Raw genomic sequence first — 72,089 nt, 5'->3', positions numbered from 1 at the left:
TTGGCTCTCTGTTTGTCTGTTATTGGTGTATAAGAATGCTTGTGATTTTTGCACATTGATTTTGTATCCTGAGACTTTGCTGAAGTTGCTTATCAGCTTAAGGAGATTTTGGGCTGAGACGATGGTGTTTTCCAGATATACAATCATGTCATCTGCAAACAGGGACAATTTGACTTCCTCTTTTCCTAATTGAATGCCCTTTATTTCCTTCTCCTGCCTGATTGCCCTGGCCAGAAATTCCAACACTATGTTGAATAGGAGTGGTGTGAGAGGGCATCCCTCTTTTGTGCCAGTTTTCAAAGGGAATGCTTACAGTATTTGTCCATTCAGTATGATATTGGCTGTGGGTTTGTCATAGATAGCTCTTATTATTTTGAGATACGTTCCATCAATATCTAATTTATTGAGAGTTTTTAGCATGAAAGGTTGTTGAATTTTGTCAAAGGCCTTTTCTGCATCTATTGAGATAATCATGTGGTTTTTGTCTTTGGTTGTGTTTATATGCTGTATTATGTTTATTGATTTGCGTATGTTGAACCAGCCTTGCATCCCAGGGATGAAGCCCACTTGATCATGGTGCATAAGCTTTTTGATATGCTGCTGGATTCAGTTTGCCAGTATTTTATTGAGGATTTTTGCATCAGTGTTCATCAAGGAAATTGGTCTAAAATTCTCTTTTTTGGTTGTGTCTCTGCCAGGCTTTGGTATCAGGATGATGCTGGCCTCATGAAATGAGTTAGGGAGGATTCCCTCTCTTTCTATTGACTGGAATAGTTTCAGAAAGAATGGTACCAGCTCCTCCTTGTACCTCTGGTAGAATTCGGCTGTGAATCCATCTGGTCCTGGACATTTTTTGGTTGGTAAGCTATTAATTATTGCCTCAATTTCAGAGCCTGTTATTGGTCTATTCAGAGATTCAACTTCTTCCTGGTTTAGTCTTGGGAGAGTGTATGTGTCAAGGAATTTATCCATTTCTTCTAGATTTTCTAGTTTATTTGCATAGAGGTGTTTATAGTATTCTCTGATGGTAGTTTGTATTTCTGTGGGATTGATGATGATATCCTCTTTGTCATTTTTTATTGCTTCTATTTGATTCTTCTCTCTTTTCTTCTTTATTAGTCTTGCTAGTGGTCTATCAATTTTGTTGATCTTTTCAAAAAAAATCAGTTTCTGGATTCATCGATTTTTTGAAGGGTTTTTTGTGTCTCTATTTCCTTCAGTTCTGCTCTGATCTTAGTTATTTCTTGCCTTCTGCTAGCTTTTGAATGTGTTTGCTCTTGCTTCTCTAGTCCTTTTAATTGTGATGTCAGGGTGTCAATTTTAGATCTTTCCTGATTTCTCTTGTGGGCATTTAGTGCTATAAATTTCCCTCTACACACTGCTTTGAATGCGTCCCAGAGATTCTGGTATGCTGTGTCTTTGTTCTCGTTGGTTTCAAAAACATTTTTATTTCTGCCTTCATTTCTTTATGTACCCAGTAGTCATTCAGGAGCAGGTTGTTCAGTTTCCATGTACTTGAGCAGTTTTGAGTGAGTTTCTTAATCCTGAGTTCTAGTTTGATTGCACTGTGGTCTGAGAGACAGTTTGTTATAATTTCTGTTATTTTACATTTGCTGAGGAGTGCTTTACTTCCAACTATGTGGTCAATTTTGGAGTAGGTGTTGTGTGGTGCTGAAAAGAATGTATATTCTGTTGATTTGGGGTGGAGAGTTCTGTAGATGTCTATTAGGTCCGCTTGGTGCAGAGCCGAGTTCAATTCCTGGATACCCTTGCTAACTTTCTGTCTCATTGATCTGTCTGATGTTGACAGTGGGGTGTTAAAGTCTCCCATTTTTATTGTGTGGGAGTCTAAGTCTCTTTGTACGTCACTAAGGACTTGCTTTATGAATCTGGGTGCTCCTGTATTGGGTGCATCTATATTTGGGATAGTTAGTTCTTCTTGTTTATTGATCCCTTTACAGTTATGTAATGGCCTTCTTTGTCTCTTTTGATCTTTGTTGGTTTAAAGTCTGTTTTATCCGAGACTAGGATTGCAACCCCTGTCTTTTCTTGTTTTCCATTTGCTTGATAGATCTTCCTCCATTCCTTTATTTTGAGCCTATGTGTGTCTCTGCACATGAGATGGGTTTCCTGAATACAGAACACTGATGGGTCTTGGGTCTTTATCCAATTTGCCAGTCTGTGCATTTGACCCTGTCATTATGATGTTAGCTGGTGATTTTGCTTGTTGTTTTATGCAGTTTCTTCCTAGCCTTGATGGTCTTTACAATTTGGCATGTTTTTGCAGTGGATGGTACCGGTTGTTCCTTTCCATGTTTAGTGCTTCCTTCAGGAGCTCTTTTAGGGCAGGCCTGGTGGTGACAAAATCTCTCAGCATTTGCTTGTCTGTAAAGGATTTTATTTCTCCTTCACTTATGAAGCTTAGTTTGGCTGGATATGAAATTCTGGGTTGAAAATTCTTTTCTTTAAGAATGTTGAATATTGGCCCCCACTCTCTTCTGGCTTGTAGAGTTTCTGCCGAGAGATCAGCTGTTAGTCTGATGGGCTTCCCTTTGTGGGTAACTGCACCTTTCTCTCTGGCTGCCCTTAACATTTTTTCCTTCATTTCCACTTTGGTGAATCTGACAATTATGTGTCTTGGAGTTGCTCTTCTTGAGGAGTATCTTTGTGACGTTCTGTGTGTTTCCTGAATCTGAATGTTGGCCTGCCTTGCTAGATTGGGGAAGTTCTCCTGGATAATATCCTGCAGAGTGTTTTCCAAGTTGGTTCCATTCTCCCTGTCACTTTCAGGTACACCAATGAGATGTAGATTTTGTCTTTTCACATAGTCCCATATTTCTTGGAGGCTTTGTTCATTTCTTTTTATTCTTTTTTCTCTAAACTTCTCTTCACACTTCATTTCATTCATTTCATCTTCCTTTGCTGATACCCTTTCTTCCAGTTGATCGCATCAGTTTCTGAGCCTTGTGCATTCATCACGTAGTTCTTGTGCTGTGGTTTTCAGCTTCATCAGGTCCTTTAAGGACTTCTCTGCATTGGTTATTCTAGTTATCCATTTGTCTAATTTTTTTTCAAGGTTTTTAACTTCTTTGCCATTGGTTCGAACTTCCTTCTTTAGCTTGGAGTAGTTTGATCTTCTGAAGACTTCCTCTCTCCACTTGTCAAAGTCATTCTCTGTACAGCTTTGTTCCATTGCTGGTGAGGAGCTGCATTCCTGTGGAGGAGGAGAGGTGCTCTGATTTTTAGTTTCCAGTTTTTCTGCTCTGTTTTTTTCCCATCTGTGTGGTTTTATCTACCTTTGGTCTTTGATGATGGTGACGTACAGATGGGTTTTTGGTGTGGATGTCCTTTCTGTTTGTTAGTTTTCCTTCTAACAGACAGGACCCTCAGCTGCAGGTCTGTTGAGATTTACTGGAGGTCCACTCCAGACCCTGTTTGCCTGGGTATCAGCAGTGGTGGCTGCAGAACAGCGGATATTGGTGAACCACAAATGTTGCTGTCTGATCGTTCCTCTGGAAGTTTTGTCTCAGAGGAGTACCCAGCTGCATGCGGTGTCAGTCTGCCCCTACTGGGGTGGTGCCTACCAGTTAGGCTGCTCGGGGGTCAGGGACCCACTTGAGGAGGCAGTCTGTCCATTCTCAGATCTCAAGCTGCATGCTGGGAGAACCGCTACTCTCTTCAAAGCTGTCAGACAGGGACATTTAAGTCTGCAGAGGTTATTGCTGTCTTTTGTTTGTCTGTGCCCTGCCCTCCGAGGTGGAGCCTACAGAGGCAGGCAGGCCTCCTTGAGCTGTGGTGGGTTCCACCCAGTTTGAGCTTCCCGGCTGCTTTGTTTACCTACCCAAGCCTGAGCAATGGCTTGCGCCCTTCCCCCAGCCTCGCTGCCACCTTGCAGTTCGATCTCAGACTGCTGTGCTAGCAATGAGCGAGGCTCTGTGGGTGTAGGACCCTCTGAGCCAGGTGCAGGATATAATCTCCTGGTGTGCCATTTGTTAAGCCCATTGGAAAAGTGCAATATTCGGATGGGAGTGGCCTGATTTTCCAGGTGCTGTCTGTCACCCCTTTCTTTGACTGGGAAAGGGAATTCGTGACTTCTTGCACTTCCCGGGTGAGGCGATGCCTCGCCCTGCTTCGGCTCATGCATGGTGCACTGCACCCACTGTTCAGCACTCGCCAGTGAGATGAACCTGGTACCTCGGTTGGAAATGCAGAAATCACCCATCTTCTGCGTCGCTCAAGCTGGGAGCTGTAGACTGGAGCTGTTCCTATTTGTCCATCTTGGCTCCACCTCCAAAAGAATCTTTAAAAGTAATGAATAAAACTAGGGATCATGATTCTTTTTTTTTTTTTTTTTTTTTTTGGAGACAGAGTTTCACTCTTATTGCCCAGGCTGGAGTGCAATGGCACAAGTTCAGCTCACTGCAGCCTCCACCTCCCGGGCTCAAGGAATTCTCCTGCCTCATTCTCCTGAGTAGCTGGGATTACAGGTGCCCATCACCACACCCAGCTAATTTTTTTATATTTTTAGTAGAGATGGGGTTTCACCATGTTGGCCAACCTTGTCTCGAACTCATGGCCTCAGGTGTTCTGCCTGCCTCGGCCTCCCAAAGTGCTGGGATTATAGGCGTGAGTCACCGCGCCCAGCCCTCATGATTCTTTAAATTCCAAAGCTGAGAGAGAAAGTTAAAATTTTTATTTAAAATAAAAATTTTAAATAGGAAGCAGAGGTTTAGTAGGTATAAAGCATCCAGTTGTACCCAAATTTGTGCAAGTATTTAAATATTGCCAAGTTATACTAATAGTAACAATAATTATGCTTATCTACTACTAAACTGTTTCATTATCATTAGCAGAATTAATAGAACAGGATGCAAATGTGTTCCATAGAACACTAGACCAGCAAGATATCTCATATGATAAAAATGGAAATATGCCGCTCGGATCCTCTTTCAAGAAGGGACGTTTACCCAGCCCCAAAAGGTCCAGTTAGCTGTCAGCCTGTGGTTATTAATTTCTTCATATCTGCTCCAGGTTTCATCCCAAGGTCGTGCTCTTCTCAAGGTGGCATCAATCGATGGCTGAGCAAGAATGTAGTAAAAGGACCCAGCCACTTACTACTCAACATGAGACACCTCTGAAACAAGCAATTTTCACTTCAGATTCTTCAGTGTGTTAGGAGACTGTCAGATCTACATTGCAATCCTATTTCCCTACTGTCAATATTATTTCTTCCCTTTTCCTGTCTTAGGTGTTAATCTCCAATAAATCTTTCCAATCCTAACTCTGTCTTAGCATCTGCTTCCCAGAAAATCTAATATAGTGGAACAATCAAAAGTCTTAGAAACCAGGTGGCAAAATAGAGTTTAGCAACGGTATCACTAACTCCCTGACTGACAATAAGGACCCATCCGAGGTGATATCATGCCACAGGTAGTCCCTGCCTCAAGACATTGGCCCAATGGCTAAACCTTGAAGAAATGTACCTGTGGAGAGGAGCACCCTGGCCATTGTGCTGTAATTCAGGTATTTGAAAATGTAATAGAAACGATGCATAGAAAGTCAATGAAATTCACTGATTGTTATTAACTTACACTTACCCCTAAAAGGAATTATGAAAAACTGAGGGCAGTTAACAATTGAAAACTAAATGTGAAGGCTATAGGGTCCTTTGGCAGATTATTAAAAAGCCCTTATTCCTCATTTTTCCTACTCTGGAAAGCAAGAAAAGCTAAAGACCAAATTCAGGATTTAGTAGGAAGAGTCTCCCAGTTTCAAAGAAAAATGAATGTTCACCTGATGCAGGTCTGAATGTTCAACTGATGCAAGATTAGGACCCTGCTTAGAAACACCTGGGACCCTAATGCATGAAATGATAACATGTGGGTGGATTCCTCCTAGGATTTTTTTTCCCAAAACTACTCTTTTTTTTTTTTCCTTTTTTTGAGACAGAGTCTTGCTCTGTTGCCCAGGCTGGAGTGCAGTGACATGATCTCAGCTCACTGCAACTTCCACCTCCCAGATTCAAGTGATTCTTCTGCCTCAGCCTCCTGAGTAGGTGGGAATACAGGTGCATGCCACCATGCCCAGCTAATTTTTGTATTTTTAGTAGAGACGGAGTTTCGTCATATTGGCCAGGCTGGCCTCGAACTTCTGACCTCGTGATCTGCCCACCTCAGCCTCCCAAAGTGCTGGGATTACAGGCTTGAGCCACCACGCCCAGCCCAGACTACTCTTAAGTTCAGAACATGCAAAGATGTCCTAGCCCTCCCTGTTAAGACTTAGCACTTCCCCAATCCAAGAATAGCCTGCAGAAGCCCCTAACCTGCAAAGCAACAGGAACCTCCACTCAGCACCCCCCCTTACCTCCTTTATGCTAAATCATCAAAAAAATAGGATTAAGTTGCAGCAATAATCCAGTCGGAAGTGCTGGACCTGATAAAAGAGGAATAGGAACTATATCCACAAAGACATGAAAGAACCAACCAGTATGTATTAGCAGAAACCAGAATAGTACCTATTGCCTGGGTTTAATGAGTGTTTGATAAAGGGGGCTGGATTACAGGACTAGATACATTGAATGCTAATTGGCTTAGAACACTGTCTCACAATATATATTTAACACCCTGGAAAATACTCTGAAAGATGGTGTCAGTTTGCAGCTAGGGTGGCTCCAATAAGCCTGGAGGAAGTAATAATTCACACTGAGAAAAACTGAAATGCTTGAATTGCCATAGCAGATGGTCGAGAAAGGAATTGGTGACAGAGCAAGACTCCATCTCAAAAAAAAAAAAAAAAAAAAAGCTTAAGAAATCATGCATACTGAGGTGTCTATGATATGTAAGACCTGGGGAGATTATACATAACCCCATCAGAAGATTCTATTCTATGTCACAAAAGATGCCCAGAGGGTACACAATTGACCAAAGCCATCAAGAATATGAGAGGGACACTATCATTATTTAAAAGTTCATAATGGCTCTCCTCTGCAGATCAAAACTGATATAGAAAACACCATAACAGAATTTGTCTCATTGATAACAATGAAGATAATGGGGCACTAAAGCAATAGAGGCCAGAAAAGGGTACTTAACCACCAGAAACCAGGGTTGCAATCAACATAAATGACAAAGTTAAAATGAATGGAGGATGAATGGGTAGAGAGAGGGAGATGGATACAGAGACACAGATATTAATTTTGCAACAAATGATCTTGAAAAAAATCAATATTCACATTCAGTTCCATTCAATGGAATATTACTCAACAAAGGAGGAAGGAACTACTGATACATACTACAATGTAGATAAGCATCAAAAGCATTAGGCTAAGTAAAAATATTCATATGCATAAAAGTAAAAATAATAAAAGAAAATCAGCTCTTACCTCACACCATAAACAAAGGCTAACTCCAAATGGATCATACACTAAATGTAAAAGCAAAGTTATAAAACTTCTAGAAGAAGCTATAGAAGAAAATTGTTCTGCCCTTCAGCCTGACAGATACCTCATAGGACACAACAGGTATGAACCATAAAATGACAAATTGATAAATTGTTCTGTATGAACCATAAAATAACAAATTGGTAAATTCTTCTTTATCAAAATTAAGATCTTTTGCTCCTCAAAATTTACCAAGAAAATGAAACAGCAATCCCAATAGGCTTGGATAAGGTATTTTTTAAATGTATCTGATTTTAAAAACACCTATCCAGAATATGCTTAAAAACTTTTACAGTTCAATAATAAGAACAGAAACTGTCTTATTAAAATATGGGCCAGTTGAGTAGCCACTGCACCAAAGAGGATATACAAATGGCTTGGAAGCACTTAGAAAGATTCTTAGCTTCCCTAGTTGATAGAGAAATCCAAATTAAAATGACAATGAGATACCGCTACACATCCACAAGAACAGTTAAATTTTAAAAACTAACTATACTAACTGTTAGAAAAGATGTAGAGCAACTGGACTTTTCATATTTCACTGGTATGTTCAGTCACTTGGAAAAGAAGTTGGGTCATTTCTTACAAAGTTTGGCATATACTTGCTATACGACCCAGGAATTCTATTTCTAAGTATTTTCCCAGGGGTAGTAAAAGTGTAACTTTACACAAAGATTTTACTTGAAAATTTATATCATCTTGATTAATAATTATAATTGTGGGCTATCTATTCAATGGAATAGTATTCAACAAAAGGAGAAGGAACTACTGACACATGCTACAATATAGATAAGCATCAAAAGCATTATGCTAAATAAAAAGAAAGTAGGTCCCCAAAGACTATGTACTGTCTAATAAAAATTTTCAAGGCAAAACTGTAGCAACAGAATGCAAAACAGTGGTTAACAGAGGCTGGGGATGGGGGTGAATAATTACTGTAAAGGACCATGAGAGAAATTTGGGGGTGTTAGTAATGTTTTGACATGATGATTGTGTAAAAGGTACATGACTATACTTCAAAACTCATCAAATTTAACACTTAAAATATAATTTTATTTAACATCAATTCTACCACAAGAAAACTGATTTTAAAAGAAATATACATGTCCTTTGCCCATTTTTAATGGGGTTGTTTGTTTTTTGCTTGTTGAATTGTTTAAGCTCCTTATAGATTCTGGACATTGGATATTTGTTGAATGCATAGCTTCTGAGTATTTTCTCTCATTCTATAGGTTATCTGTTTACTCTATTGATAGTTTCTGTTGCTGTGTGGAAGCATGTTCTCACTGATAAGCAGGAGCTAAATACTGGGTAAACATGGAAATAAAGATGGCAAAAATACACACTGGGGACTACTCAGGGGAAGTAGGGGAGAGGGGTATGGTACTATTTGGTACTATGATCACTACCTGGGTGATGGGATCATTCGTACACCAACCTCAGAAACATGCAATTTATCCATGTAACAAACTGGCACATTTTCCCCCTCAACCTAAAATAAAAGTCAAGGAATAAATATAAATAAGCATATAAGAATGAACAAGCAGAAATCAGACAGCTATTGCCCCCATTAAAGTGCCATGATCTGGCCAGGCACAGTGGCGCATGCCTGTAATCCCAGCATCTTGGAAGGCAAAGGTGGGATCGATTGAGCCCAGAAGTTTGAGACCAGCCTGGGCAACATGGTGAAACACCTTCTCTACAAAAAATATAAAAATTAGCCAGGTATGGTGGCATACACCTGTATTCCCAGCTACTTGAGAGGCTGAGATGGGAGGATGGCTTGACTACAGGAGGCAGAGATTGCAGTGAGCCAAAATCACACCATTGCACTCCAGCCTGGGTGAGTGAGTGAGACCCTGTCTCAATCAATCAATCAACCAATAAAATGTCATGATCTCTTGATCAGTTCCCAAAACTGAGCCAGTTTTCAAATCTGGAAACTGTTGATTTAAGTGGTGGCCAGGTCTCCAGGAAAAAGGGCAAGACTGGCCATAATTGAGTTTACAAGGGGCCCACTGAGTTTGTCGACCCAACTGCTGGTCATTTCCCTGGCTGCCGAATAAATGATTAGGAATGACATATTTGGCACTTGGAGTAACCCTCCATTGGGTCTTTGACTTGTGGGGTAAAAGCTGTCTTAGTTGAGAAGCCCAATTGAAACTTCCAAAACTGTCCTTACTCTACCCATAGAAAGTGAAAAATCAAAAAAATAAAAATTGTATCCCAGGAATGGTAAAGAGATTAATGCCACTTTTAAAGATCAAATTAATGCAGGTATAGTGGTTTATACATTTTTCTAGTCTAGTCCCTGCAATCACTAGTTGGATCCTGGAGAATGGCCATGACTACCACAAGATCAAACAAGCTGCATTATGAGATGTGATATCACTACCAGAGCAGATTAACACAGCCCTAGATATGTGATGTGTGGCTACTGATTCCGCAAGTGTGCCATTTTCTATTCCAGTCAAGAAAGAATATAATAAACAGTTTACATTCACATGGAACTGACAATGATATATATTCATGATTTCGTCCAAGGACTTTGTTAATTCTCCTACCCTCTGTCATAATATAAACTGAAGAAATCTGAGCTATTTGTATACCTCACTGAATATCACATTGCTCCAGTATTATATCAATGACACCAAGTTAGTAGAGTAGGGTGAGCAAAAAGCAGTTGCAGACCTTGTTAAAAAATGTGTACTTCAAAGGGTGGGAGATACACCCTACAAATCTTCAGGGACCTGCCACTCCAGTAAAGTTATGGGAGGTCCAGTGATCAAGTACATATCAGGATATCCTCTGTAAAGTAAAACTCAAATTGTTGCATCTTATATCCTCTACTACAAAGAAGGACGCATAATGTCTTGCAGGCCTTTTCAGGTACACTGCATGCATTCAAGCTATGGTGCAAGTAACCAGGCTACCTGAGCCATGAAATCCACAAGAACCAACAGTGTTAAAAGTCAGTGGTGGGAAAAGGTATAGTGTGGAGTATGTTTCAAGCCTTAGTAGGAGAATCTTAATACAGATTCTTTGAGTCCTGAAGTATAGCCTTCCATCCACAACATAGAACTACATGCTTTTGAGAAACAGCTCTTGGAGTGCTATTGGGGTTAGGCAGTGTATTATGCTTGGCCATGGAATCTCAGGCAATTTTGCATCCAGAACTTCCTATCATGGTCTAGGTCCTGTCAGACATGCCAAGTCACAGAGTTGAGTGGGTCTAGCAGCAATCATAATGAAAGGTGAAGCCAGCTGAGCTTCTGGGTTGGGTGGGGACTTAGAGAACTTTTCTGTCTAGCTAAAGGATTGTAAACACACCAATCAGTGCTCTGTGTCTAGCTAAAGATTTGTAAATGCACAAATCAGCACTCTGTAAAAACACACCAACCAGCACTCTGTGTCTAGCTAAAGGTTTGTAAATGCACCAATCAGCACTCTGTAAAAATGCACCAATCAGCACTCTGTAAAATGGACCAGTCAGCAGGATGTGGGTGGGGCCAAATAAGGGAATCAAAGCTGGCCACCCCAGCCAGCAGCGGCAACCTGCTCAGGTCCCCTTCCAAGCTATGGAAGCTTTGTTCTTTTGCTCTTCACAATAAATCTTGCTGCTGCTCACTCTTTGGGTCCACACTACCCTTATGAGCTGTAACACTCACTGCAAAGGTCTGCGGCTTCACTCCTGAAGTCAGTGAGACCACGAACCCACCAGGAGGAGCAAACAACTCTGGACATGCCACCTTTAAGAGCTGTAACACTCACTGTGAAGGTCTGTGGCTTCACTCCTGAAGTCAGCAAGACCACGAACCCCCAGAATGAAGAAACTCTGGACACATCTGAACATCTGAAGGAACAAACTCTGGACACACCATCATTAAGAACTATAAGACTCACCGCGAGGGTCCGCGACTTCATTCTTGAAGTCAGCGAGACCAAAAACCCACTGGAAGGAACCAATTGTGGACACAATAAGATGAAAACGGCACTTACAGGATCAGAAGACACAAGCAAGCTGCATGAGGAGGTAGCTTGTGCTTCACGTTGCCCAGAATGGTTGCACCAGCACCCTTCTCCTTCAAGCTCATATTCAGGCCATATGGGAAATTTAACACTAGCAGCTTGCTAAAGGAGGAAGAAAAGGCTGAGCTTAATTTATGGATGGTTTTGCTCAGTATGCAGGTGAAGTCAAAAATACAACACAGTTTCATCACTTACTCACTCAGAGGTGGTCTTGAAAGTCAAATGGAGAAGAAAAATCTTTACAATGAACAGAGCTTTGGGTGGTGCACATAGTCATCCACTTTCTGTAGAGAGATGTGGCCTGATATTAGAAAATATATGGATTTATGGGCAGTGGCAAATGGCCTGGCCAGTTGGTCAGGAGCCTGAGAGAAGGAGGTCTGGGATAGAAGCACACAGAAAGACATAAAAGATGAGGTACTTATATTATACTTCAATACCCATCAAAAGCACCCACCACATAAGATGTACTAAACAAATAAGTAGACCAAATGAATCACCAGTTGATAATAGCTAGACATTGTCAGTGGCCACTTCAATGCTGGCACAATAAGCAACTGGAAAAAAATGACCATGGTGGCAGAGATGCTATGCATGGACCCAACAACATGAACTCCCACTGACCGAGGCCAATCTAGTTACTGCTGCCTCTGAATACCCAGACTACCAGCAAAAGAGACTACAGTTGAAACCCCAATATGCCAATATTCCCTAAGGAGATTGACCAACCATATGGTGGTAGGTTGACCACACTGGATTCTGTTATCATTAAAGGCCAGTGATTTGGTTACACAGTAATAAACACTAATTCCAGTTATGGGTTTGCCTTTCCTAACCACAGATCCTCAGCCAGTACCATATCTGGGGCTTACGAAGTATCTGTTCCACAAACATAGCATCTGACCAGGAAACCTACTTCACAGTGAAGGAGGTGCAGGAATGGATCTATCACCAAAGTAGCCACTAGTGTATTACATTCTACACCATCCTGTAGCAGCAGGCCTCATAGAACACTGGAAAGACCTGTTTAAATCACAGCTGAAGACCAGCTTGAAAACAATACTCTGCAAGGATGTGGTGCCATCCCCCAGGAAGCAGAGTGTGCTGAATGAGAGAGACTGTGTCCCAGTAGGAAAGCTATATGGATATGAGAAGATGGGATGGAAGAAATAATGGCCTATTTACCATCATTCCAAATGACTAAGGGGGAAATTTTGTGGCGCTGCAACTCTGAGCTCTGTAAGGTTAGAACTCCTTGTCCCCAAAGAGGACACTCTCTGCTGCAAGACACAGCAGAGTACCAGAGACCGAAAAGCTATAGCTGTGTCCAGGGATCGATAGGCGAAAACAAGTTGCATTTTGGCAAGGCAAATTGATCTTGATCCTCAAGAAGAAGTAAGAGGCCAGGCGCAGTGGCTCACACCTGTAATCCCAGCACTTTGGGAGGCCAAGGCGGGTGGATCACCTGAGGTCAGGAGTTCAAGACCAGCCCAGCCAACATGGCAAAATCCTGTCTCCACTAAAAAATACAAAAATTAGCCGGGCATGGTGGTAGATGCCGGTAATCCCAGCTACTCAGGAGGCTGAGGCAGGGAGAATTGCTTGAACCCAGGAGGTGGATATTGCAGTGAGCCGAGATCACGCCACTGCACTCCAGCCTGGGTGACAGAGTGAGACTCCATCTCAAAAAAAAAAAAAAAAAAAAGGTAAGATTGCTGTTATACAAATAGCCACAGTGAGGAATACATGTGGAACTTAGATGACCCACTTCAGTACTTGTTGGTATTCCCTTCTCAGTCATGATCATGAATGGACAAATGCAACAGCATTGGACTGAGAACAGATGGTCTTGAACCATTAGGATATCTACCTGTGTTAGGAGAGGTGAAGGCGGAAGGCAAAGGGAATTTAGGACAGGTAGTGGTAGAGGGAGAGGATGAACAGAGTTACAGTTTCAAGATGAACTGTAGTGCCAGTTTGTCCTTCTAACCTTCCTCTTCCACGTTTCCCCTCAGAAAGAGAGACCAACTGTGACCCTGGAGGAGCTGTTTCTCAAATGTGTGTGAGGTAGTGAAAGAAGTGGACTTCTTGGGCCCCCTTGCAAGAAAGGACATGTTGCCTAACTGCAAGGAATTTGCTTGAACAACTTCCAACTCTTAACTCCTTCATGTCTTCCTCTAGCTTTTGAATCAAAGTCATAATCTTTTCAGGGTGGCACCAGCCAATGACTGAGCAGACTCTGAAACAAAGGCCTCACCTTGACAGCCCAACTGAGGGCTCCTCTAATGGCAATCTTTGCTCCAGAGCTCTCTGTGGAGCTAACAAAGACTTTTTCAGATAAGCCCAAGAGCTCCCATGGCTCCATCTTGTTTTCTTCCCTTTCCTTTCATAGGTTACTCCCCAATAAATCTATGTACTCTAACTTCATCTCAGTACTGTTTCTTATTTTTTATCTTTTAAAACAAGTTTCTATCTTTCAAAAAGTGCCAGAAGCTCTGCATCTTGTGTCCCATTCTTACAATTACAAGATAAATTAACATAATAAAGTTGCTGAACATTCTAGCAAAAAGGAAATCTGTTCAACTTTGCTTACTCTGGAGCTTCCTAAAATAATTTGACCATGAAACCCTTTTCCTCCTAACACCCATAACATCCCACAGAAGTCATATCCGTGAACACACTTTGGGAAATACTAACAAAGCAGCAGCTTACCATATTTCAGATATATCCCCTAAGAAAAAATAAACATTTCTAAAAACTTGTCCTGCAAATAGAAATCTATAAAAGCATCATAATAAAATGAATTAGAAACTTATACAAGTTAACTTATTCTAATTCAGTGTATCCTTGAAAATTTGGGGGAAAATGTTGATATCAAAATTATAAATTTTTATAATTATTTGCATCAGGATTTTCCCAAAACAGAACAGTTAACTACTTTATATTTCTTCGTGGTTTGTTGTTGTTGTTGTTGTTGTTTTACTAAATTTACTTCTGGGTTACTAAAGTGATGAATAAACACTTCTCAGAATAATCTCTTTTCTCTCCATTTCTGCTGTCCTCAAGTTACACCTCCTAAGTCAAACAAGGTTTGACTTATCAATCTAATCTCCACCTACTTTGCCAAAGATGTTTTCTTTTAGTTCCTGGACACCAAACATTCTGAATCTACCCACCAAGATCTTACACCACATTTTCTCTATATATTGTACACATAGTCTATTTATCCTTTTTACATGTATGTCTCTTTTTTAGAAGCAAATTTAGCCCCTGAAAGGCAGCAATAAAGTCTTATAAATCTTTGTAACTTCAACAACTAACATGGTACGTATCATGAAGACTTTCCTTTTCCTGCCTCAGTCATCAATCTCAATTTGTCTATTCTTCTATTCATATCAGAATTCTTGAGATCATTGCTATATATCGCCTCAGAAGCCAGATGATGCACAACTTCATTATTCTTTTTTGAACCATCTCTTATCTTGGTTATATATGATCAACCAATACTCTTTACGCTCTATGGACAATATACTGTCTTCCAGACCACAGATAGGCACAGTCACATGTTTTCTTCAGATATATCCAACCAGAGCACCATATCCCTATGACAAATCCAGTAGACACTGTCTTTACATTAAAAGAAATAAATAAGATTCAAAATACTAGATAACTGCAGGGACTATATAATTAAATCACCTGAACCAGGATGCTGCTGAAAGCAGAGGAGACTACTAGTAATAATTAAACTGAAACAGCAGACACTAACTATTAGTGTCCCAGCAAACCCACTTTCTATTTACTCAAGAACATGTTTGCCACAGGGTTGCATGCCAAAGCCCTAAAGGAGGACAAGGCCACCTAATGACTCATTCTTTGATTCATTCATTCAACAAATATTTATTCAGTACTTCTGTGTGCCAGGTCCTTTGCTAAGCACTGAGATGAAAAGTCATAAACAAGGCAAATATAATCCTTGCCTTTGTGGAAGAAATAGAAAACAAGGAAACAAACACATCACTAAAATAATTGCCAATTGTGATTTTAAATGCTATAAAGAAAACAAAAAGCTTTGCAAGAGAGGGGAACATATGTGTTCAAAAAAACTATCTGGAGTGGTAACATTTGAACTGTGACTTGAAAGCTTAATATGATTAGTGATGGTGTGGCTGGGAGGTGGGAAGTAGGGAAGTGTTCCAAGCTCAGGAAACAGCATGTGCAAAGGCCCTGGACAGAGGGTGGGGGAGCAGGGAATGTTTAGTTTAGGTGGAAAAATGATGAAGACTTGCTTGCTCATAGTTTAGAGAAAAAAAGAAAAAGTATCCAAAGTAGGCTGGAGAGATCAGAAGTCTTACATTCCTTAGCTAGAACTCTCTGGTGAAAGGACAGTAGGACCTTAACTGCCAGTGCACACAGTACAGCTAATTCAGTAAGCATTTACTCTTTTGTCCCCTCTTAGCGTATGCCTACCCAAAGAGGTAAATTAAGAGGATGGAAAAAGATTACTGGAACTTAGTAAAAACCAACTGTGCTCATTTCCTCCTCTATTGCCATGGCATAATGAGGAGGGTAGAGAAGGAATGGACATGTTTATAGCAGCAGAATGAGTGCAGTACCACACAACACACTTTCTCCCTGGGTGTCTCTGCAGGAACTGGTGTCTCTTTGGAGCTGGAACTGATGTCTCTTTGTTCAGCATCTTCAAAAGTTGTTCTGGTCTATGCCTTTTACAAGTGACCACAGCATGGCAAAAAAATTCCAGACAATTTGTACAGTGCTTTTACCATTTGAACAAAATGCAAAATTAAGGTTGCACAATTATTGACAGAGAAGCAGAATACATTCCTTCTACCAAACGTTTGGTAACATGTGAATATAAAGCTGGAAGTAAAGCTGAGTGTCAAAGGTTTTATCAATAACTGAAAAAAAGCACTAATCCAAGGAAGTAATTACAGCTCAGAATAAAGTCATTTTCAAATTTAAAAAAATAAACTGTATTAAGTCTAAACATGAATTAATTTTAAAAGAAAAGAGGCTCCAGCATAATTTGGGGGTCCAGGAAAACACTGAGTTTTATTCTAGTATTTTGGGTTCAGCAAAATACATTTTGCCAAACATTTTCCCCCTTAATTAGGAAAAGGCATGCATATTTGAAAGGAAATTTAATCCATATGTTTCTGATTCATTTACACTTAATTCATCAAAATGTTGTTTTGTAAGAGTTATTTGGTGTCCAAGAAGTCTTATAAGACTCTTCTCTTTGAACCAGAAAGCTTTGCATTGCCAGGACTAAATGGAACTTTATTTGCAAAGAGAGGACCTAGTGTTCCTCTAGGAAGTTTGGCTCATAAACTAGACTCTACTCCTGGAGCAGTGAAGTCAAGAGTAACAGGTAACACTGAGAATTAGCAGGGAGAGATAAAGAGAAAACTGTCACTCTCCAGTGAAACAAACTCAGCATTCGGTTGTTGAGATGCAGTTTTTGCTTTCATTTGTTATTACGGAAAATGATGTCAATATTTTTTCAAAAAGAAAATGGACTTTGGTCCTTAGCATGGAATGTTATACTTAGTTATCAACCAAGAATAAATATGTTATTTTATAATACAACAGCGAAAGTGTATTTCCTCTGGTATTTCAAGCATTTTGTTATGCCGATTGTGAGCTTCCTCATTGCCTTCATGCACTTCACTACTTGTTTCGAACTTTGAGAATGCTATTCTTTATTTAATTGATGTTAAATTTTTCCACTAACCAGTGGGCTTTTTCTCTTTGGGTATGTGCTTGCTTAACTCCCAAGACTACTAATATTGGTTCTTCTGCTTCTTTATTTTTAATAAGCATGCAAGATCTCTACATTTAAAACTATATTATACTGTGATGTATTTACAGTGCTTAACTTGATTGTGCATATAATATGGCAACAGTTCAAAATGTCTTTTCCAATCATCCAAACAATATGATGCAGTTATAGTACTATCCCTTGATGGATGTAGAAAGCCTAAAATTTCTTGAATGACAATGAGGTACAGGATTTAAAAATACAGACCTCATCAAGATTCAAGATAACTGAAGATTTCCTATGATTGAAATCATGAAATAATTCAATGACAATAACTTGAGTAAAATATTAAACAGTAACAAAAATGGTTGCTGTTGATATGTTCTCAATAATTTAAACTACAAAAACAGACATTTTTAAAGTGCTCACTATAGATTAATATTATTTAATAACTGATTACGAACCCTCAAATATATCATCTATGTGTAATAGATATGTACACCTACTGAATAATTCCTTTTAACTCTTCTTTAAATCTAAAATATTTGAGATTGTCAAACTTTATCTCTATTTTCTTTGAAAAACTTACCAATTATTGACACATAGAATTTCATTGAGTGCAACCCTCAAATTGAAATCAAAGGTTAGTGAATACAGGAATTTATTGAGAGCCTAGGATGCAAACATGTTTTCAATCCTAAAGGATTTATCTGCATAGTGCAAAGTATGTGATTTGGAAATTATAAGAGCATTGTCTTATCTCTTATCTAATAACTATAACAAGAGAAAAAGGCCTCCAGAAAGAGAACTTGAATCAAGACCCAACTCTACCATTTAGAAACTGTTTTCCACTTAGATTTTTTTTTAAATTCCTATGAGCCAGTTTCATCATCTGTAAAGTGAGTAAAATATTATTCCTATCTCAAAGAGCAAAGAATTAAGCAATATATGTATGCTGAAGTAATGCTAGATGTTGTCATAAATAAATGCTCAAATGATACAAAACATGACAAAAATTCATTTCTCACACACATACAGTCCTAATTGGGTATTCTTGATTGTCAGGAGGTTTTGTTCTTAGCAGAAATGTTGGAAATAAGAGTATGCTTCTGATAACCCCACTCTTTCAACATATCATTTCTAAGATTGCTAATATTTGTCTGCATCAAGGCAGCAGAAAATGAAAAAGTACAGAGCATAACATATGAGATTTTACAGACTAGACCTAGAAATAGTACATGTCACTATTTTCTTGCCATTGAAAAGAACAAACTCATCTGGCCACATGCAGTCACAGCTGAGGATGGAAATGCCACTAATTGGGTTGCCAGGAAGAGAAAGAAACAGAATGGGAGAAAACTAACAACTCTTTGTCACAACATGTAAAGTTCCTAGTACTCTTCCAGTCATAGGACTAAGTACTCAATAAATGTTAGCTATCACCATTATTAATAATTTCTCTTAATTGAAGACATTTACCTTGGGAAACTCTGACCTCATTGGCAGGGCACCTGAATACATATTTTTCTACATATTTACTACATTATGTGGCTAAGAGAAAATTATGTCAAAAAAACACATCTGCAAAATGTCTTACAAGAAAAAAACAATATATTTAGTGGCTATATATATCAAATAGACTAAACAAAAGACTATTTATGTATATTCTTGAATAATGCCAAGCTAAAAAGAACCAAACAGGCCTGTCTCAGACATCAAATGTTCAATGATTCAAGCTCAGTAGATTAGAACAAAATCCCTAATTAGACAGATGCATTTCCAATCCTATTATAGCAAACCCCAAGCTACTGTTCAAATTCCTTTGCTGCATTATCATCCTGTTGCAAAGCATACAGCTTCCATGGCATGAGGGTTGAAAATAGTTTTTGTTGTATGTATCAATTTCCCGTCATAACATTGTTTGCTATCATGAAGTAAGGCCTATGCGGTCCACCAATGTCACATAATTTTCTTCAAGTAAAGATCAAAAACTACACCTATCACTCAAGAGCAAAGCAGAAAACTTTGTAAAGAAATCTTTCCCTTCTTGTTAAATAAATTCCTTTTTTAAAAATCTAAAGTGAAAGAATAGTTCAAGATTCTTCAGAGTCTGGTTCTAATGGTAAAGCATTGCCAATCCAAGGGGCAGATTTCAGCAGCTTTAAAAAGAGTTAATTAAAATCACCCTTCTCCTAACTTGCCTCTTTTCCTGTCTCTTTAGTTGGCCCAACTTGTCCATTAGTATAATATTAAACAAATGAAAGCCAAAAGGAAAAACGAAGCAAGGTTCTTTCTATGCATATTTCTAAGACCAGGCGGTGTATGCTCCAAAACCGTGTCTACAAGAGCCAAAGTTGTGAAAATAAAGCAACTTTTTTAGCTGACTAAAAACTACTTGAATTCAATGCTGGTTTTACATACCACAAACGATTTATATCCTTGGAGATTTAAAAGTAATTGCAAAGCAGACACTACTAAAAAGAGCACTCTTTTTTAAATATAATGTTTTGAGGGGCCTCTGAAATATGCTCAAGAAAGCAAGTTACCTCTTACACATTATTTTCACCTTATTTTTCCCCAGTAACTGTTAACCTTGGAAAATAAAGCTGTCCTGAATGTTTGCAACAACCTTGGCTATCTGGTCATGTGATCAGAGAAAGCAATACACTCTGGCTTTCATTAGTATGAGAACATCTGTGAGTAGAACTTACAGTGCAAAACAATCTCAGTTGCTGATCTTGTTCTCTCATCTGGACCGAACAGTGTTAGTGTCAACAATTGCAGTAAACGGCATGGCTAGAGCTAACATAAACATTTCAGAAATCATAAGCTTAATATCATTGCTCAGGAGTTGGACCAAGCTATGACTAAACTTTTCTGCCCTCTAGACCACAGGCCAGAGACTGACTTTGATTTAATTCCAGAAAGAAAGTATATCCAAACCTGCACACTGGGAGAAAAGTAAACACTCCTGGTGTAGGAAGTAGATGTAGCAATAGGTGCCTTTGGTGGATGGACACATGCAGCTGTGGAATAAAGGGCAGTGATGCCCTGCCTGCAGCAGGCGGGAGGCTTTCTGCGGGTCCCATTGTTACGAAAGTCATCTTAAAAGTAGATACTGTTTACTTATGCAGTGGTGGTTCTTTGACCCTTGCTCCTCCTCTGGCTGAGTTTTTTAAAAATAGCTCCATGCCATTCCCATTATGAGTAGGGTTTCTTTCGACCCAGGGTAAGACAGTGGAAAACAAAATTAAACAAAAGCAAACAGAAACTAAATGCTTTGGGTTTACTTTATAAACATGTCAGCCACAAGGTAGGTAATTACCTCCAAATAAAGAAATAATTTGGTGGGTCACTGTGCCCAAGTGAGAATTTTGTTGTTACATATAAGATCATAGACTATTTTGTCATCCCTGTTTATATGCAGCCAAAGATACTTTTGAACTTCATGTTGATTCCCAATGTTAATCCCAAATAAAAGATACAACAAATTGAATGGCATCTTCTCTGTTGCATCTTCCATGGTATACTTGTCATCTCTGGATCAAATCTGAATGATCAGGCCCTTTGATATAGTTTGGATGTTTGTCTCCTCCAAATCTCATGTTGAAATGTAATCCCCAGTGTTAGAGGTGGGGCCTGGTGGGAGGTGCTTGGGTCATGGTGGCGGATCTCTCATGAAAGTCGTGGTTATCTCCCTGCAGTAATAAGTTCATGAGAGATCTGGTTGTTTAAAAGAGGCTGGCACCTCCACCTCTCTCTCTTGCCCCCTGTCTCTCCATGTGACACACTGGCTCCCCTTTGCCTTCCACCATGAATTTAAGCTTCTTGAGGCCCTCATCAGAAGCAAATGCTGGCATCACACTTCTTGTACAGTCTGCAGAACTGTGAGACAAATAAATCTCTTTTCTTTACAAATTACTGAGACTCAGGTATTCCTTTATAGCAATGCAAACAAGTGAACATACCCTTCTATTTCCAGATTTTTCTAAGTTAGAAAAATGGGAATGTCCTCTCTTTTTTTATATAATTACATTGAGCAGCTTTCTGCAATGGAAAAATTACTTTCTCATTGGCTCTGTAATTATTGCCCATAGCAACCTTGAAAGGTGGACCATAGGGAATTAGAGCCCATATTTGGCAGGTAAGGAAATAGTAAGTGTCAAAGCTGGGACTCAAACCTAGGGCATCAGATACCAATCTCCACACTCTTTCCTCTACACCGTGCTATCTCTACACAAAGGTGGGGAGCTGAATTACAATAACAGCTTTGCATTATATCTTTATAGACTTTTTTTGATTTATAATGACTCAGAGAGGGGAGGTCCCCAGTGCGTGCCCAGAAAATGCACAAAAGAGCCACTTACTTAGACCATCCTTCACAGACTTGTCTTTTCCAGAAATCTACGATAATGGCCAAATAACAATATTAGCCACCAATTATACATACTGCACATGAGCAACTCAAAATTGCTTCATAGTCCTATAAGGTCAATATGATTTATGCATGATAAAATGGAATCTGACAAAAACTAAAGTAATTTGTTTAAGGTCATCTTGCTAGTGAGTAGCAGAGGTAGGATTTGAGGGTGAGTATATCTGAGTCCAGAGCCCATATTTTTGGCATCATACTACACTGGCATAAAGTCTGCACTTAAAACTAAGTGAGAAATTGTCAGAACCTCTTAAAGATCTTCAGAAACTTGTTCACTTAATTATCTCATGCTAGATCTTCTCATCTCTGCATTTAGATCTACCATTAGGTTTCTGAAAAGTTTTTTAAATAAATTGTCTTCAGTCTTGTGAAGGCTGAATTCAACTAATATCCAATTAATATCCAACTAATATACATCCAACTAATAGTCAACTAATATCCAATTAATATCCAACTAATATACATCCAACTAATAGTCAACTAATATAAGATGAGCTATTTCTCCATCTTATATCAAGCAGCTATTTAATTATCCTTTTTCTTGGTTTAAAAAGTCATTTGAGAAGTATTTATTAAGTGCCCACTATGGGCCAAGCACTGTGTCACACATTGCAAAGAACAAGATCAAAAGACATTAAACCACCTTCAAGGAGCTCATAGTCCCACTAAAATGCATAATTTCAGATGATAGCAGAAGACATTCAAATGCTCAAATCAAAAACACTTAAAAAGTGTAAAATTCTCAAAAAAGAGAAAGATGCAGTGTCAGAAACCTCTGAAGGCCTGGTTAAGAAATAATAACATTGTAATAATTGCTGTATCTTTAGTACCTACCACTGTGCTACCACTATATTTTTTGTTTTTTGTTTTTTGTTTTTTTTGCAAATTAAAAAACTTACTTCACCATCTGCATGAAGATCCAGTTAAATTAGTGAATTACTTATCACTCAGTGTTCTCTTTTCTCTCTCTTAAGTGAATCTAAATTCTTCCAGCTTATGTAGTATCACTCATATGAAGGCTTCACTTGTTTCCAATCACCAATCTCATTTCCTCCGTGTCTTAAAAAAAAAAATGGTGTATTGCATATTTTGACAGAAATCTTTTAATTGCAAATGGCAGAAGAAACTCAAATTAGCTTAGGCAAAAAGTAGAACTTATTGGCTCATATTTACAAACATTTTCTGTAAATTCATTATAACTTGCAGTCCAGACCCAAAGAGCAAACTCTCTTAATAGAAATAGTTACTATGTCACTATACATTTTTTGTTTGTGAAGAATAAAACACAGGTTTGATTTTAATTTCATCAAAACTTTTCAAATTGTCAAATATGGGGTTGAAAATATAGTGAAAAAGAAATGACTTTTTGTTTTTGTTTTTGTTCTCTGGAAGGAGAATCTATTTTTGCCAATCAAAATGCCCTAATATAGGTAGTAGCGTCTACATCCTCTAGCTGCTATGGTTCTCAGTCTTGGCCCATTACAGTCATCTGGGATCTTTTAAAAAGAATCGACATTACTCTTCTCCCACCTCACTACCTCAACATCACTCTTCTCTCACCTCAATTCAGTCAGAAGGGGACTTGAAGTCTAGACAACAGTATTTCTTAAACGCTCACCATGTAATTCTAATATGCATTGAGGATTGAAAATCCCTCTTCTGTCTAATTACCTATGTCATACCATTTGCTTAGTCAAAGACTTAGCAGTATTTTCCAGATACTCTCAGAAAATATGAATTGGAGGTTTTAGACTACGGCCTCCAGCCAGAGAAAGACAGAATTGGACGTATAGTATTCTGCCTTCAGACACCACAGCCAGTTTGATAGTTGTCCCACATGCTGTTCTGAAGCAGAAGGCCAAACACTTGAGGTTACTAAAGAACAGTTATTTTAAGGGTCTTGTTAGTGAGCCACATGAAATGACAGAGCTGTAAAGTTGGCCAAAAATGTCACTTGTAGTTAAAGATACTGCATACATGGTGGTTCATTTAAGAAAACGGAATTACATTAGAAGAGGAACAGCTGCTCAACTACTGTTTTATTCATAGGTTATTGTAAAAAAAAAATTATTTTGTGGAAGAAGGGAGTCATTTACGTTGACTGCATTAGAGGAAAAAACCTTAAAATGTGGCAGTTGGTTGCTTAAGGGTTTTATTTTCTACCAACTGAAAGGGATCGGATGGCTGCTGCCCAGGCTTGGCTGCACATACCTTGACTCCACAGCCATTGCTGACACAAGAAGGAAATCTATGTCTTTAGAATCAACAACTCACTCTCAGTGGCCCAACTGGCAAAAAATAAAAATAAACAAACACAAAATCTTTTTATTTTGCAATATTAGCAAAGAAAACACTGACCTTCCACCTCCTACCTAATCTACCCCCAATTGCTTCTTTGACATCATGCCTAGTAAAATGAAAAGGGGTTTTCAAAAGAAGGAAAGAAACATCTGCTTGGACTTCAGATTCCCCTACAAAGCAGAAACCAAGCCTATAAAGGTTACATGTTTCAACGAGCCACGCAAAACAAAGGAGAAAGTTCAACTGCTTATCCCATTTGACCTTGGCTTTAACGCAGGATCACGTTGATCCTGATGGAGAGATTAAACCGCCAAGTCCAGAACCGCTCATGAAGCAAATTCACAGGGGGAGTTCTAAGAGTTCTTTGGCACTCTTACTTCATATGGAATTAGCAGGGACAATCCCAGGCCACAAATGTAGCAATATTTTAACTCAGTGTGCAAAATTTCAAAGATAAAGCCTGAGATTGGAGGCCGTACTGAACTTTTCAAACACTGCTTTCATGGTAGTTTTTGTCAAGAAAATGCAGGCATGTATGAGAGCTGTTGAAAGATCTCTTCGTGGAGGAGGAAAAAAATGGAGGTCACTACGATCATGACAGGTCAAGGACAAGGGTGAAGGGATGACAAAATTGAAACATTTTCTTTTACATAGCCTTATTTTAAATTGCAAATTCATCCTACTTACCATGAAAATTACTTTCACAGTACAGCAAAATGGCACATAAATGGTCATGCCTTTTCTTAGTAAACAGTAAATCAGTTTTGAACAGCAAAACAGAACTATAACTTCAAACCTAAAATTTGGAAAATCTGAGAGAAATTTTAGCAATAAAAGAGAGGTTAGCAACAAAGGTCTGTGCTGGTCCGTGAGTTCATCTCTTAAATTCCTCAAACAGAAAGCACCTTGGACCAATAGTCTGGGAAACTGAATTCCAGCCCCACTGCAGACCCTATCTGACTGCAATCTAAGCCAAATTTCTTATGTTCTTTGGGCCTCAATTTCTTCATCAGTAAAATTAGGTTAGAGTAGAGGATTTCTAGAACCAACGTATTCATAGATACTATGGAAGTTGTGCAAAGCTGCTCATGAATTCCATGCCTCCATTCTCAATTTGATGTTTTTCTTGAGTAGCCCAACTCATAGTGTTTCTCCCTCTTTCCCATTCAGGCTATTCATTAGGTCTCTCACCAATCTCTTAACTTAGCCTAACTTTCTTCAATTGATCTAATGTCTTCTTCTTTCTCTAGGAGATTGTAAATTCCCCTAAGACACAAAATAATTTATGTCTAATTGTATTCCTTACTGAAATTAAAAGAGTATTGTGTACATGGTAGATGTTTGGCACATGATTTTTTTGATAAACGCATGAATGAATTAATGTTTGGTACTTAATAAGTATTGGTTTAATTGACCAGTCACTAATGTTTGGGGTGGATCAGAAAAATAATCTGAGAAAGATCGATTTCTAGAAAGCAACATCTAGTCATTAGAAGACCAAAAATTTGCCCAGACTGTATTTGTTAATGTAACAAAAAATATTTATATCTCCACTTTAAAATCCCTATATTAGACTGTTTTGATAGAATCACTAAAGTTATATATCTCCTCTAAAAATCTTAATGATATATGATGAAATAAATCAATTGGCATAAAATGTATTTATTGCCAGAATATCATTTTTCATCAAAAAGTAAAAGATTCTACATCTTCCTAGTCCTTATTCATGCACTTAATTGCTAATGTTCCTTGGGGCTTTGCTCTATATTTATTAATTAATATAGAAATGGTTAGCTCTGTTATATGTGCTACCTTTTAAAATGATTTAAACTATCATACTTATTTTCCTATGAAAACAATTCATCACAAGAAGTATAAATTTTGGGGGCATTTTACTTAAAAATATTGTTTTCTTAAAAATACTGTTTTCATTCATCCCTACTAAGTATATACTAAAAAAAAAATTCAAGGGCATTGGTTGTAAGAATTGGTGCATTTGTAAATTTACTAACATTACTGGCTTCTGCAGCCAGCTATTTTTAGTGTTTATCATACCAAAAACGTGCTTATGTCATAAGATTGGACTGGAGAAATAATTAGTTAACTACCATAGGCAAAAGGAGAAAATAAGAGGTTCTAACATTTTAAGAGTCTTGCAGTATCACCAGCAATACGAATTCTCTTCTAATAGCATATGGAAAGCTTCCCTACTCGCTAATTAGATTTTACCATCCCTCTGCTTGCTTTTTACCACAAGAACATTAATCTTATTCTATGAATAATCTCAATTAGTTTTTCCTATGCTAACAGCTAAGGAGACAAGGCACATATTATTCTCTCCTGAATTTTGATTATAAGCTTATATTTGAGATAGAAGCACATTGAGAAAAATCATAGCTAGGTGTACAGAATTAATCCCTAAAAGAAAAATGTCACAAGACAATGAAGAACCTACACATTAGGTAAGCAACAAATATGACAACCTTGCTCTATATGCTAGATATTCAGCCAGTGGCTGAATTTGAAGAAATAAACATTTCCCTCATGTGTCATCTTCAACTTCCCCTTAAAGTTTACTACTGCAAATTTTCACTGTGGCCAAAATGGTTTTGTTTTTTGTTGTTGTTGTTTTGTTTGTTTTGTTTTTGAGACAGAGTCATACTCCATCGCCCAGGCTGGAGTGCAGTGGTGCAATCTCGGCTCATTGCAACCCCTGCCTCCAGGGTTCAAGCAATTATCCTGCCTCAGCCTCCCACATAGCTGGAATTACAGGTGTGCGCCACTATGCCCAGCTAATATTTTTTTGTATTTTTAGTAGAGGAGACATTTCACCATGTTAGCCAGACTCTTCTTGAACTCCTGACCTTAAGTGATCTGCCGGTCTCGGCCTCCCAAAGTGCTGGGATTACAAGCATGAGCTACCACACCCGGCCCCACAAAATATATATTTAAAAACAGTTTTTGCTCATAATATCTACTCACAACAAAATAATTAAGAACCCCCAAACAAGTTGAGTTTATTATAAGTTGGCCAACATGTGTAGGTTTAATTGGGTTAAAACCACACACACACGAACACACTATTTTTTTAAATTCCTCTTGTCACTAGGACTTTGTTTTGGAAATATTGTCCTTCTTCCTATATTCCTACCTTAAAAGAACAATTTCAATTCCAAGTGTCCCAGATAAATAGGAATATTGATAAAGGCAGTCAAATAGAAATCAAAGCCAACAAGGATAATACATGGCAAACACTTGCCCTTCACTCTTAAACACTGGTTTTGGGAGTATAAAATGGCACAGCTTTTCTGTAGAGCAATTTAGAAAAATTAACAAAAGCCTTAAACATGTTTAAAACTTTTATGGTAGTTCCACTTCTAGGGATTTTTCCTAATAAGTGAACTGAGATACAGAGAAAGAATTACATACAATAGTATTTATTGTGGGGTTACTACTGGAAATAACCTTGACGTCCCAATATAAGAAATTTGTTAAACAAATATGCCACATCCAATAGGATAGAACATGAGTTAGTACTTCAAAATGATGCCATAAAATATGTAAATCTTAGTGCTTTGGGAGGCTAAGATGGGAGGATCACTTGAGGCCAGGAGTTTGAGGCTACAGTAAGCTATGATCATGCCACAGCACTCCAGCCTGGGCAACAGTGAGACCCTGTCTCAAAAAAAAAAAAAAAAAAAAATTGAACAGCATTAGAGAATGTTCTTTACAGTATGTTAAATGAAAAAACAGGCTATAATACAGTAAGGATGATTTAGTCACAAATTTTGATTTATGTAAATGCATAGGAAAAAGGTTCAGCATATATCCTATATATCGGTGTTGTCCAGTAGAAATATGGTGCAAGCAGCCGGGCATGGTGGCTCACACCTGTAGTCCCAGCACTTTGGGAGGCCGAGGCAGGCGGATCACGAGGTCAGGAGATCAAGACCATCCTGCCCAACATGGTGAAACCCTGTCTCTACTAAAATTACAAAAATTAGCTGGGTGTGGTGGTGTGCGCCTGTAGTCCCAGCTACTCGGGAGGCTGAGGCAGAAGAATTGCTTGAACCCAGGAGGCAGAGGTTGCAGTGAGACGAGATCACACTGCTGCACTCCAGCCTGGTGACAGAGTGAGACTGCGTCTCAAAAAAAAAAAGAAATATGGTGTAAGCTACATATGTAATTTTTAATTTTCTAATATCCACATTAAAAAAGTAAAAAACAGGTAACATTATTTTAATAATATAATTTAACTCAGTATGTTTAAAATATCATTTTCACATGTAATTAATATAAAAATTACTAATAAGATTTTTTTCAAACTAAGTCTTTAAAATTTGGTGTGTATTTTATAATTACAGCATATCTCATCTCAGATTAGCCACTTTCTAAGTGCTCAATAGCCACTCATGGCTAGTGGCTAACATATTGGGCCTAAAGAATGTGGGAATGTTGGTGATTTCTGTTTTCATATTTATGTTTTTTAACACATTCTACTTTTATAATCAGAGAAAAATTAATATTTTAAAATAACTAAACAGAGGCAGCAGGACAAAAGGAAAAATTATGGGTGTTGGGGTCAAAGACCTAGATTCAGAGAGTTCTAATTCTATTACCTTGTCTAATTTATGTAGTGGTGCTCTCCTTTGAATAACTGCAGTCCAACAGGATACATGTAAACACTTCATATGGAGGATGATAGGCTTGCCCACCATGAAACATAATGGTGACATGATGGGAAATATTACCCTTGGCCAAAGTGGCGGTAATTGAACCAATTTAGGACTGTCCAGCTTATCCCTATTATATATATGCTAAATAAATGTAAAAAATGACTAAGTAAAATCCAATCCCAGAAAGAGTTGTTTTCTTTGTCACTTTTAAACAGTTTTAAAGCTGCCAACTATATCATACAGTGCAAAACAAGCCATACAAATTCTTGGCTAATATATAGGCAAATTCAAGCTCCATAAGTATATTAATGTTATGCTTTTCTGATTTCTAGAAATATAGAGAGCCCACCTTCATACCACCAAATTTATTTTAGACTTTGCTTTCATACATTTTATGCTTATTTACTTTTGTTTTTTTGGTGGTTGATTGGTTGGTTGGCTGGTTGGTGTTTTGGAACTTTGTTGCAAAGAGCTGAGTTAATCATCCTCTTGGGTTCATAGGATATTATCCTATCAGCCATGCAAAGCTATTCTCCTGTTTGTTTTATTTTTCCCCTTGTGCTCCATCCCCATTTTTGTTCCATTCATGGAACTCAACTCTAATATATTTGAAATGTGTCCTTAAATATTCATATATGCTTTTATTTAGTATTGTTTGTATAGATACAATTCTCTTTCAAACTTTTTTAGCAGTTTTTTTAATATCCAATCCATGGTGATTCTAACTATTGTACAGTATTCTATTGTTTGCCTCCACCATATTTTACTTATCCATTTCTCCAGTGATGGGTACCTATGTTGATAACTTTCAGCTGCTATAAACCACATCAAAATAAACATTCTCATAAATATCCTTTTTGTACAGTTATATACCCATGAGTGGAATTGCTGATTCAAAGAGCCTAAATAGATAAATAAGACTGACAGGTGTCTATAAAATTACTGTACCTGTTTATACTCTCTATAGCACTGTACAGTAAATACTTAATGTTGTTGATAGGTTCTTGGAAACTACAACTTTAAGCAAAACATTGTTCAGCAGGTCCTTGAATAATGTCATTTCATTCAACATCATTTTGTTGTAACATTGATGAGAAAAAAATGTTTTTCATTACATCATTTTGCTTACAGTTGCTGTTTCCAAGATCTTCTCAACGATGTTAAGTGAGGACTCACTGTATAAGAATTCTCGCCTCTCTATATCTTTATTTTATATTATCCATCTTTTAGAATTTTACCTTTGGTATGCTTTTGGTGAGAAGATTTGTGCTTTTAGCTCCAGTGTGTAAAGAGCTTAAAAGCTGTCACCTTCATCCTTACAACAAGGGAAAAGCTGAGCAAACTGAAAATCAATAACTTGTCTTAGAAGTCCTAGAGAACTGAGGTTGCAGAAACTGCCACCCTGAGATCTGGAGAGGCAGAAAAATCCAGAGTCACAATCTATGGCTTAACTGGGACAGAAGCCACTAGAGCCATAAACTGGTAGAAATATTTAAATGGTCATTTTGACATACTGCTGGAGGCTGAATGTGGACTAGCGTGAGAGTGAGAAGCTCCTGAAGGCCACAGTTTCAGGAAATCTCCCACAGTCATAGGTTTTAATTTTAGACTCCCACCCGGTTCTCACAGTGAAAAATCAAGAAAAGTCTCATGGTTCTGGCAGCAGGAGGAGACAAGTAACCTTTGTGAAATATCCTCAGAATGTTCTTTATAACAAAGAAGGCCTACTCTCCAGGGGGAAAGAATTTAAAAGCCTTTAACAGAGACTCACCCTACCTGGGGAGAAAATTTCCCATACTACAGCCCCCTCCAACCTTGCTATTTCACCTAAGGTGGGACAAAAGCTATGAAATATTTGTGAGGGTCACAGCCCAGGGATAGAGATGTACTAAAAAAGTTATATTTAATCATAATATTGTAGAACCCTTTCTTTTCTTCACACTTGACAGCCACACAAACAGGGCTTCAGTATAATAACAGTGGATTATAGCTGAAAGAACTGCAAAATGCAGGCTCTATTGAAGTAGGAGTTTTAAAAGGCACTAATAATTTATTTGGTTGGTTGACTGAAACATGGACCAAAAGGTAGCCCACAGTGAGTGAAGCGAAAATGCCAGGCATGCCTTGGTTTAATGTAGAGGAAGGAATAAAAAGGCTTAGGGGAACTGGAATGTAAGAGTGTTTTTGTCATTTAAGATCTACTCACCCATACTGGGTCCAGAAGACATATCTTTCACCAACATTATAGAAATAAATTTGCCCTGGCATCCTTGATGAGTACTGTGATTGCTCTTCTCTGTAGGCCAGACCACACAGTGGGAACTGTAGTCACTAAACTGGGAAACCTAACTGCAATGGTAGTAATTGAATTCTATAACAGTAGAGGCCAAGGAGCAGTACTCAACCTCAAAGGCAAGATGGCCATGGTTACCATGATGAACAGGAGAACCAAAGCATAGTCTCCAATCGGAACAGTCTGACTGGAGCATACCTATGTTGTTGGTTAGTTGATTATGTTTTTCAAGAAGTTATAGATAGGAAGCCTACTTAATTCTTACCTGATCTGTGTAAACAGAAAAGATCTAAGTCAAATGAATAAAACTCTAAGCCAAATCATAAGAACAGAGTTATGGGCCCTCAATCAATTCCCAGACTTGAGTCAGTTTACAGATCCTGAATCCCTTAAATGAAGGGAGGCCAGTTCCCCTTGAGTGAGGACCCCAATACACTACAGAAAATGTATACAGACAGTCCCTGACTTAGGATGGTTCAACTTACAATTTTTTGACATTATGATATGAAGCAAAACAATACACATCATAAATTGAAATATCGTAAGTTAAAAATGTCCTTTTCATTCATGGTGCTTTCAACTTACAATGGGTTTGTTGGTACACAGCCCCATCATAAGCTAAGAAGCACCTGTACTATTAATTCTTCTTTCAGTTTTCCTCAAAGAGACCTATAACCTTTTACCAAGGTAACTGTACATTGGGGGAAAGAAAATAACAGATATTTGGGACCACTGGAAACTGACACTAATTCCAGGAGACCCATAATGTCTCTGTGGTCCATGAGTAAGAGTAAACACTTATAGAGATCAGATTATCAATGGATTTGATATGGCTTGGATGTCCTGCCCAAATCTCATGTTGGATTTTAATCCCCAGTATTAGAGGTGGGGCCTGGCGGGAGGTTGGGGGATTCTAATGAGTGGTTTAGTACCATTGCTATCAGTGGGCTGGAGGAGGTCCTCAAACACCCATGAGACTTCACTCAACCCCAGCTGGTGTCCAGGCTCTTGACACTGTTATGAGAATGAATTCAAGGATGAGTCAGAAAATAGTGAAAGTACAGAGATTTATTGCAAGAGAAAAGTGTACACTCAAGGGAGTGCAGATGTACTGAAGATAGAGTCGGGCAATGGGATTTGGGGTTTCTATCTTTATGGATCCAAGGGGTGAAATATTCATGGAAATTCCTGGAAAAAGGTAGAGATTTCTCAGAACTGTGGTGCCACTCATTTTTATAACAAATTTGAGTGTTCTCAGAGCTGTTATGGCATTGATGGGATGTGTGATTTAAGATGTTCATAAGCATATAATGAGGTCCTCGGAGAAACCTAGGTCAAATCCAGCACCATGTTGTGTCCAGTCAGTCTTAGCCAGCCTGGTTTTTCACACACACTGGTTTTTCAGGAACTGATCAGGCCTTAGCTTCTGCAGTGATTTCAACAGTTTCCTTTTGCTAGTCATGTGGACTAATGCCTGGAGTTTCACATGACTAGCAAAAGTAAACTAAATTTTCTATTCTGCCACCACCCTGTATCCCTGTATTATTCCTGTCTTACCATCCCTGTAATTCTGTCCTCGTGATAGTGAGTTCTCTTGTGATGTGGTCATTTAAAAGTGTGTAGCACCTCCCCCCTCGCTCTGTGGCTCCTGTTCCCATCATATGAGACGCCTGCTCCTGCTTTGCCTACTGCTGTGAGTAAAAGTTCCCTCAATCCTCCCCAGAAGCAGAGGCCACCATGCTTTCTGTACAGACTACAGAACCATAAGCCAATTAAACCTCTTTTCTTATAAATTACCCAGTCTCAGGTATTTCTTTATAGTAATGCAAGAATGGATACAGGAGTTTTAGCTTAGGTCTGTCTCACAGTGGGCCCAGTGGGTCCCTGAATCCATCTTCTGGTTATTTCTCAGGTTTCAGAATGCAAAATTAGAATAGATATACTTAGCAGCTGGCAGAATCCCCACATCATGTCCACCCACTGATGTGGAGTGTAAGCTATTATGGTGGGAAAGGCCAGTGGAAGCCATTAGAACTGTCTCTATCTGGGAAAAGAGTAAATCAAAAACAATACTACTATTATGTACACACACAAAAAAAATTAAAATTTAAAATAAAATAAAAAATGGAAAAGCAATACTGCATTCCTGAAGGGATTGCAGAGATTAGTGCCACCATCAAAGATCTGAAGGATGCAGGCATGATAATTTCCACCACATCTCCATTCAACTTACCTATTTGGCCGGTGCAGAAACCGGATGGATCTTTAAGAATGACAGTGGATTATGGTAAGCTTAACCAGGGGATAACTCCAATTGCAGCTGCTGTACCAGATGTGGACACATTGCTTGGGCAAATTAACACTTCTGCTTGGTATTTGTATGTAGATATTGGTCTGGCAAATAAGTTTTTGTCAGTGCCTATTGGTGAAGAACTTTTCTTTCACTTGGCAAGGCCAGAAATACACCTTTACTGACATACCTCAAGGGTATATTAACTCTCCAGTCCTATGTCATAATTTCATTTGCAGGGATTGAACACCTTTCCCTTCCACAAGATATCACAGTGGTCCATTACACTGATGACATTATGCTGATGGGACCTACTGAGTAAGAAGTAGCAGCTGCTCCAGACTTATTGGTAAATCCTTCGTGTGTCAGAGGTGGGAAAAAATATGACTAAAATTTAGGAAACTTCTACCTCAGTAAAATTTCTAGGGATCCAGTGGTGTGGCACATGTTGAGATATTTCTTCTAAAGTGAAGGATAAGTTCTTGCATCTGGTCCCTCCTAAATTGGTACCACAGACAATGGGGTGCTGCTATAAATATACCCAAAAATGTGGCAGTGATTTTAGAACTGGGTAACAGGAAGAGGTTGCAACCATTTGGAGGGCTCAGAAGAAAACAGGAAGATGTAGGAAAGTTCCAAACTTCCTAGAGACTTGTTTAATGGTTTTGACCAAAATGCTGACAGTGACATGGGCAATAAAGTCCAGGCTAAGGTGGTCTCAGATAGAGATGAGGAACTTGTTGGGAAGTGGAATAAAGGTGATTCTTGCTATGCCTTACCAAAGAGACTAGTGGCATTTTGCCCCTGCCCTAGAGACGTGTGCAACTTTGAACTTGAGAGAGATGATTTAGGGTATCTGGCAAAAAAAATGTTTAAGCAGCAAAGCATTCAAAAAGTAATAGAACATAAAGGTTTGGAAAATTTGCAGCTTGACAATGCAGAAACCCATGTTCTGGGAAGAAATTCAAGCCGGCTGCAGAAATTTGCAGAATGATAACAGACGAATACAGTACAAGGCACAAAGCATAATGGGCCTCTTTGGATTTTGGAGGCACCACATACCTTATTAGGTATGTTACTTCAGCCCATTTACCAAGTGACCCAAAAAGCTCCAAGTTTTGAGGGGGTCCCAGAATTAGAGAAGTCTCTTCAACAGATCCAGGCTGCTGTGCAAGGTGCTCTGCCACTTGGGCAGATTCAGCAAGTCCTATGGTACCTGAAGTCTCAGTGACAAATATGAATTCAGTTTGGAGCCTTTGGTAGATTACTATATTTGAATCCCAGGGCAGTTCTTCTAGAATTTGGAAAAATCCCAGTCATATCCAGATAACTACTCTCTTTTGAGAAAGAGTTCTTGGCCCTCATACTGGGCCCTAGTAAAGACTGAACCCTTAACCATAGATCACCAAGTTACCATGTAACCTGAGCTGCCCTTCATAAACTAGGTGTTATCTGATGACCAAGCCATAAATTTGGACATGCACAGCAACAGTCCATCATCAAATGGAAATAGAATTGGTATATACATGATTAGGCCTAGTCAGGCATTAGTAAGTGACATGAAGAAGTGTCCCAAATACCCACAGTCCCTACTTCTTTTTTTCTCCCAGCCTGCACCTATGTCCTCATACAGTGTTTCCTAATATTAGTTGACAGAAGAAGAAAAGACTCAGGCCAGGTTTATAGATGGTTCTGTATGATACACAGGTACCACTGGAAAATGGAGCTGCAGCACTATGGCCCCTCTCTGAAATATCCCTGATGGACAGTGGGTAAAAGAAAATCTTGGCCAGACGTGGTGGCTCACACCTGTAATCCCAGAACTTTGGGAGGCTGAGGTGGGGTATCACCTGAAATTGGGAGTTTGAGACCAGCCTGACCAACATTGAGAAACCCCATCTCTACTAAAAAAAATACAAAATTAGCCAGGCATGGTGGTCCATGCCTGTAGTCCCAGCTACTCAGGAGGCTGAGGCAGGAGAATCGCTTGAACCCGGAAGGCAGAGGTTGCAGTGAGCCGAGATCGCACCATTGCACTCCAGCCTGGGCAACAAGAGGGAAACTCCATCTCAAAAAAAAAAAAAAAAAAAGCAGAGAAAGAAAATCTTCCCAGTCAGAACTTTGAGCAATGTATCTGGTTGTTTACTTTACTTGGAAGGAGAATTGGTCAGACGTGATTATATACCAATTCAATGGTTTGGCTGGATGATGAGGGACTTGGAAGGAAAATGACTTGAGGATTATGACAAATAAATTTTAGAAAGAAGTATGTGGATGGATCTCTCTGAATGGACAAAAAACATGGAAATATTTGTGTTTCATGTGAATGCTCACCAAATGATTACATCAGCAGTGGATGATTGTAATGATCAAATGGGTAGAATGACCCATTCTGTACATACCAGTCAGCCTCTTTCTCCAGCTATCCATGTTATTTCCCAGTGGGTTCATGAACAAAGTCACCATAGTGAAAGCAACACGAGCTTCTACTCACCAAGGCTGATCCTGGTAGATGAGATTCATTGAAGGTATATAAGCCATATAGAATTTCTAAGATGTACACTGTGTAATAAGATAGCTACTAGTCACAAATTACTGTTGAGTACTTGAAATGTGGCTAGTTCAACTGAGAAAGTAAATTTTTAATTTCATTTAGTTTTCATTAATTTAAATTAAATTTAAAAATTGATAGGGCCAACCAAAAGCAGCAGTGATCTGAGGCTCCCACCAAAAAGAACCAAAACAGCATGTGAATCCTGCACTGGCAACCGAGGTATCCAGGTTCTGTCATTAGGACTGACTAGGCAGCTGGTGTGACCCACAGAGAGGAAGGAAGAGCAGGGTGGTGCGGCAGCCCACCTGAGAGCCACACAGGGTAGGAGAGTCCCCCACTCCCAGCCAAGGGAGGCAATGAGTGAGCGTGCTACCCAGCCTGGGAAACTGTGCTTTTTCCATGGTACTGGGCAACCCACGGATTGGAAGATCTCACTCGTGAGTCCATGCCACCGGGGCCTTGGGTCCCAATCACAGAGCTGCATAGATTCTCGACAGCCACTCAGCTGGAATCTGCCTAAGCCTGCGGAGTTCCCTGGGGCAGGGTAAGGTGGGGGAGGGGGCGGCCATTACCACTGCTGCGGCTGCCTGCTGTCTAAGCTGTCTGAGTTCCCTGAGGAAGGGGCAGCAGCCAACATTGCAGCTGCTAGCTAAGCTCCTGGGAGGGAAGGGCAGCAGCCATCACTATAGCTCCAGGATTCACTTTTCCCTTACTGGAGCCAGGGAGGCTGGATGGCTTGGTTCCAAGAGGTATTCCCCACAGCGCAGCACACTGCCATGGCCAGATTGCCTCTTCAGGCTGGACCCAGACCCATTCCTCCTCACTGGGTGGGGCCTCTCTGCAGGAACCCCAATAACTTCCAGCCAGGGTCTCAGGGACAGAACTCTGATCACCATGGGCCTGAGCCCCTAGTGGGAGGAGTGACTATAGTCTCTGCAGACCAGCAGATTTAATCTTTCCTCCTGCTAGTTCTGAGGAATCCGGCCAGCCCAGACGTGTGGGTATCCACCTAGCACAGCACACCCTCTCCAACAAGGGACAGCCAAAGTGCTTCATTAAATGGGTCCTGGTTCCGTGCCCCCCAACTGGGTGAGACCCTCCAACAGGGGTGGCCAGACACGCTATACATGAATGTTCTTACTCGCATCAGGTCAGTGCCCCTTGAGATCAGAAATCCCCAAGGAAGGAGCAGGCACCCATCCTTGCTGTTCTCCAGCCTCCCCAGGTGACATCTCCAGGCATGGGAGCAAAGCAGATGAATAGGGCCTGAAGTGAAACCCCAGCAAACTGCAGCAGCCCTACAGAAGAGGGACCTGACTATTGAAAGAAAAACAGAAAGCAACAACAACAGCTTCAACAAAAAATGTCCCCACAAAACCTGATCCAAGGGGCCAGCAGCCTCAAAGATCAAGACTAGACAAACTAGATGAATTGACAGAAGTAGGCTTCAGAAGGTAGACAATAACAAACTTCACTGAGATAAAGGAGCATGTTCTAACCCAATGCAAAGAAGCTAAGAACCATGATAAAACATTACAAGAGCTGCTAACTAGAATAACCAGCTTAGAGAGGAACATAAATGACCTGATGGAGCTGAAAAACACAGCACAAGAACTTCGTGAAGCATACACAGATATCAATAGCTGAATTGATCAAGCAGAAGAAAGAATATCAGAGATTGAAGACTATCTGCTGAAATAAGGCAGGCAGACAAGATTAAAGAAAAAGAATGAAAAGGAAAAAACAAAACCTCCGAGAACTATGGGACTATGTAAAAAGACTGAACCTACAGCAGATTGGAGGACCTGAAAGAGACAGGGAGAATGGAAACAAGTTTGAAAACACACTCTAGGATATCATCCAGGAGAACCTCCCCAAGCTAGCAAGACAGGCTAACATTCAAATTCAGGAAATACAGAGAACCCCCACTAAGATACTCCACAAGAAGATCAATCCCAAGACAAATAATCATCAGATTCTCCAAGGTCAAAATGAAAGAAAAAAATGTAAGAACAACCAGAGAGAAAGACCACCTACAAAGGGAAGCCCATAAGACTAAAAGTGGATCTCTCAGCAGAAACCATACAAGCCAGAAGAGAGTAGGAGCCAATATTCAACATTCTTAAAAAAATTTTCAATCTGAATTTCATATCTGGCCAAACTAAACTTCATAAGTGAAGAAGAAATAAAAGTATTTTCTGATAAGCAAATGCTGAGGGAATTCATCATGACCAGGCCTGCCTTGCAAGAGCTCCTGAAGGAAACACTAAACATGGAAAGGAACAACTGGTACCAGCCACTGCAAAAATACACCAAAATACAAAAACCAATGACAGTATGAAAAAACTGCATCAACTCATGTGCAAAATAAAAAGCTAGCATCATGATGACAGGATCAAATTCACAAGTAACAATATTAACTTTAAATTTAAATGTGCCAAATGCCCCAGTTAAAACACACAGACTGGCAAATGAGGTAGAGTCAAGACCCATGAATGTGCTGTATTCAAGTGACCCATCTCACATGCAAAGACACACATAGGCTTAAAATAAAGGGATGAAGGAATATTTACCAATCAAATGGAAAGTACAAAAAAACAGGAGTTACAGTTCTAGTTTCTGACAAAACAGACTTTAAACCAAAAAAGATCAAAAAAGATTTTTTTAAAAATGGTATTATATAATGGTAAAGGGATCAATTCAACAAAAAGAGTTAACTGTCCTAAATATATATATACCCAATATAGGAGCACCGAGATTCATAAAACAGGTTGTTAGAGACCTACAAAGAGACTTAGACTCCCGTGCAATATTACTGGGAGACTTTAACACCCCAGTGTCAATATTAGACAGATCAACAAGACAGAAAATTAACAAGGACGTTCAGGACTTGAACTCAGCTCTGAATCAAGTGGATCTAATAGAGATCTACAGAACTCTTCACCCCAAAACAACAGAATATGCATTCTTCAGAATATACATGGCACTTACTCTAAAGTCGATCACTTAATTGGAGGTAAAACACTCCTCAGCAAATGCAAAAGAACTGATATTATTTTAAAAAAAAAAAGAAGTCTCTCAGACCACAGTGCAATCAAATTAGAACTCAAGATTAAGAAACTCACTCAAAACCACACAACTACGTGGAAATTGAACAACCTGATCCTGAATGACTCCTGGATAAATAATGAAATTAAGGCAGAAATCCAGAAGTTGTTTGAAACCAATGAGAACAAAGAGACAATATACCAGAATCTCTGGGATGCAGCTAAAGCGTTGTTAAGAGGGAAATTTGTAGCACTAAATGCACATATCAGAAAGCTAGAAAGATATCAAATCAACACCCTAACATCACAACTAAAAGAACCAGAGAAGCAAGAGCAAACAAATTCAAAAGCTAGCAGATGACAAGAAACAACTAAGATCAGAGTGGAACTGAAGGTGATAGAAACACTAAAAACCCTTCAAAAAATCAATGCATCCAGGAGCTGGTTTTTTGGAAAAAAAAAAAAATATATATATATATATATATAAATAGACCACTTGCAGGACTTATAAAGAAGAGAGAAGAATCAAATAAACACAATAAAAAATGATAAAGGGGATATCACCACTGATACCACAGAAATACAATCTATCATCAGAGAATACTATAAACACTTCTATGCAAATAAATTAGAAAATCTAGAAGAAATGGATAAATTCCTGGAAACAAACACCCTCCCAAGTCTAAAGCAGGAAAAAATTGAATCCTTGAATAGACGAATAAAAAATTCTGAAATTGAGGCAGTAATAAATAGGCTACCAACAAAAAAGGCCCAGGACCAGATGGATTCACAGCCAAATTCTACCAGAGGTGCAAAGAGGAGTTGGTACCATTCCTTCTGCAACTATGCCAAACAATTGAAAAGGAGGGACTCCTCCCTAACTCATTTTATGAGGCCAGCATCATCCTGATACAAAAACCGGGCAGGGACACAACAGAAAAAGAAAACTTCGGGCCAATATCCCTGATGAACATCAGTGCAAAAATCCTCAATAAAATACTTGCAAAGCAAACCCAGTGGCACATCAAAAAGCTTATCTGCCACAATCAAGTCAGCTTCATCCCTGGGATGCAAGGCTGGTTCAATATACACAAATAAATAAATTTAATCCATCACGTAAATAAAACCAATGATGAAAACCACATGATTATCTCAATAGATGCAGAAAAGACCTGCAATAAATTCAATATCCCATCATGTTAAAAACTCTCAATAAACTAGGTATTAATGGAACATATCTCAAAATAATAAAAGTTATTTATGACAAACCCACAGACAATATCACACTGAATGGTTCAACAGCTGGAAGCATTCCCTTTGAAAACTGGCACAGGAAAACGATGCCCTCTCTCTCACCACTCCTATTGAACAGAGTATTGGAAGTTCTGGCCAGGGCAATCAGGCAAGAGAAAGAAATAAAGCATATTCAAATAGGAAGAGAAGAAGTCATATTGTCTCTGTTTGCAGATGACATGATCCTATGTTTAGAAAACTCCATCTTCTCAACCCAAAAGCTCCTTAAGCTGATAAGCAACTTCAGCAAAGTCTTAGGATACAAAATCAATGTGCAAAGATCACAAGCATTCCTATACACCAACAACAGACAAGCAGAGAGCCAAATCATAAATGAGATTCCATTCACAATTGCTGCAAAGAGAATAATATACCTAGGAATACAGCTAACAAGGGACATGAAAGACCTCTTCAAGGAGAACTACAAACCACTGCTCAAGGAAATAAGAGAGGACACAAACAAATGGAAAAACATTCCATGTTCATGGCTGAGAAGAATCAATATTGTGAAAATGGCCACCCTGCCCAAAGTAATATGTAGATTCAATGCTATTCCCATCAAACTACTATCGACATTCTTCACATAATTAGAAAAAACTACTGTAAAATTCATATTGAACCAAAAAGAGCCCATATAGCCAAGACAATCCTAAGCAAAAAGAACAAAGCTGGAGGCATCACACTACCTGACTTCAAACTATGCTACAAAGCTAAAATAACCAAAGCAGCATGGTACTGGTATCAAAACAGACATAAGGACCAATGGAAAGAATAGAGACCTCAGAAATAAGACTATACATCTGAAACCATATGATATTCAACAAATCTGACAAAAACAAGCGATGGGGAAAGGATTCCCTATTTAATACATGGTGCTGGGAAAACTGACTAGCCATATGCAGAAAACTGAAACTGGACTCCTTTCTTACAATTTATACAAAAATTAACTCAAGATGGATTAAAGACTTAAACACAAAACCCAAAACCATAAAAACGCTAGAAGAAAATCTAGGCAATACTATTCAGGACATAGGAATGTGCAAAGATTTTATGATGAAATCACCAAAAGCATTTGCAACAAAAGCCAAAATTGACAAATGAGACCTAATTAAACTAAAGAGCTTCTGCACAACAAAAGAAACTATCATCAGAGTGAACAGGCAACATACAGAATGGGAGAAAAATTTTGCAATCTATCTATCTGACAAAGGTCTAGTATTTAGAATTTACAGGAAACTTAAACAAATTTACAAATAAAAAACAACCTCATCAAAAAGTAGTCAAAAGACATGAACAGATACTTCACAAAAGAAGATATTTATCAGCCAAAACACATGAAAAAAAGCTCATTATCACAATCATTAGAGAAATGCAAATCAAAACCGCAACAAGATACCATCTCATGCCAGTTGGAATGGCAATTATTTAAAAGTCAAGAAACAACAGATGCTGGTGAGGCTGTGGAGAAATAGGAATGCTTTTACATTGTTGGTGGGAATGTAAATTAGTTCAACCATTGTGGATGACAGTGTGGTGATTCTTCAAGGATGTAGAACAAGAAATACCATTTGACCCAGCAATCTTATTACTGGGCGTATACCCATAGGAATATAAGTTATTCTATTATAAAGATACATGCACACACATGTTTACTGCATTGCTATTCACAATAGCAAAGACATAGAACCAACCCAAATGCCCATCAATCATAGACTGGATAAAGAAAATGTGGTACGTATACACCATGAAATACTATGCAAGCATAAAAAGAAATGAGATCATATCCTTTGCAGGGACGTGGATGAAGCTGGAGGCCATCATCCTCAGCAAACTAATACAGGAAGAGAAAGCTAAACACCACATGTTCTCACTCACAAGTGTGAGCTGAACAATGAGAACACATGGACAAAGGGAAGGGAACAACACATACCAGGGCCTGTTGGGGGACACAAGGGGAGGGAGAGCATCAGGATGAGTAGTTAATGCATGTGGTGCTTAATACCTGGGTAACAGGTTGATAGGTGCAGCAAACCACCATGGCACTTGTTTACCTAAGTAACAAACCTGTATATTCTCAACATGTACACTGGAACTTAAAGTAAAATAAAAAATAAAATAAAATAAAATAAAACTGAGAGTCAATTCAATTATTTGAAAACTTTCAAAAGTATGTTTGAAACAACTTGGGCACATGAATCTATGTTTTCAACTATTAATTTTATAAAATCAAAATGTATATTAAGATTTTCTTTTTTTTTTTTTTTTTTTTTTGAGACGGAGTTTCACTCCTGTTTCCCAGGCTGGAGTGCAATGGTGCTGATCTTGGCTCACTGCAACCTCTGCCTCCTGGGTTCAAGCAACTCTCCTGCCTCGCCTCCCGAGTAGCTGGGATTACAGGTGCCCACCACCACACCTGGCTAATTTTTGTATTTTTAGCAGAGATGGGGTTTCACCATGTTAGCCAGGCTGGTCTCAAACTCCTGACCTCCAGCGATCTGCCTGTCTCAGCCACCCAAAGTGCTGGGATTGCAGGCATGAGCCACTGCGCCTGGCCTGTATTAAGTTTTTCTAATGAAATTTAGGCATCCAAGTTGTGATATGCTATGAATATAAAATATACACTAGGATTTGAAGACTTTGTACCAAAAAAGATTGTAAGATATCTCATTAGCAATTTTTAATGTTGATTATATCTTAAAATGATAATGAGTTTAAAGACATTATTCAAATTAATTTTATTTTTTTTTTATCTTTTTATGTGATTACTAGAAATGTTTTAATTATATATGTGGCTTGCATTATTATTGCGTAGCATGGATCTACAGCACAGTAACATCATTTCAGCCTAGATATTCCTCTTGGTATTTAGCATAGCATTGTGCACATAATTGACTCTCGCTAAATGCATGTTGTTCAAATAAAAAGGATCATGTATTAGGGCAAGTATTTATTACTATACTTTTTTAAAACAATTAATTTAAAAATGAATTCAGCCAGATGTGGTGGCACATGCTTATAATCCCACCTACTTGGGAGACTGAGGCGCAAGGATCATTTGAGTCCAGGGAGCTCTAGACTAGCCTATGCAAGATAATGAGACTCTATCTCTTAGAAAAACAAGCAAAAACAAAAAAAAAACCCACACACATAAAAATGAGTTCATTTTCTGCATAAAGATGGTTTGGTAAAGAGGTTAGGCAATGAGAAAAATGGGGAATTTTTCTCCTCTTTTTCAGAGACCGCACAATTAGTCAAGAGAGAAAGAAGCAAATGATTGCATTTTTATCAAGTCCCCACAACTTTCCCAAACATTTACTCGACTAATTGTCCTTTCTAGTTGGGGTTTTTCCCATCTATATTATTATGGCCACAACCAAAAATTATCAAAGTTTCAAAGAACTCTCCAGTAGCTCCAAGGAACTATAAGAAAGATGATAACTGGCATTAAAATTATAGATACTGACATCACACAAAATTAGATGAATTCAGTTTTGCCATACATAGATCATGAGAAAGTTATTTAATCTCTATAATCTTAATTTCTTCATCCATATATTGGGATTAATAATAGTAACTACCTGTTAGGATTGACTGATGAAGAAAAAAAACGAGTTGAACACTTAGCTTATTGCTTGAAACATACTAGGGATTTAGCACACGGAGGTTGGATGATACTAATGGTTAATTATCATCATTGTTACAATTCCAGGAAACTAAAATTTTCTTAAGTAATCTTCATTTTGATAGTTTCCACCTTTTCCAGGAATAAAAGTTTCTTTCAGGTTTAGTTTCTTACTTATCCTAGGTGAAATTACTAGAGCTGCTGGCACTACAGAACCATAAAAATAGAACTGAAAGAGGATTTCACAATCTAATGAGTTTCAGCAATACACACTAATATTTCACCTTTTTCTAAGAAATTAAAAGATTTAGATACCATATACTGACAAAAATTGTAGCCAAATAGAGTGGTACTATATACATCGGTTTCAATTATGATCAGAAGATCCAAAGTGGAACACTTGCTGTAACTAAAGATGTCACATGTGATTATTTTATATTTTAAAGCAAGTAAGTAGCTTATAAACCAGGGCTGATTTATAGATTAGTCACAGCAGGCATAATGCTTAGGGCCCACCATGCTTTTAAGGGACCAGAAAAATGTTTTAATTTTTTTAAAAATCAGAAGAAAAATAAGTGAACTTATAGGCTGAAGAAAATGTTTTCATATATCATATTAACATATTTGTCCTTAGACCAACACAGTCATAAAATATAATTTCAATATGTTATGGAAGAAGGGACCCACAAAGGCAAAGGTGCCTTGTCGCATAATACAGCCCTACATAAGCCAGATAACCAGAAGGAACAAACAAGATAAAGCAATTCTTGTGATGCAACACCATTCTGAATGTTAGGAAACACAAGTGAGCTGGTTGCAAAGGAACCTCATTGCCAGGGTGAGCAATGTGAAAGAACAATATGTTTACATAAGGACAAATAACTGCATCACTGTTCACAGAAGGCCTGCGGGTTGAATATTCCAAAGGTGATTTCAATAGTTCTATATCTGCTACACACTATCTGTAAACCTTTAAATTCACCCACAGGCCACACACATTAGCAGAGAGAAGCCAGACCCTAATATCTTGGGATCAGTTTCACCCTTAGTACTGTCCTGGTTTTCCCCTAGGAATATTGACCTTTTCCAACCCTTCTAGCTTTGGGCTATACATTTAGACTTCCTTTTTATGCCTTTGCCCCTGTCTTCATCCTGCTGAACTATGCATACCAGTTTGTCCTGGGTTATGACTTTTGCTTCCCTGCTTCACTAAGATTCTTCCTCTCACTATACTGTCTACAATCATTTAGGGACCATTCTGCCCTAACCCAATCTTCTCTTCAGATTCCTTGGCATAAGCTTTATATTTTCAAAAGTCACCAATAATATAAGAAAAATTGTTATCATGGTCTAGCAGCTAGAAGTGGGACAGGTGTGATTTTGGGTTTCTTGTTCAGCTAAATGACCTTCACCTTTAACTTCTCTGATACTCAAATTTATTTGGCTGTTATCATAATGGGTGGCAAATCCTAATTAATTCATTTTGTCCTTTGTAAGTGAGAAGCAAGCAGATTGTTTAATAAGTACTAATGTTACACTTCTACTTCATATATAAAGGTCTTGAATTAATTTTTTCAACAAATACACATTACGTATTATGTGCATATACTATTCTAGGCACTGGAGTGTGTATGGTACTTGAAAATATGAGGACTAATGAAAGTGAGGTTTGAACAGATTCCTAAAGAAAGTGTACAAGAAAGCCATATACATATCCTTTCAAAAAGTTGGAACGAGAAGTAGAAAAGCACTGAAGCAGGGACATGCTTGGAATGCTTCAGAACAACAAAACCTCAGTGTGACTAGAACAGAGGTGAGCCAAAAGAAAATAGTAAAAGATGGGGTCAGTGAGGCAGAATGACCAAATTATGTATGACTTTGTCAACCATTGTACTATGGCTTTTACTTTAAATTAGGTAAAAAGTCATTGGAAGATTTTGAGCAAAGACATGATCTGACATGTGAAAAAGATCTCTTTGGTTCTTGTGGCCTAGATACAGGGAGGCCTGAAGAGATGGAGCAATTGAGGCAATCTAACTCAACTATTTGGCTGAGTGTTACTGCATTATTTGACTATCAAGTAGTAGACTCCAAATCCTATTGTTTGGCCAAGATTTTTGGTCTAACATAACTGCTGCAAGACATTCGTTATTGTTTATTTTCAAATATAGTCTTCTGCTTATATTATAGTGTCATGTCAATTCTTGAAAATATTTTTATTCAATTAGCAAGTTTTCAAATCATAAGCATATGTTTATGGTTAAATATATCTGAAGTAAACAATCACTATAAAATTATTCCTTTAAGCTTTTTAATAATTACTTTCTCTGTTTTTACTAAATACTTTGTTTTTGCTCACTTGGTAGAAGCTGGAGGAGCGGCCCTTTTAGTACAAGTCTTTATCAACTAATCTAAGTGAGTATTTCAGACCGAATGCTGATTGTAAAGCTTATTGTACTTTCAGGCACAATTGTTCTATCCATGAGTGGTGACATAATTGATTCCCTACTTGGCATAGAAAACAGTAAAGGGAAAAGAAAGGATGCAAGATTGGAAAGCCACATGGTCAGGTCAGGCACTGCATTTTCAATTTCAATTTAACAAACACTTCTTGAATATATTCAAGTCTCTATACTAGCTGCTAAAATAAATAAATAAAGTTAGATAAGGTAACTGATACTAATGAGCTCATTTCATCTAATAAGTTATATATATTCAGAATTTTCTTAATACCACTTTAAATGTAGCTACAAAACCTCTTCAAAGGAAATTAAGATGTTTTTGGACTTTCCATCATTTTGGTTTATCTAACCTGTACTACTTTTCCCCCAGTTTGTGTAGGTAATTAAAAGTTAACTTTCTTTTCAAACCAGTTGGCCCACCAGCTGGGAAATGGAGCATTTTTAGATTGTAATTTTTTTTTTATATACTTTAAGTTTTAGGGTACATGTGCACAACGTGAATGTTTGTTACACAGGTATACATGCGCCATGTTGGTGTGCTGCACCCATTAACTCATCATTTAGCATTAGGTATATCTCCTAATGCTATCCCTCCCCCCATCCCCAACCCACAACAGTCCCCAGTGTGTGATGTTCCCCTTCCTGTGTCCATGTGTTCTCATTGTTCATTTCCCACCTATGAGTGAGAACATGCGTTTGGTTTTTTGTCCTTGCGATGGTTTGCTGAGAATGATGGTTTCCAGCTTCATTCATGTCCCTGCAAAGGACATGAACTCATCATGTTTTATGGCTGCATAGTATTCCATGGTGTATATGTGCCACATTTTCTTAATCCAGTCTATCATTGTTGGACATTTGGCTTGGTTCCAAGTCTTTGCTATTGTGAATAGTGCCACAATAAACATACGTGTGCATGTGTCTTTATAGCAGCATGATTTATAATCCTTTGGGTATATACCCAGTAATGGGATGGCTGGGTCAAGTGGTATTTCTAGTTCTAGAACCCTGAGGAATCACCACACTGAATTCCACAATGGTTGAACTAGTTTACAATCCCACCAACAGTATAAAAGTGTTCCTATTTCTCCACATCCTCTCCAGCATCTGTTGTTTCCTGACTTTTTACTGATTGCCAATCTAAGTGGTGTGAGATGGTATCTCATTGTGGTTTTGATTTGCATATCTCTGATGGCCAGTGATGATGAGCATTTTTTCATGTGTCTTTTGGATGCATAAATGTCTTCTTTTGAGAAGTGTCTGTTCATATCCTTCACCCACTTTTTGATGGGGTTGTTTGTTTTTTTCTTGTAAATTTGTTTGAGTTCATTGTAGATTCTGGATATTAGCCCTTTGTCAGATGAGTAGATTGCAAAAATTTTCTCCCATTCTGTAGGTTGCCTGTTCACTCTAATGGTAGTTTCTTTTGCTGTGCAGAAGCTCTTTAGTTTAATTAGATCCCATTTGTCAATTTTGGCTTTTGTTCCCATTGCTTTTTGTGTTTTAGACATGAAGTCCTTGCTCATGCCTATGTCCTGAATGGTATTGCCTCAGTTTTCTTCTAGGGTTTTTATGGTTTTAGGTCTAACATGTAAGTCCTTAATCCATCTCGAATTAATTTTTCTATAAGGTGTAAGGAAGGGATCCAGTTTCAGCTTTCTACATATGGCTAGCCAGTTTTCCCAGCACCATTTATTAAATAGGGAATCCTTTCCCCATTGCTTGTTTTTCTCAGGTTTGTCAAAGATCAGATAGTTGTAGATATGTGGCATTATTTCTGAGGGCTCTGTTCTCTTCCATTGATCTATATCTCTGTTTTGGTACCAGTACCATGCTGTTTTGGTTACTGTAGCCTTGTAGTATAGTTTGAAGTCAGGTAGCGTGATGTCTCCAGCTTTGTTCTTTTGGCTTAGGACTGACTTGGTAATGTGGGCTCTTTTTTGGTTCCATATGTACTTTAAAGTATTTTTTTCCAGTTCTGTGAAGAAAGTCATTGGTAGCTTGATGGGGATGGCATTGAATCTATAAATTACCTTGGGCAGTATGGCCATTTTCATGATATTGATTCTTCCTACCCATGAGCATGGAATGTTCTTCCATTTGTTTGTATCCTCTTTTATTTCATTGAGCAGTGGTTTGTAGTTCTCCTTAAAGAGGTCCTTCACATAAAATACTTTACAGACAAGCAAATGCTGAGAGATTTTGTCACCACCAGTCCTGCCCTAAAAGAGCCCCTGAAGGAAGCACTAAACATGGAAAGGAAAAACTGGTACCAGCCACTGCAAAAACATGCCAAATTGTAAAGACCATCAAGGCTAGGAAGAAACTGCATCAACAAACGAGCAAAATAATCGGCTAACATTATAATGACAGGATGAAATTCACACATAACAATATTAACCTTAAAAGTAAATGGGCTAAATGCTCCAATTAAAAGGCACAGACTGGCAAATTGGATAAAGAGACAAGACCCATCAGTGTGCTGTATTCAGGAAACCCATCTCACGTGCAGAGACACACATAGGCTCAAAATAAAGGAATGGAGGAAGATCTACCAAGCAAATGGAAAACAAAAAAAGGCAGGGGTTGCAATCCTAGTCTTGGATAAAACAGACTTTAAACCAACAAAGATCAAAAGAGACAAAGAAGGCCATTACATAATGGTAAAGGGATCAATGCAACAAGAAGAGCTAACTATCCTAAATATATATGCAACCAATACAGGAGCACCCAGATTCATAAAGCAAGTCCTTAGTGACCTACAAAGAGACTTAGACTCCCACCCAATAATACTGGGAGACCTTCACATCCCACTGTCAACATTAGACAGATCAATGAGACAGAAAGTTAACAAGGATATCCAGGAATTGAACTCAGCTCTGCACCAAGTGGACCTAATAGACATCTACAGCACTCTCCACCCCAAATCAACAGAATATACATTCTTTTCAGCACTACACCACACCTATTCCAAAACTGACCATGTAGTTGGAAGTAAAGCACTGCTCAGCAAATGTAAAAGAACAGAAATTATAACAAACTGTCTCAGATTGTAATCTTAACAGTCATTTTAAGACTAGAAGGGGGCTGGGTGCTGTGGCTCACATCTGTAATCTCAACACTTTGGGAGGCCAAGGTGGATGGATCACCTGAGGTCAGGATTTTGAGACCAGCCTGGCCAACATGGTGAAACCCCATCTCTACTAAAAAAAAAAAAAGCACAAAAATTAGCCGGGCATGGTGGTGCATGCGTATATTTCCAGATACTAGGGAGGATGAGGCAGGAGAATTGCTTGAACCCAGGAGGCAGAGGTTGCAGTTAGCTGAGATTGTGCCACTGCACTGCAGCCTGGGTGACAGAGCAATACTCCATCTCAAAAAAAAAAAAAAAAGACTAGAAGGGCCCCGAAATGTTATTTTCTCCATATCTCTGCTTGCAAGCAGTACATGTCTCAACTATGCCTAAATACACAGGCCTCAGTGTTTAGCCAAGTTCTATGCCAACTGTATTAGTCTATTTTCATGCTGCTGGTAAAGACATACCTGAGACCAGGCAATTTACAGAAGAAAGAGGTTTATTGGACTTACAGTTCTACATGGCTGGGGAGGCCTCACAATTATTGTGGAAGGCAAAGAGGGGCAAGTCACATCTTACATGGATGGCAGCAGGCAAAGAGAGAGATTGTGCAGAGAAACTCCCATTTATAAAACCATCAGATCTCGTGAGACCCATTCACTATCATGAGAACAGCATGGGAAAGACTCACCCCCATAATTCAGTCATCTCCCACTAGGTCCCTTCCACAACATTTGGGACTTATGGGAGCTACAAGGTGAGATTTGGGTGGGGACATAGAGCCAGAGCATATCACCAATCTATATTTTGTTCATCTCTTAGCAGGAAGATTACCTCATGTGATAATTTTACATGTCTGAACACATTTTGTCTCTACTCACTCAAAAAACATATAGTAATAAACTCCCAAAAACTCTTTCAAATGACAATATGAAACTAGAAATTTTTGGCTGGGAGCAGTGGCTCACAACTGTAATCCCAGCACTTTAGGAGGCCGAGGCAGGTGGATCACCAGGTCAGGAGATTGAGACCATCCTAGCTAACATGGTGAAACCCAGTCTCTACTAAAAATACAAAAAATTAGCTGGGTGTGGTGGTGGGTGCCTGTAATCCCAGCTAATCAGGAGGCTGAGACAGGAGAATGGCATGAATCCAGGAGGCAGAGCTTGCAGTGAGCTGAGATCACACCACTGGATTCCAGCCTGGGTGACACAGCGAGACTCCATCTCAAAAAAAAAAAAAAAAAAAAAATAGAAATTTTTAGGAATGAATGGCTGTCTTAGGCATTGTAGAACTGGCAATAAATTTTTATTTTTGGACGGAAAACTATAAGAAGGCAGCAAGACCCTTTCCTATTATTAAGGCTAAGCAAAACAAACATTATTTTAACCTTTGTTATGTTCTGGCTCACATTTACTTCACCATTTTACTGGACTTTCTCTTGCATTGCCCAATGCTGGGTGTCTGTACTTTTTTCCCCTACATCTGTTTTTCCTCAAACTCCATTAAGTTTCTGCACTTTCTGTGTAACTATTATTTTCCTTGTGTAACTTTTTCTCCTCTTTTGTTGTTTTTGTTATATATCATTAGACTGTATTTTTACATTTTTATTCTTACTGGCTTTTTAAAATATTCTTGTTCTCTTTTTTTCCCCCATTACTTTTTGAACCCCCTTTCTCTTCTGCCCTGGTAAGTACAAGTCTTATGCCCTTTTGAAATATCACTGTAGTGCTACCACTCTTCCAGGATGTGATCAAGCCTTGGCCTCTCTGTCAGTTTGTTAATAATCATGTGAATTAGCCAGAAAAGGTAGAAGAGACAACATCCAAGTCTGGCATCTCCAGTTTCTCACTGAATTACAAAGTGAAGAAATACTGAAATTTTACCACTGTACATTTTCATTCGACATTTTATCTACATCTAAGGAGAAAACAGACTTAGTGCTAATTTCAATAAAGGACTTGTCAGGGTAAGAGAAAATTCTACCTCCATTTTTTAAACTACTGTATGATTTTTAGGTGGCATTTTGTAACTATTGATTCAGGAAAAATATGGACTTTGATTAGTATGGCATTCAGGTCTGCAATATATTGGCCAGCATGAGTAGTGGCCCAATGGATCCAGCAGACCAGTTTAGCCACTTAGGAGCACCAAGCAGACCCAAAACCCAACTCATGTCTCCTACCTTCTTAGTGTTTCTTACTTAATATACCTCTAATCTTATAACTGACACAACTGTACAAAGATTTTCATCATATTGCGGACCATCTCGTCTCCTTCAGTAAAATTAATGGTTTGCATTAACAATAAAAGTTAAATTGATAACAATTATAGTAGCCAGAATAATGACCACCACTCCTACTCCCTGCAAAGATGTTCACATTATAATCCCTGTAACCTTTGAAAATGTTACCTGGCTGGCAAGATGGCCAAATAGGAATAGCTCCCGTCTGAAGCTCCCAGTGAGATTGATGCAGAAGGTGGTTGATTTCTGCATTTACAACTAGGACCCAGTTCATCTCATTGGGACTGGCTGGACAGTGGCTGTAGCCCATGGAGGGTGAGCCAAAGCAGGATGGGGCATTGCCTTACCCAGGAAGCACAAGGGGCCAGGGAACTCCCTCTCCCAGCCAAGGGAAGCCATTAGGGACTGTACCATGCACGCTGGCCCAGATAATGTGCTTTTCCCACAGTCTTCACAAACCACAGACCGGGAGATTCCTTCCGGTGCCTATACCACCAGGGCCCCTGGGTTTTCAGCACAAATCGGGGTGGCCATTTGGACAGACACCAAGCTAGCAGCAGGAGTTTTTTTCATACCCCAGTGGTGCCTGGAACACCAGCAAGACAGAACCCTTCACTCCTCTGGAAAGGGGTCTGAAGCCAGGGAGCCAGGTGGTCTGACTTGGCAGGTCCCACCCCCATGGAGCCCAGCAAGCTAAGATCCACTGGCTTGAAATTCTTGCACCAGCACAGCAGTCTGAGCTCTACCTGAGATGTTCAAGCTTGATAGGGGGGAGGGGTGTCCGCCATTGCTGAGGCTTGAGTAGGTGGTTTCACCCTCACAGTGTAAACAAAGTTGCAGGGAAGTTGGAACTAGGCAGAGCCCACCCCAGCTCAGCAATGCCACTGCGGCCAGACTGCCTCCTCTCTGGGCAGGGCATCTCTGAAAAAAATGGCAGCAGCCCCAGTCAGGCACTTATAGACAAAACCCCCAACTCGCTGGTACAGAGCACCTGGGGGAAGGGGCGGCTGTGGGTGCAGCTTCAGCAGACTTAAATGTACCTACCTGGCAGCTCTGAAGAGAACAGCGGATCTACCAGCACAGCATTCGAGCTCTGATAAGGGGCAGATTGCCTCCTCAAGTGGGTCCCTGACCCCCATATATCCTGACTAGAGACACCTCCCAGTAGGGGCTGACAGACACCTCATACAGGAGAGCTCTGGCTGGCATCTGGCAGGTGCCCCTCCGGGAAAAAGATTCCAGAGGAAGGAAAAGGTAGCAATCTTTGCTGGTCTGCAGCCTGCACCAGTGATACCCAGGCAAACAGGGTCTGGAGCGGACCTTCAACAAACTCCAGCAGACCTGCAGCACAGGTGCCTGACTGTTAGAAGGAAAACAAACAAACAGAAAGAAATAGTATCAACATCAACAAAAGGATGTCCACTCAGAGACCCCATCTGAAGGTCACCGACCTCAAAGACCAAAGGTAGATAAGTCCATGAATATGGGGAGAAACCAGTGCAAACAGTTTGAAAATTCCAAAAGCCAGAACCTCTTTTCTCCTCCAAAGGATCACAACTCCTTACCAACAAGGGAATAAAACTGGATGGAGAATGAGTTTGACAAATTGACAGAAGTAGGCTTTAGAAGGTGGGTAATAACAAACTCCTCCGAGCTAAAGAAGCATGTTCTAACCCAATGCAAGGAAGCTAAGAACCTTGAAAAAAGGTTAGACAAATTGCTAACTAGAATAACGAGTTTAAAGAAGAAAATAAATGACCTGATGGAGCTGAAAAACACAGCATGAGAACTCCGTGAGGCATACACATGTATCAATAGCAAAATCAATCAAGTGGAAGAAAGGATATCAGAGATTGAAGATAAATTCAATAAAATAAAGCAAGAAAACAAGATTAGAGAAAAAAGAGTAAAAAGAAATGAAAAAAGCTGCCAAGAATATGGGACTATGTGAAAAGACAAAATCTACATTTGATTGGTGTACCTGAAAGTGATGCAGAGAATGGAATCAAGTTGGAAAACACTCTTCAGGATACTATCTAGAGGAATTTCCCCAACTTAGCAAGACAGACCAGCATTCAAATTCCAGAAATACAGAGAACACCACAAAGATACTCCTCTAGAAGAGCAACTCCAAGACACACAATTGTCAGATTCACCAAGGTTGAAATGAAGGACAAAATATTAAGGGCAGCCAGAGAGAAAGGTCAGGTTACCCACAAAGGGAAGCCCATCAGATTAACAGTGGATCCCTCAGCAGAAACCCTACAAGCCAGAAGAGAGTGGGGGCCAATATTCAACATTCTTAAAGAAAAGAATTTTCAACACAGAATTTCTTGTCCAGCCAAACTAAGCTTCATAAGTGAAAGAGAAATAAAATCCTTTATAGCAAGGAAATGCTGAGAGATTTTGTCGTTACCAGGTCTGCTCTACAAGAGCTCCTGAAGGAGGCACTAAACATTGAAAGGAACAACTGGTACCAGCCACGACAAAATCATACCAAATGGTAAAGACCATTGAGGGTATGAAGAAACTATGTAAACTAACAGGCAAAATGACCAGCCAGCATCAAAATGGCAGGATCAAATTCACACATAACAATATTAACCTTAAATGTAAAAGAGCTAAATGCCCCAATTAAAAGACACAGATGGGCAATTGAATAAAGAGTCAAGACCCATCAGTGTGCTATATTCAGAAGATCCATCTCACGTGCAAAGACACACATAGGCTCAAAATAAAGGGATGGAGTAATATTTACCAAAAAAACAAAATGGAAAGCAAAAAAAAGCAGGAGTTGCAAGCCTAATCTCTGATAAAACAGACTTTAAACCAAAAAAGATCAAAAGAGACAAAGAAGGCCATTACATAATGGTAAAAGGATCAATGCAGCAAGAAAAGCTAACTATCCTAAATATATGCACCCAATACAGCAGCACCCAGATTCATAAAGCAAGTTCGTAGAGACCTACAAAGAGACTAAGACTCCCAAACAATAATAGTGGGAGACTTTAACACCCCACTGTCAATATTAGACAGATCAATGAGACAGAAAATTAGCAAGGATATTCAGGACTTGAACTCAGTTCTGGACCAAGCAGACCTAATAGACATCTACAGAACTCTCCACCCCAAATTAACAGAATATAAATTCTTCTCAACACCACATTGCACTTATTCTAAAATTGACCACATAATTCAAAGTAAAGCACTCCTAAGCAAATGCAAAAGAACGGAAATCACAACAAACAGTCTCTCAGAATACAGTGCAATCAAATTAGAACTCAGGATTAAGAAACTCACTCAAAACCGCTCAACTACATGGAAACTGAACAAAAGGCTCCTGAATGACTACTGAGTAGATAATGAAATGAAGGCAGAAATAAATAAGTTCTTTGAAACCAATGAGAACAAACACACAATGTACCAGAATCTCTGGGACACAGCTAAAGCAGTGTTTAAAGGGAAATTTATAGCACTAAATGCCCACAAGAGAAAGCAAGAAAGATGTAAAATCAACACCATAACATCATAATTAAAAGGACTAGAGAACCAAGAGCAAACAAATTCAAAAGCTAGCAGTAGAGAAGAAATAACTAAGATCAGAATGGAACTGAAGGAGATAGAGACAGAAAATACCATTCAAAAAAAATCAATGAATCCAAGAGCTGCTTTTTTGAAAAGATCAACAAAATAGATAGACCCCTAGCCAGACTAATAAAGAAGAAAAGAGAGAAGAATCAAATAGGTGCAATGAAAAGTGATAAAGGGGATATCACCATCAATCCCATGGAAATACAAACTACCATCAGAGAATACTATAAACACCTCTATGCAAATAAACTAGAAAATCTAGAAGAAATGGATAAATTCCTGGACACATACACCCTCCCAAGTCCAAACCAGGAAGAAGTTGAATCCCTAAATAGATCAATAACAAGTTCTGAAATTGAGGCAGCAATTAATAGCCTACCAACCAAAAAATGTCCAGGACAAGACAGACTCACAGCCAAATTCTACCAGAGGTACAAAGAGGAGCTGGTACCATTCCTTCTGAAACTATTCCAAACAATAGAAAAAGAGGGAATCCTCCCTAACTCATTTTTAGAGGCCAGCATCATCCTGATGCCAAAACCTGGCAGAGACACAACAAAAAGAAAATTTCAGGCCAATATCCCTGATGAACATCAATGCAAAAATCCTCAATAAAATACTGGCAAACCAAACCCAGCAGCACATCAAAAAGCGTATCCACCATGATCAAGTCGGCTTCATCCCCAAGATGCAAGGCTGGTACAATGTATGCAAATAAATAAACATAATCCATCACATAAACAGAACCAATGACAAAAACCACATGATTTTCTCAGTAGATGCAGAAAAGGCCTTTGACAGAATTCAACAGCCTTTCATGCTAAAAACTCTAAATAAACGAGGCATTGATGGAACATATCTCAAAATAATAAGAGCTATTTATGACAATCACACAGCCTATATCATACTGAATGGTAAAAACCCAGAAGCATTCCCTTTGGTAACCAGCACAAGACAAGGATGCTCTCTCTCACCACTCCTATTCAACATACTATTGGAAGTTCTGGCCAGGGCAATCAGGCAAAAAAAAGGAAGAAAGGGTATTCAATTAGGAAAAGAGGCAGTCAAAATATCTCTGTTTGCAGATGACATGATTGTATATATAGAAAACCCAACGTCTCAGCCCAAAATCTCCTTAAGCTGATAAGCAACTTCAGCAAAGTCTCAGGATACAAAATCAATGTGCAAAAACCACAAGCATTCCTATACAACAATAACAGACAATCAGAGAGCCAAATCTTGAGTGAACTCCCATTGACAATTGCTACAAAGAGAATAAAATACCTAGGGATCCAACTTACAAGGGATGTGAAGGACCTCTTCAAGGAGAACTACAAACCACTGCTCAAGGAAATAAGAGAGGACACAAACAAATGGAAAAACATTCCATGCTCATGAATAGGCAGAATCAATATCAATAAATAGCCATAATGCCCAAAGTAATTTATAGATTCAATGTTATACCCATCAAGCTACCATTGACTTTCTTCACAGAATTGGAAAAAACTACTTTAAAGTTCATATGGAACCAAAAAACAGCCTGCATAGCCAAGACAATGCTAAGCAAAAAGAACAAAGCTGGAGGCATCATGCTACCTGACTTCAAACTACGCTACAAGGTTACAGTAACAAAAACAGCATGATACTGATACCAAAACAGATATATAGACCAATGGAACAGAACAGAGACCTCAGAAATAATGCCACACTTCTACAACCATCTGATCTTTGACAAACCTGACAAAAACAAGAAATGGGGAAAGGATTCTTTATTTAATAAATGGTGTTGGGAAAACTGGCTAGCCATAGGCAGAAAGCTGAAACTGGATCTCTTCCTTACACCTTATAAAAAAATTAATTCAAGATGGATTAAAGACTTAAATGTAAGACCTAAAACCATAAAAACCCTAGAAGAAATCTTAGCCAATACCATTCAGTACATAAGCATGCGAAAAGACTTCATGACTAAAACACCAAAAGCAATGGAAACAAAAGCCAAAATAGACAAACGGGATCTGATCAAACTAAAGAGCTTCTGCGCAGCAAAAGAAACTACCATCAGAGTGAACAGGCCACCTACAGAATGGGAGAAAATTTTTGCAACCTATCCATCTGACAAAGGGCTAATATCCAGAATCTACAAAGAACTTAAATTCACAACAACAAAAAAAAAACCCATCAAAAAGTGGGCAAAGGATATGAACAGACACTCCTCAAAAGAAGACATTTATGCAGCCAACAAACATATGACAAAAAAGGTCATCATCACTGGTCATTATACAAATGCAAATCAAAACCACAATGAGATACAATCTCATGCCAGTTAGAATCACAATTATTAAAAAGTCAGGAAACAACAGATGCTGGAGAGGATGTGGAGAAATAGGAAAGCTTTTACACTGCTGGTGGGAGTTAAATTAGTTCAACCATTGTGGAAGACAGTGTGGCAATTCCTCAAGGATCTAGAACTACAAATACCATTTGACTCAGCCATCCCATTACAGGGTATATACCCAAAGGATTATAAATCATTCTACTATAAAGACACATGCACCCATATGTTTATTGTGGCATTGTTCACACTAGCAAAGACTTGGAACAAACCCAAATGTACATCAATGATAGACTGGATAAAAAAATGGGGCACATGTACACCATGGAATACTATGCAGCCAAAAAAAGGATGAGTTCATGTCCTTTGCAGGGACATGGATGAAGCTGGAAGCCATCATTCTCAGCAAACTATCACAGGACAGAAAACCAAACACCACATGTTCTCACTCATAGGTGGGAGTTGAACAATAAGAACACATGGACACAATGAGGGGTACATCACACACCGGGGCCTCAGGGGGTGGGGGGCTATGTGAGGGATAGCATTAAGATAAATACCTAATGTAGATGACAAGTTGATGGGTGTAGCAAACCACAAAGGCACATGTATACCTATGTAACAAACCTGCACATTCTGCACATGTACCCCAGAACTTAAAGTACAACTAAAAATAAAGAAAAAAAAAGTTACCTTACATGGCAAAGGAAAATTAAGGTTGCATATGGAACTAAGGTTGCTAATTAGTTGATTATAAAATAGAGAGCTGATCCTGGATTATTCAGGTGGATCCAATGTTATCACAGGGGTCCTGGAAAGAGAGTCAGAGTCTGACTGATTTAATGTGAGAAGGGTTCAGCCTCCCATTTATTGCCGAGGAGGGAGGAAGGGACCACAAGTCAAGGAATGTAGGCATTCCTTGCAGAAGAATTCATCCTCTAGAAGCTGGAGAAGGCAAAGAAAGGGATTCTCCCCTAGAGCCTTCAGAAGGAACACAGTCCTACTGACACCTTCATTTGAGCCAAATGAAACCTGTTTCAGACATCTGATCTCCAGAACTAAGAGAATAATAAATTAGTGCTGTTTTAAGCCATTAAATTTGTGGTAATTTACCACAGCAGCATTAGAAAATTTATTCAGTTTTTTTAAATGCCAGAGTTTCATCCTTATCTTTTTTAAATGTGTCAAAAATAAAATCAAGGCAATTTAGAGAACTGTTTTAAAGTTTATGGTACATGCAAAAGAAGAGTCTGAGAACTGGGAAACTGATGGTTGTAAAACGCCCCACTCAGCAGTTATGATGCCACTTATAAAGCATAAAGGGGAAAGTATTTTGACCTTTATTGTGATTGGTTGTTATACAGCACCACTCTTTTTAGTGCAAGTAGAAATGTTTAAGTCTATTTGTCTATAGCTCATTGGTTCAATTTCATTGAATCATGCTGACAAAGATGTAAGGTTTATCTTTTGTGTTTCATTTACTATTAGAAGTCGCATTTTGCATGAATCACAATAATTTAAGTTTTGGTTACATGGCTATGAGCAGTTAGCCATGTGGTATATCTAAATTATGGTCTCTATTTTTTTCTGTTTAACATGTATAATATAGATTTTTAAATGTAATTTAAATTCTTAGCTCTACAATCCAAAGCCAGCTCTTTGTCTCCAACAAATCTGCTTCTGAATTTTGATGTGATTATTTCTTCTTTTTCTTCTTTTTTTTTAATTACACTTTAACTTTTGGGGTACATGTGCACAACATGCAGGTAAGTTACATATGTATACATGTGCCATGTTGGTGTGCTGCACCCATTAACTCGTTAACATTAGTTATATCTCCTAATGCTTTCCCTCCCCTTCCCCCCACCCCACAACAGGTCCCAGTGTGTGAAGTTCCCCTTCCTGTGTCCATGTGTTCTCATTGTTCAATTCCCACCTATGAGTGAGAACATGCGGTGTTTGGTTTTTTATCCTTCCGATGGTTTGCTGAGAATGATGGTTTCCAGCTTCATTCATGTCCCTGCAAAGGACATGAACTCATCATTTTTAATGGCTGCATAGTATTCCATGGTGTATATGTGCCACATTTTCTTAATCCAGTCTATCATTGTTGGACATTTGGCTTGGTTCCAAGTCTTTGCTATTGTGAATAATGCCACAATAAACATACGTGTGCATGTGTCTTTATAGCAGCATGATTTATAATCCTTTGGGTATATACCCAGTAACGGGATGGCTGGGTCAAATGGTATTTCTAGTTCTAGATCCCTGAGGAATCAAAACACTGATTTCCACAATGGCTGAACTAGTTTACAGTCCCACCAACAGTGTAAAAGTGTTTCTATTTCTCCACATCCTCTCCAGCACCTGTTGTTTCCTGACTTTTTAATGATCACCATTCTAACTAGTGCGAGATTGTATCTCATTGTGGTTTTGATTTGCATTTCTCTGATGGCCAGTGATGATGAACATTTTTTCATGTGTCTTTTAGCTGCATAAATGTCTTCTTCTGAGAAGTCTCTTCATATCCTTTGCACACTTTCTGATGGGGTTGTTTGTTTTTTTCTGGTAGTTTCTTTTGCTGTGCGGAAGCTCTTTAGTTTAATTAGATCCCATTTGTCTATTTTGGCTTTTGTTCCCATTGCTTTTGGTGTTTTAGACATGAAGTCCTTGCCCATGCTTGTGTCTTGAATGGTATTGCCTAAGTTTTCTTCTAGGGTTTTTATGGTTTTAGGTCTAACATTTAAGTCTTTAATCCATCTTGAGTTAATTTTTGTATAAGGTGTAAGGAAGGGATCCAGTTTTAGATTTCTACATATGGCTAGCCAGTTTTCCCAGCATCATTTATTAAATAAGGAATCACTCCCCCATTTCTTGTTTTTGTCAAGTTTGTCAAAGATCAGATGGTTGTAGATATGCAGCATCATTTCTGAGGACTCTGCTCTGTTCCATTGGTCTATATATCTGTTATGGTACCAGTACCATGCTGTTTTGGATACTGTAGCATTGTAGTATAGTTTGAGGTCAGGTAGCATGATGCCTCCAGCTTTGTTCTTTTGGCGTAGGATTGACTTGGCAATGCGGGCTCTTTTTTGGTTCCACATGTACTTTAAAGTATTTTTTTCCAGTTCTGTGAAGAAAGTCATTGGTAGCTTGATGGGGATGGCATTGAATCTATAAATTGCCTTGGGCAGTATGGCCATTTTCACAATATTGATTCTTACTACCCGTGAGCATGTAATGTTGTTCCATTTGTTTGTATCCTCTTTTATTTCATTGAGCAGTGGTTTGTAGTTCTCCCTGAAGAGGTCCTTCACATCCCTTGTAAGTTGGATTCCTAGGTATTTCATTCTCTTTGAAGCAATTGTGAATTGGAGTTCACTCATGATTTGGCTCTCTGTTTGTCTGTTGTTGGTGTATAAGAATGCTTGTGATTTTTGCACATCATTGATTTTGTATCCTGAGACTTTGCTGAAGTTGCTTATCAGCTTAAGGAGATTTTAGACTGAGACGATGGGGTTTTCTAGATATACAATCATGTCATCTGCAAACAGGGACAATTTGACTTCCTCTTTTCCTAATTGAATGCTCTTTATTTCCTTCTCCTGCCTGATTGCCCTGGCCAGAACTTCCAACACTATGTTGAATAGGAGTGGTGAGAGAGGGCATCCCTGTCTTATGCCAGTTTTCAAAGGGAATGCTTCCAGTTTTTGCCCATTCAGTATGATATTGGCTGTGGGTTTGTTATAGATAGCTCTCATTATTTTGAGATATGTCCCATCAATACCTAATTTATTGAGAATTTTTAGCATGAAGGTTGTTGAATTTTGTCAAAGGCCTTTTCTGCATCTATTGAGATAATCATATGGTTTTTGTCGTTGGTTCTGATTATATGCTGGATTACGTTTATTGATTTTCATATGTTGAACCAGCCTTGCATCCCAGGGATGAAGCCCACTTGATCATGGTGGATAAGCTTTTTGAAGTGCTGCTGGATTCCGTTTGCCAGTATTTTATTGAGGATTTTTGCATTGATGTTCATCAGGGATATTGGTCTAAAATTATCTTTTTTTGTTTTGTCTCTGCCAGGCTTTGGTATCAGGATGATGCTGGCCTCATAAAAAGAGTAAGGAAGGATTCCCTCTTTTTCTATTGACTGTAATAGTTTCAGAAGGAATGGTACCAGCTCCTCCTTGTACCTCTGGTAGAATTCGGCTGTGAATCCATCTGGTTCTGGACTTTTTTTGGTTGGTAAGCTATTAATTATTGCCTCAATTTCAGTGCCTGCTATTGGTATATTCAGAGATTCAACTTCTTCCTGGTTTAGTCTTGGGAGAGTGTATGTGTCGAGGAATTTATCAATTTCTTCTAGATTTTCTAGTTTATTTGCATAGAGGTGTTGATAGTATTCTCTGATGGTAGTTTGTATTTCTGTGGGATTGGTGGTGATATCCCCTTTATCATTTTTTATTGCATCTATTTGATTCTTCTCTTTTCTTCTTTATTAGTCTTGCTAGCGGTCTATCAATTTTGTTAATCCTTTCAAAAAACCAACTCCTGGATTCATTGATGTTTTGAAGGGCTTTTTGCATCTCTATTTCCTTCATTTCTACTCTGATCTTAGTTATTTCTTGCCTTCTGCTAGCTTTTGAATGTGTTTGCTCTTGCTTCTTCAGTTTTTTTAATTGTGATGTTAGGGTGTCAATTTTAGATCTTTCCTGCTTTCTCTTGTGGGCATTTAGTGCTATAAATTTCCCTCTACACACTGCTTTGAATGTGTCCCAGAGATTCTGATATGTTGTGTCTTTGTTCTCGTTTGTTTCAGTGAACATCTTTATTTCTGCCTTCGTTTCTTTATGTACCCAGTAGTCATTCAGGAGCAGGTTGTTCAGTTTCCATGTAGTTGAGCACTTTTGAGTGAGTTTCTTAATCCTGAGTTCTAGTTTGATTGCACTGTGGTCTGAGAGACAGTTTGTTATAATTTCTGTTCTTTTACATTTGCTGAGGAGTGTTTTACTCCCAACTATGTGATCAATTTTGGAATAAGTGCAGTGTGGTGCTGAAAAGAATGTATATTCTGTTGATTTGGGGTGGAGAGTTCTGTAGATGTCTATTAGGTCTGCTTGGTGCAGAGCTGAGTTCAAGTCCTGGACATCCTTGTTAACTTTCTGTCTCATTGATCTGTCTAATGTTGTCAGTGGGGTGTTGAAGTCTCCCATTATTATTGTGTGGGAGTCTAAGTCTGTTTGTAGGTCTCCAAGGACTTGCTTTATGAATCTGGGTGCTCCTGTTTTGGGTGCATATATATTTAGGATAGTTAGTTCTTCTTGTTTATTGATCCCTTTACCATTATGTAATGGCCTTCTTTGTCTCTTTTGATCTTTGTTGGTTTAAAGTCTGTTTTATCAGAGACTAGGATTGCAACTCCTGCCTTTTTTCATTTTCCATTTGCTTGATAGATCTTCCCCCATCCCTTTATTTTGAGCCTATGTGTGTCTCTGCCTGTGAGATGGGTTTCCTGAATACAGGACACTGATTGGTCTTGACTCTTTATCCAATTTGCCAGTCTGTGTCTTTTAATTGGAGCATTTAGCCCATTTACATTTAAGGTTAGTATTGTTATGTGTGAATTTGATCCTGTCATTATGATGTTAGCTGGTTATTTTGCTCCCTAGTTGATGCAGTTTCTTCCTAGCCTTGATGGTCTTTACAGTTTGGCATGATTTTGCAGCGGCTGGTACCAGTTGTTCCTTTCCATGTTTAGTGCTTCCTTCAGGAGCTCTTTTAGGGCAGGCCTGGTGGTGACAAAATCTCTCAGCATTTGCTTGTCTGTAAAGGATTTTATTTCTCCTTCCCTTATGAAGCTTAGTTTGGCTGGATATGAAATTCTGGGTTGAAAATTCTTTTCTTTAAGAGTGTTGAATATTGGCCCCCACTCTCTTCTGGCTTGTAGAGTTTCTGCTGAGAGATCAGCTTTTAGTCTGATGGACTTCCCTTTGTGGGTAACCCGACCTTTCTCTCTGGCTGCCCTTAACATTTTTTCCTTCATTTCAACTTTGGTGAATCTGACAATTATGTGTCTTGGGGTTGCTCTTCTCGAGGAGTATCTTTGTGGTGTTCTCTGTATTTCCTGAATCTGAATGTTGGCCTGCCTTGCTAGATTGGGGAAGTTCTCCTGGATCTTATCCTGCAGAGTGTTTTCCAACTTGGTTCCATTCTCCCTGTCACTTTCAGGTACACCAATCAGATGTAGATTTGGTCTTTTCACATAGTCCTGTATTTCTCAGAGGCTTTGTTCATTTCTTTTTTTTTTCTTTTTTCTCTAAACTTCTCTTCACACTTCATTTCATTCATTTCATCTTCCATCACTGATACCCTTTCTTCCAGTTGATCGAATAGGCTACTGAGGCTTATGCGTTTGTCACGTAGTTCTCGTGTCTTGGTTTTCATCTCCATCTGGTCCTTTAAGGACTTTTCTGCATTGGTTATTCAAGTTAGCCATTCATCTAATTTTTTTTCAAGGTTTTTAACCTCTTTGCCATGGGTTCGAACTTCCTTCTTTAGCTCGGATTAGTTTGATCATCTGAAGCCTTCTTCTCTCAGCTCATCAAAGTCATTCTCCGTCCAGCTTTGTTCTGTTGCTGGTGAGGAGCTGCATTCCTGTGGAGGAGGAGAGGTGCTTTGATTTTTAGAGTTTCCAGTTTTTCTGCTCTGTTTTTTCCCCATCTTTGTGGTTTTATCTACCTTTGGTCTTTGATGATGGTGACGTACAGATGGGGTTTTGGTGTGGATGTCCTTTCTGTTTGTTAGTTTTCCTTCTGACAGTCAGGACCCTCAGCTGCAGGTCTGTTGGAGTTTGCTGGAGGTCCACTCCAGACCCTGTTTGCCTGGGTATCAGCAGTGGAGGCTGCAGAACAGTGGATATTGGTGAGCACCAGATGTTGCTGCCTGATTTTTCCTCTGGAAGTTTTACAGAGGAGTACCCAGCCATGTGAGGTGTCAGTCTGCCCCTACGGAGGGGTGCCTCCCAGTTAGGCTACTCAGGGGTCAGGAACCCACTTGAGGAGGCAGTCTGTCCGTTCTCAGATCTCCAGCTGCGTGCTGGGAGAACCACTACTCTCTTCAAAGCTGTCAGACAGGGACATATAAGTCTGCAGAGGATTCTGCTGCCTTTTGTTTGGCTGTACCCTGCCCCCAGAGGTGGCATCTACAGAGGCAGGCTGGCCTCCTTGAGCTGCTCTGGGCTCCAGCCTGTTCAAGCTTCCCAGCCACTTTGTTTACCTACTCACGCCTCGGCAATGGTGGGTTCCCCTCCCCCAACCTCGCTGCCTCCTTGCAGTTTGATTTCAGACTGCTGTGCTAGCAATGAGCGAGGCTCTGTGGGCATAGGACCCTCTGAGCCAGGCAGGGCATATAATCTCCTGGTGTGCCATTTGCTAAGACTGTTGGAAATGCACACTATTAGGGTGGGAGTGACACGATTTTCCAGGTGCCATCTGTCACCCCTTTCTTTGACTAGGAAAGGGAATTCCCTGAAACCTTGCACTTCCCGGGTGAGGTGATGCCTCGCCCTGCTTTGGCTCATGCTCAGTGTGCTGCACCCACTCTCCTGCACCCACTTTCTGACACTCCCCAGTGAGATGAACCCGTTACTTCAGTTGGAAATACAGAAATCACCCATCTTCTGCGTCACTCACACTGGGAACTGTCAACTGGAACTGTTCCTGTTCCATGATTATTTCTTTTTTTTTTTTTTTTTTTTTTTATTTTCAAGGAGAACTACAAACCACTGCTCAATGAAATAAAAGAGGATACAAACAAATGGAAGAACATTCCATGCTCATGGGTAGGAAGAATCAATATCATGAAAATGGCCATAGTGCCCAAGGTAATTTATAGATTCAATGCCATCCCCATCAAGCTACCAATGACTTTCTTCACAGAACTGGAAAAAACTACTTTAAAGTTCATATGGAACCAAAACAGAGCCCACATCACCAAGTCAATCCTAAGCCAAAAGAACAAAGCTGGAGGCATCACGCTACCTGACTTCAAACTATACTACAAGTCTACAATAACCAAAACATCATGGTACTGGTACCAAAACAGAGCTATAGATCAATGGGACATAACAGAGCCCTCAGAAATAACGCTGCATATCTACAACCATCTGATCTTTGACAAACCTGAGAAAAACAAGCAATGGGGAAAGGATTTCCTATTTAATAAATGGTGCTGGGAAAACTGGCTAGCCATATGTAGAAAGCTGAAACTGGATCCCTTCCTTACACCTTATAGAAAAATTAATTCAAGATGAATTAAAGACTTAAACGTTAGACCTAAAACCATAAAAACCCTAGAAGAAAACCTAGGCATTACCATTCAGGACATAGGCATGGGCAAGGACTTCATGTCTAAAACACCAAAAGCAATGGCAACAAAAGCCAAAATTGACAAATGGGATCTCATTAAACTAAAGAACTTCTGCACAGCAAAAGAAACTACCATCAGAGTGAACAGGCAACCTATAAAATGGGAGAAAATTTTCGCAACCTACTCATCTGACAAAGGGCTAATATCCAGAATCTACAATGAACTCAAACAAATTTACAAGAAAAAAACAAACAACGCCATCAAAAAGTGGACCAAGGATATGAACAGACACTTCTCAAAAGAAGACATTTATTCAGCCATGATTATTTCTTGCAGCAAAAATTCTATTTAAAAATCTTATGTTGAAAAATTATTTTCAGTATTATCTAGAGTGATTTTGTCAAAATAGCTTCTTTATATAAGGAAATGCTATCATAAGCATTTAATTTTTAAATAATTATCATAAGATTTGTACTTCATTTAAGCATTTAGACTACCCCTGCTATTCTCTTCTCTAGTTTTGTCTTGTATTTTTTTTCATGGGACTGTTTTAATCCTAAAGAAGATATTTAAGTTTCAAAAATTTCAGACCGGTTTCCACACAACAAACCTTTTATAGTTAAGTCAGTAATATTTGAATATATGTAAATAAAGTTGTTAAATCTTGTTAGGCAAAGCCTCTGACCAAACTTCTATTTGAATGATAAACATATTTGGAACTCTGTAGCTATTCTTCTTTTCTCCTCTATGTCAGAAACATTTATATTTTATATTTGTGTGATTTTAGACAAGTTACTTAACTCCCTGCACTTCAGTGTACCAGACAAGATTATTTAACATTCTATGATACTATCACTTTAAAATTTGCCCTAAGTGTTTGATAAGAAAGGTGAGAACTAGAAAAGCATTGCAAATTTTCCCTAACCAGGGCCAAGCTTAAGCTTTTAAAGCTTTGAATTCCCACTTTTTCTTTTGCCTTGGTATTAATTACTGCATTAGTTACTGTATTAGTCTATTTCCATATTGCTACGAGGACATACCTGAGACTGCCTAATTTATAAAGGAAAGAGGTTTAATTGACTCACAGTTCTGCAGGGCTGGGGAGGCCTCAGGAAACTTATAATCATAGCAGAAGGGGAAGCAAACATGTCCTTCTTCACATGGTGGCAAGAAAGAGATGTGCAGAGTGAAGGTGGGGGAGATCCCCTTATAAAACCATCAGATCTAGTGAGAACTCACTCACTATCATGAGAACAGCACGGAGGTAACTGCCCCCATGATTTAATTACCTCCCACAGGGTCCTTCCCATGACACGTGGGGATTAGATGAGCTACAGTTCAAGATGAGATTTGGGTCAGCACACAGCCAAACCATATCAGTTACCAATATCCATTAGGTAGTCTTTAAAAAATCCTCAATTTCAACTGTATACATACCCTAGATATGGGTAACCCTCATAAAATACAATCTCCCTCCTTCCTTCTATTCTTTCAGCTGCAAAGTCTTTAAGGAATTTAATGTTACTGATAAAATAAAATAACAAGTCTTAGAAATGTCTCTTAAAAAGATGAGGCTCCTAGGGAGAGAAAAAGAAGAGAGCTAGGCCAGAAACTTCTAGAGATGTCTATCAGATAAAGATTCTAACAGTTATTCTCTTTCCACAACATTTTATCTCCCCATTTTAATCCTTTTTCTTCTTTGAAGTCTCCAACTCTACCAGGATCTCTGCCATAAGCTATGAGGAGAAGCACTGCCTGTGTGTGTAGCTGAGAAGGGCCACACACTCAACGACCAGAGACCAAATCTACACCTTGTTCTCAGTTTTAATAAGTCTTATGCCACCTTTCTGATTTAATCTTAATAACTGTCCATCTTTGCTAAGACATACCAGCACTGACCACCACTTACTAACCTCTTGAATAAACTTCTTAAAAAAAGAGTCCCCTTTTAAAAATATTGGAGTAATATTTGAACTTCGGGTCCTCCTTTTATTTTTATTTTTTTTTATTTTTTTTATTTTATTTTATTTTTTTTTTTTTTTTGAGACGGAGTCTCGCTGTCACCCAGGCTGGAGTGCAGTGGCGCAATCTCGGCTCACTGCAGGCTCCGCCCCCTGGGGTTCACGCCATTCTCCTGCCTCAGCCTCCCGAGTAGCTGGGACTACAGGCGCCCGCCACCTCGCCCGGCTAATTTTTTGTATTTTTAGTAGAGACGGGGTTTCACCGTGTTAGCCAGGATGGTCTCGATCTCCTGACCTCGTGATCCGCCCGCCTCGGCCTCCCAAAGTGCTGGGATTACAGGCGTGAGCCACTGCGCCCGGCCCGGGTCCTCCTTTTAAATTTACTCTGTGTATTAGATTCATGTAGTCTTAGAGTAGTACATAATTTCTTTGTCTTAAAAAAACAAAACAAAATAAGAACAGAAAACCAAATACCACATGTTCTCACTTATAAGTAGGAGATAACATTGCATACACATGAACATTAACATGGGAGCAATAGACACTTAGGACCACTAGATTAGAGAGGGAGAGAAGTGGTCTGAAGAGCCACCTTTGGATACTATGATTACTACCTGGGGGATGGAATCATTGGGACCCCAATCCTCAGTGTCATGGAATTTACTCATTTAGCAAGACTACATGTGTACTTTTTAATCTATAATAAAAGTTAATTAAAAAAAACTTTCTTTCTGATACAGAAATATCGTATTATTTTAAAAATGAGTGCTGCTGTACTGCTATGTACTAGTTGAATATCAGCCTCGAACGGGTTCAAATTAGAAGAGAAAATGAAGTTCCCAAAAGAATATCTCCAAGAAGAATGAAATAGAATCAAATAGTTGGTAACTCAAGAAGGAAGCTGGAAGATATGTGAGAAATGATAAACTCAGTTTCTCTCAACAAGAAAACAGAAATTAAAGAAGCTCATGCTCGCAAAATGAAACAATCCACAAAAGTGAGTTTGAAATGAAAAGAATCTGTTAAACTTAACCTTGATGTTAGGAACATGCTCCTTTGAGGAACACCAAAATAATAGTATCAGAACCTAGAAAAGAAAATGTAATCGGAGCATATTGCCAACGTAAAATGAGACAATATTATAAATACTGTTTACTTGAACTCATCTTTTAAAATAAATCTTTGTCTATGACTTTTCTACGAATGAAAAAATACGCAACATACTATCCCTTGGCAGACTGTTTTATTTTGTAAACTTGCCACTGAGCTCTTTTGCATCTTATTATACAGCCTAATTTGCCAATAGCTAATTACAGCCTTCATTGACTAACCCCATTCTCACAGCACTCTAATAATAAAACAAGGAGTCTGATGGCATCACTTATATGGAATTCATTAGGAAAGAAGGGGATATCACATTGTTACCCTCCTCTATTCACATGTATGTGTTTATTCCTTCAGGCTTTCATGCCTGAAATAAATTTATTGGAATCCCACTATACTATATGTTAAGCCTACAATTCAAGAACAGCTAGGCCAAGGACATAGTGTTCCATCTTTATGATCACATACAGATTTCCCATTAAAAATATTCTCTATTTCAAAAGATTTAATAGTATGGTGCTTTAAAAATAATTCCAGATGACTAAATTTTAGAACTGAAAATATCTCACTACTAGAAATATTTTATTTTTATTGTAATTTGTACAAATTTTCATTCACTAGAGGCCTTACCACATAATGTTTTCTTTTTAAGAGATAGGTTGGGTTTAGAAGATTTACTGATTTTTCATATTGTTAATAATATTATTTTATTATATTATTTATTTTAGCTGTGTTTGTACCTATGTAAGATGGCCTCACTCTTATTGACACATTTTCAGTGATTTATTATGCAAGACATGTTGATATTTTTCTACACTGTTTTGCTACTTTTTGTATCAACTTGGCCATCTCTGTTACTCACATGCAACCCCACCCTCTTTTCTTTGAAGTTTCTGCTTTCTTAAATTAAAAATAAACTTCATTGAGCCTAATGGCTTAGTATGTCAAGAAGGAAAAAATTTAAAAACAACAGTGATTAAGTACATAACTTTTAACCGAAGTGAATATTTCCAAAATAAGCAACACTGAACAAATATTTCCCAATAGTCTATAGAGAGCCCATGTGTACTACAATAGGAATGTTTTTATCACCCTCACATCATACTTTATAGTAAATGTGTCCAAACAGCGTTTGAACACTTTATTAACTTGCTGTTCTCTATGACAAGAAGTCACTGAATAATAAGTTGAACCTCTTGGCCACAGCATCTGCTAGCTTAAGTCACATGACTATTAGGCAGGTCATTTGCCAGCCCTACAATTAAAGACGTAGAGTGTAAGCACAGCCATTCATTGCTAAATGCCAAAGGAGAGGGGGTCATAATGCAATACATTTTTATATTTTATACAAGACATTATTTCAGAATTATTCTGAGGTAACTGTACATATGCTGAAATGATGCAAAAAAAGGAAAAAACTACGTTCATCTTATTGTGCTGTCATCTAAATGCAAAATTTTTCATCACATGTAATTTAAGCCTCCTAGTAACCATACCATTTTTAACTGATACATTACCTTTGATGGCTTGGCTGTCCCTGATGTATGCCTCTCTGAAGTACCCTTGGTTGTTTTGGTGTGTTATATGATTTGGCTGTGTCCCCATCCAAATCTCATCTTGAATTGTAGCTCCCACAATTCCCACATGTTGTGGGTGGGACCCAGTGGGAGATAACTGAATCATGGGGGCGGTTTCCCCCATACTGTTCTTGTGACAGAGAATAAGTCTCACATGATCAGATGATTTTATAAGGGAATATTCCTTTCACTTGGCTCTCACTCTTCTTTCATCTGCCACCATGTAAGACATGACTTTCACTTTCCACCATGATTGTGAGGCCTCCCTAGCCACATGAAACTGTGAGTCAATTAAACCTCTCTCTTTTGTAAATTGCCCAGTCTCAGGTATGTCTTTATCAGCAGTGCGAAAATGGACTAACGCAGTAAATTGGTACCAGGAGTGCAGTGCTGCTGAAAAGATACCCGAAAATGTGGAAGCAACTTTGGAACTGGGTAACAGGCAGAGGTTAAAATAGTTTGGAGGGCTCAGAAGAAGGCAGGAAAATGTAGGAAAGTTTGGAATTCCTTAGAGACTTGTTGAATGGCTTTGACCAAAATGCTAATAATGATATGGACAATGAAATCCAGGCTGAGGTGGTTGCAGATGGAGATGAGGAACCTCTTGGGACCTGGAGTAAAGGTAACTCTTGCTATGTCTTAGCAAAGAGACTGGCAGCATTTTGCCCCTTCCCTAGAGATTTGTGGAATATTGAACTTGCGGGAGATAATTTAGGGTATTTGGTGGAAGAAATTTCTAAGAATCAAAGCATTCAAGAGGTGACTCGGGTGGTGTTAAAAACATTAAGTTTTAAAAGGGAAACAGAGCATAAAAGATTGGAAAATTTGCAGCCTAATGATGCGATAAAAAAGCAAACCCATTTTCTGAGGAGAAATTCAAGACTGATGCAGAAATTTGCATAAATAACAAGGAGCTGAATGTTAATCACCAAGACAATGGGGAAAATGTTTCCATGGCATGTCAAAGACCTTCACGGCAGCCCCTCCCATCACAAACTTGGAGACCTATGAGGAAAAGAAGGTTTTGTGGGCCGGGCCCAGGGCCCTTCTGTTGTGTGAAGCCTAGGGACTTGGTGGCCTGCATCACAGCCACTCCAGATTTAGCTAAAAGGGGCCAAGGTACATCTCAGGCTGTGGCTTTGGAGGGTGCAAGCCCCAAGCCTTGGCAGCTGCCATGTGTTCTTGAGACTGTGGGTGCCTAGAAGTCAAGAATTGAGGTTTGGGAACCTCCACCTAGATTTCAGGATGTATGGAAATGCCTGGATGTCCAGGCAGAATTCTGCTGTAGGGGCTGAGCCCTCATGGAGAACCTCTGCTAGGGAAGTGCAGAGGGGAAATGTGGGGTGAAGCCTCCACACAGAGTCCCAAATGGGGCACTGCAAGTGGAGCTGTGAGAAGAAGACCACCATTCTCCAGACCCCAAATGGTAGATCCACTGACAGCTTGCACTGTGTGCCTCTAAAAGCTGCAGATACTCAACTCCAGCCTGTGAAAGCAGCCAGGAGAGTGGCTATACCCTGCAATGCCACAGGGACAGAGCTGCCCAAGGCCATAGGAGCCCACCTCTTGCATCAGCGTGACCTGGATGTAAGACATGGAATCAAAGGAGATCAT

At 39.0% G+C, this 72,089-nt stretch overlaps 3 annotated features.

Moving 5' to 3' along the window:
- Window positions 31,255-31,424: an enhancer, noted in NCBI's record as "experimental_85647 CRE fragment used in MPRA reporter constructs". NCBI's record gives its function as "activates a minimal promoter by MPRAs in K562 erythroleukemia cells, with activity observed for the introgressed 5:43986861 variant allele {active_cell/tissue: K562}" and the evidence as "EXISTENCE:reporter gene assay evidence [ECO:0000049][PMID:34662402]".
- Window positions 39,937-40,106: an enhancer, noted in NCBI's record as "experimental_85633 CRE fragment used in MPRA reporter constructs". NCBI's record gives its function as "activates a minimal promoter by MPRAs in K562 erythroleukemia cells, with activity observed for both the introgressed and non-introgressed 5:43978179 variant alleles {active_cell/tissue: K562}" and the evidence as "EXISTENCE:reporter gene assay evidence [ECO:0000049][PMID:34662402]".
- Window positions 43,095-43,264: an enhancer, noted in NCBI's record as "experimental_85621 CRE fragment used in MPRA reporter constructs". NCBI's record gives its function as "activates a minimal promoter by MPRAs in K562 erythroleukemia cells, with activity observed for the non-introgressed 5:43975021 variant allele {active_cell/tissue: K562}" and the evidence as "EXISTENCE:reporter gene assay evidence [ECO:0000049][PMID:34662402]".

The sequence above is a fragment of the Homo sapiens genome, chromosome 5 (assembly GCF_000001405.40).
Source record: "Homo sapiens chromosome 5, GRCh38.p14 Primary Assembly".
In the NCBI taxonomy this organism is placed as follows: domain Eukaryota; kingdom Metazoa; phylum Chordata; class Mammalia; order Primates; family Hominidae; genus Homo; species Homo sapiens.
Note: the sequence above shows the minus strand (reverse complement) of the source record. Positions and strands in the feature narration are given on the sequence as shown.